General features: G+C 31.6%; 6 protein-coding genes and 1 pseudogene across 6 annotated transcripts; 5 read left to right on the top strand and 2 right to left on the bottom strand.

The window, feature by feature from the left end:
• Positions 1–25,014: 25,014 nt before the first annotated feature.
• Positions 25,015–26,209, bottom strand: LOC129888577 (protein LURP-one-related 4-like). The gene is made up of 3 exons (XM_055963532.1): positions 25,878–26,209; positions 25,457–25,678; positions 25,015–25,347 (listed from the first exon to the last, which is right to left on the bottom strand). The coding sequence occupies exons 1-3, from the start codon at positions 26,124–26,126 to the stop codon at positions 25,213–25,215; spliced, it is 606 nt and encodes a 201-aa protein (XP_055819507.1). The 5' UTR covers positions 26,127–26,209; the 3' UTR covers positions 25,015–25,212.
• Positions 26,210–46,129: 19,920 nt separating this feature from the next.
• LOC129888576 (remorin-like) lies at positions 46,130–49,546 on the top strand. The gene is made up of 5 exons (XM_055963531.1): positions 46,130–46,429; positions 46,722–46,772; positions 47,220–47,307; positions 47,692–47,773; positions 49,131–49,546. The coding sequence occupies exons 1-5, from the start codon at positions 46,282–46,284 to the stop codon at positions 49,329–49,331; spliced, it is 570 nt and encodes a 189-aa protein (XP_055819506.1). The 5' UTR covers positions 46,130–46,281; the 3' UTR covers positions 49,332–49,546.
• A 92-nt stretch (positions 49,547–49,638) lies between these two features.
• On the top strand, positions 49,639–53,750 carry LOC129890792 (LIM domain-containing protein WLIM2a-like). Its single transcript, XM_055966270.1, has 6 exons — positions 49,639–49,644; positions 50,244–50,268; positions 50,384–50,403; positions 50,524–50,613; positions 51,212–51,433; positions 53,736–53,750. Exons 1-6 carry the CDS (start codon positions 49,639–49,641, stop codon positions 53,748–53,750), a joined length of 378 nt encoding a protein of 125 aa, XP_055822245.1.
• On the top strand, positions 53,440–59,105 carry LOC129890018 (tetraspanin-10). The gene is made up of 11 exons (XM_055965506.1): positions 53,440–53,895; positions 54,661–54,773; positions 54,904–54,958; positions 55,062–55,117; positions 56,963–57,010; positions 57,257–57,305; positions 57,657–57,740; positions 57,819–57,886; positions 58,261–58,386; positions 58,476–58,551; positions 58,884–59,105. Exons 1-11 carry the CDS (start codon positions 53,842–53,844, stop codon positions 58,947–58,949), a joined length of 795 nt encoding a protein of 264 aa, XP_055821481.1. The 5' UTR covers positions 53,440–53,841; the 3' UTR covers positions 58,950–59,105.
• Positions 59,106–60,409: 1,304 nt separating this feature from the next.
• LOC129888574 (uncharacterized) lies at positions 60,410–61,128 on the top strand. Its single transcript, XM_055963530.1, has one exon. It carries the CDS (start codon positions 60,479–60,481, stop codon positions 60,932–60,934), a length of 456 nt encoding a protein of 151 aa, XP_055819505.1. The 5' UTR covers positions 60,410–60,478; the 3' UTR covers positions 60,935–61,128.
• Positions 61,129–64,232: 3,104 nt separating this feature from the next.
• LOC129890791 (uncharacterized) lies at positions 64,233–67,562 on the top strand (annotated as a pseudogene).
• A 2,308-nt stretch (positions 67,563–69,870) lies between these two features.
• On the bottom strand, positions 69,871–71,423 carry LOC129890790 (uncharacterized). Its single transcript, XM_055966269.1, has 2 exons — positions 71,059–71,423; positions 69,871–70,083 (listed from the first exon to the last, which is right to left on the bottom strand). Exons 1-2 carry the CDS (start codon positions 71,290–71,292, stop codon positions 69,871–69,873), a joined length of 447 nt encoding a protein of 148 aa, XP_055822244.1. The 5' UTR covers positions 71,293–71,423.
• Positions 71,424–72,089: the final 666 nt, after the last annotated feature.

The raw sequence follows: 72,089 nt of genomic DNA, 5'->3' as shown, positions 1-72,089 counted from the left end.
ACAAAATCCAACTAAAAGTCCTTCACAAACGTAGATACATTTAACATCAAAACATCACATTAATTACAAAGAGACATGGACAATAATATTGGTGGAAACTAATTGGTGAAAATAGCAGTAACAATATTGGCAATAGCGGTTGTAATGGTAATGGAAATATCCATATACAAGTGTTGTTTGATTAATATATTCCTTATTAAATAATTTAATTTATTTATATATACACTTTTAATTCTAGAATAATTAATGTTAAGGCAAAGTTAGAAAAAGATAATTAATTTCTCTTGATTGTTTAAATTGAATTCGATTCGATTCAATTGATTAATTTTTAAAACAATATAAAAATTTTGGGGTTATTCTATTGTGTATAACCAAAATTGGACCTTTTAGAATCATCTCAATAATTTAGTTTTTCCTTCGATATTGATATGGTTGAATAATAATTTTTTTTTAAATGTCACCTTAGACTTTTTCCTCTTAAAATAGTATAACTTGAAGCACCTCTTTAACAACTTAAATTCTGATCAAATTTATCTGTCGGTGTTATCCCTAGCTAGTATGGTGTTAAAAGATCCAATGTGCACTAAAAAATGTTTGCATAAATATGTATTACATATCTGTGCTTTGACCAAAAAAAAAAGATTTTTTCTTAAATACATTTTTTTTAACAAAGTCAAGAAAAGAGTGGAAAAGGAATGTATATTGCGAATATAGGAATATTTGATTTAATTGACACCCTTTCTCCTTGCATTATTTGTCATTAGTTTAGTAGTACTAGAATCAATGTGCAAAAATCCCAATTTAAAACCAATTAAGAAAATATATGGAAGACTTAAAAAGATGCGCTAATCCCTTTTATAATTGCTAGATATGTTATTGTTGTACAAACAAAAAATATTAGATAATTTTTTGTATTAGTATAATTAATTTTTGTGGATAAAATTGTTTTAGAAGCAAGAATCTTCGGATAATTTTATACATGAAGTTCAGATCATATATGACTTAAGTTCACATAATTTTGCATGAAATTCATGCCATAGATTATACATGATCGAATTTTGGGTGTTTGTGCTTGAAACTCATATATTGCCAAATCAAAGTAGCTTATATTGTCAACAATATTTTCATTTGCTTTTAGCTCACTTTTCATATTTTGAAATTCTAAACTCACTTCTTCAATATCACAAATATGGTGAAAAATCTTGTAAATGCAAAGAAGAAAAGTTTTTCCACTTAATATAAACTCACTTTTCATATTCGAAATTTAAGACTCACTTCATTAGATTATAACAAATTAAAAATGGTGATTTTAATTTTGAAAAATGAAAACCCTAAGTCCTAACGTGTCTAAAATTGCAAAAAAAATTATTATAAAAAAGGTGGCTACTTCGTGATTAATTGGCACTATGCAAATCGGTTGCGTGTGAAATTTTTCCCTTATACATATGCTCCTGAATTAGCATATATTTGTTGAAATAGTTTGAGGCGCATGACGGCATGAAAATAGGTCTAAATACTGCCTTTTAAAAAAAAAGTCAAACAAGTTATTTTTTATTGCAATTTTTTCATAGTCTTTTTAAATATTTTTAATTGTTAGTATTCGTGACTTATATTACTCTCTGTGTAATTTTATTTTTGAATCTTAAAGATATTATGTTTGAATTCATTATCAAAGTTAAAAATTTTGATTTTAAGTTCAAATGGTACAACATAAATTGAGACAGACATGAGATTAGTGCAATTCTATTAAATCTAGTTGAAGAATAAATAAGTACAACTAGATATGAGCTGTCAATTAGTTAGTTATAACTAATTTAGTTCACACGTGAAGATCAGTGCTAATAATGTGAGTAGTTAGTTAGCTGCAACAAACTTGTAATCATCTATTTATACAGCTGCCTTAGAGTTACTGCTATAATGAAACTTTTTCTTCTTCTTCCTCTAATCAAATTCACTTTATCTCAATGTAGTTTAGTTTGTTAAGTTCAGTCTCATGAAAAGTTTTAATATGGTATCAGAGCAGCAATCATGAAGGACTGATCTGCGAAGAAGAAGATAGAAAATTATTGAAAAACTAAGAGAAGAGTTTCTTGAACAAGCATCAATGGAAGTAGATGAAGTAAATGAAGTAACAACACTAAATCACAATCATCTGCTCTATCTCCAAACATCAAATACACCAGGAGTTGTTCTCATTCCAATCAAATTGATAGGACCAGAAAATTATGCCCTATAGAGTCATTCAATGAAGTTGGCTCTAAAGGGAAAAGAAAAGCTTGGATTCCTTACTGGATCATGTACAAAAGCAGATTACAAAGGAGCATTAGAAGAACAATGGAAAAATGTAATGTAATAGTGTTGTCTTGAATTGCAAGCACTGTCACAAGTGAATACTGTCACAAGTATGGGCAGATTTTGAAGAGAGGTTTGATAGATCAGATCTTACAAGAACTTATCATTTCTGGTTAGAAATTTCTACTTTGAAACAAGATACTGACTCTGTTACTTCGTACAACTTTGAAATTGAAGGAGTTGTGGTCTGAATTAGATGTAATGATTTCATCACCTGGATGTAATTATGAAAGTTCAGCTCCTTATGTGGAGCATCTGAAATCACAGAGGTTGCTTCAATTCCTAATGGGATTGAACAAGAGTTTTGAAAGTATTAGAAATAATATCTTAGCTAGAAAACCTGTAGTAACAGTGAATGAAACATATGTTGTAGCAGCACAAGAAGAAAGCCAAAGATCACTGGGAGTTATAGACAAGACAAGGGATACATTGACACTTTTAGCAGGAAGATTTGTGACCACTATGGTTTCAAAGGTCATTTTAAAGCTGATTATTATAGACTTGGTTATCCACCAGATTTCAAGAGTAAGAGGAAAGGAACTGATGATTTGAAGCACAATGCCAAGCCTACAAATGCACATCTTACAAAAAATACTGATAACTTTGCCAATAATGGAAGGTACATAGAGAATCATGCATCATCTACACAAATGTCTCCAACTCAGTATCAAGATCTAGTTGATAAAAATGGATAGAATAGAAACTTCAGATTGTGCTGCTAACATGTCAGGTATCACTTCCATGTCAGGTATCACTTCCTTGCTATCCAAAGCTAGTACGATTTATGAATGGATAGTTGATAGTGGGGCCACACAACATATAATACCTAATGAAGATTTACTAACTACTATTAGAAGAATAAAGGATAGTGATTCTAGTGGTGTACAAGTGCCAACAGGTAATAGATGTGATGTCAAGGGCATAGGAACTACAAACATCTTAGAAGGCCATGAACTTAAGAATGTACTGTATGTGCCAAATTTTAAGTTCAATCTACTATTAGTCTCCAAACTAACCAAGGAACTATCTTGTTCAGTTTCCTTTTCCCCTAATTTCTGTGTATTTCAGGAACTCTTCAATGGCAAGGTATTGGAGATTGGTAGGGAGAAAGAAGGTCTGCATATACTTAAGGAGTTAATAAAGTCCGCAATAAATGCAGTGGTAGCTGAAAATGAAAATGTAGATGCAAAGCTATGGCACTTGAGGCTAGGACATGCATCAACTGGAGTACTACAACATATTCAGTCACTCAAACACCTCTGAAACAAGAGTGTTTATCATAACTGTGAGATCTGTCCTTTAGCAAAGCAATGTAGAATGAAATTCCCTTTCAGTAGAAGTAAAACATCTAAACTTTTTAAATTGATTCATGTTGATGTATGAGGTCCATATATCAAGGCTACTCATTATAGAGAGAACTACTTTGTGACTATAGTAGATGATCGTAGCAGGTACACATGGATATGTTTGATCAGTTCTAAAAGTGAAGCCATTGTAGTGCTTAAAGATTTCATTGCTTTAATAAAAACTCAATTTGCCTTGTCTATGAAAACACTGAGGTCTGATAATGGCTTAGAATTTTTAATTCTTCAGTCATTGATTTACTTGCATCTCATGGGATTGTGAATCAAAGTAGTTGTGTTTATACTCCTCAACAAAATGGGACAGTGGAGAGAAAATATAAACAAATTCTTGAAGTAGCTAGAGCACTGAGATTTTAGAGTTTATTGCCTATTCATTTATGGGGAGAATGTGCTAAAACAGCAGCCTATTTGATCAATAAACTACCAACTAATGCGCTTGGAGGAAAGACACCTTATGAGTTGTTACACCAGAAACCACCTAATCTAGATCATTTGAGAGAGTTTGGTTGTCTGTACTATGCCACTAGACTTCCAAAAGAGGACAAGTTTGCACCTAGAGTTAGAAAGGCAGTATTTCTAGGATATTCAGAAACTCAGAAAGGGTATAGACTATATGATCTCACTAAGAAGGTTTTTTTTGTGAGCAGAGATATCTCATTTAGAGAACATATATTTCCTTATCATGAAGGTAGTACAACAGTTGATTTTGACATATTTGAATTGACTCCTTCAATGGATCCAAATTCTACTTCTCCTATTGTGTTAGATCAGCCAATAGAACTGCCTAGTGATGCTAATACATCCTCTATACCTTCTCATTCAACTGAGTGCACTATTGAAAGCGTTGGAGAATCAAAACCAAAAGAAAATGCAGTTGTAGAAGATAATTCAGATGAAAGGTGTTATTCAGAAACATCACCAGTGGTTGGGGCATCTATACCATTGAAGGTCCAGGCAGCAGTTCTCCCCAATATCAGACCTACCAAGAATGTTAAGCAGCCTACTTGGCTTAATGATTATGTTACTACTTCAACATCTTCTAAACCGTCTTCTAAACCATCTGCTAGCTATTTCTATCCTATCTCAGATTACATAGACTACTCTCATTTGTCATTTCCCTACCAAGCTTACTTGAGTACTTTCTCATCAACTACAGAACCTAAGTCTTTTAAGGAGGCTTCTCAGGATGCAGCAATGACAGATGGGATTAATGCTTTAGAAAGTAATAACACTTTGGAGTGGTTGATTTGCCTCCTGGGAAGCAAGTTATTTGTTCTAAATGGATTTTTTAAATAAAATATAAGGTAGATGGGTGTTGACACCCAATTTTGACCCTCACAACGCAAATTAGCTATAGGTTTCTTTAAATTTGAACATTTTTGAAATAATTAGCTTTCATGTTATTCTTGACTATTTTTATTATTTTATAAATTTTAGTATAATATACATATTTTTATATATAACTATATCTTTAATTACTATTTATGTGGTTATTTGAAAATTATCTCAAAAAGATTTTATTTTTAACTAAATACAATGTTAGTTTAATTATAGTTTGTATTTTTTAAATTTTTAGTTTTTTCAATAAAAAAATTCATATCTCTCACATCGAAAATTGATGAAAAATTTGGAGTTTTTGGAGCCTATATAAAGGCTCATATTCTTATTAAGAAGAGAAGAAGTAGAAGGTTTTTTAGCCACCCAGAAGTTAGAAATTTTCTTAACTTCGCTGAGATTTTGGACTCCTATCCCCAGCTTAAAAGTTGTAAAATAATTTAGCTTTCAATCTATATTTTTCATCAAGAAAAATAGGAAATTGAAGTCGAAATTTAGGGTAAAAATAGTGTTCTTATAACATCGAACCCACGAAGGTTTGAGTCTAAATTTTCAATTTTTTCTTTTTGTGGATTGGAGTTCCATCAAGCTCTTGGGTGGTGGTAAAGTTGTCTTTCACTCGCCGTCTTCAGTCTAGCTGCCCGAAAAGAGGTAAAATCTTTTCTCATCTTTATTTTATTTAATTATTTCATATTTTATATTTAGTTGATTTGTAGTCTTATTTTTTTTAGTTAGCATATATTAAGAATAATTAGATTAATGATAGAATTTTTTTATAGTTAGCATGTGTTAGGATTAATTAGCTATCATTTATTAGGATTATTTAATAAAAGCTCTTAGTTTTGTTCATTATTTTTTCAAGTAGTTATCTTTGATAATATATACTTTCATGTTTTTAATTTATTCTTTTAACAGTATTTAGATAACAAAAATATGCTTAAAGTTGTTATTTAATTAGAACTTTCATGGCCTAATTGATTTAATTCTTTCTTTAAAATTGAGCAAGTTAGCATGTTGTTAATCACTTCTAGAATGCCCATCAATTTGATAACTTAAAATATCACGATATATTCCTTGATTTAGTTTAAAATAAGTAAATGCTTATATAATTTTTTTGGTGCATGTGATATCAATTCGAGTCCATATTTGAACTCCATCCTTGCATATCATTAAGTTTTGAGTCTCCCATTATCTTGCTCGAATTGCTGAAAAGTTGATACATTGAAATGAAGCTAATATACACGGTTTGAATATTAATATTGAGTTGTATACACAGAATAGAGGTGGAAAATAAAGTTGTATACACTGATATATAGTATATATACAGTCCAATATGTAAGAAAATAATATTGTATACACTGATATACAGTGTATATATAGTCTGATATACAACAGATACATGGAAAAATAGGTGATATATTGTGTGTATACAGTTTGATATACAGAAATAATATTTTATACAATGTATACAGCATACATATAATCCGATATACAGTATATTTACAGTCACGATATATAGTGGAATTGTACTTAAGGCCCAAAACGCAGATGACCCAACAGGTTAGTCCAGGCGTACAAAAACTAAATGTAGGGTCATATTTTCATGTGTTATTTATTATTTATTTATATTGATTCGGGTTGTAATAATTTATTTAGTTATGTTATTTATATTTGCTTAGATATTAATTTTAATTTATTTTAACCAAATTAGATTTCCCTAAAGATAAACCAATTCATGTTAATTTACTCTTTAAATGAGTTTTTATCTTTACTTATTCATTTGATAAACTTTTACTTTTTGTATACACATGTATATTATTTTCAATGCTTAAGTTTGATCATTTTTTCTAAAAAAATAATAATTTTAAAGTCTTCGTTTCCTTTTAATATTTTCAAAAGTTAGTCAAATAATTTTCAAATCGTCGGATAACCACGCGTTAGCGGACAGTTCGAATGCTTAACACCTTCTCAAAGTGAAATAAGAACCTCGCACCTTTTTCTCTAAATTTTTAAGACTTAAATCTGTTAGAGTCTTTTAAATTAAGTTTTCTTAATTTCTTTAAAAAAATTAAGTGGCGACTCTTCTTTTTCTAAAATTAATTTTTTTTCTATAAAGTTGAAATTAATTTTAAACCATTTTTTTCTGACATAACAATGGGACTGTAGATAAATACAAAGTAAGATTGGTGGCCAAGGGTTATAATCATTAGGAAGGTTTAGATTATCATAAGACCTTCTCACCTGTTGCAAAAATGGTGACAGTGAGAACAATTATCTGCATTGTTACCTCTAATGACTGGCCTTTGAGGCAAATGGATGTCAATAATGCCTTCTTACAAGGTGATCTTTATGAAGATGTCTATATGTCTTTGCCTCAAGAATTTTACAAGAAGGGGGAGACAAGGGTGTGTAAGCTTATGAAATCTCTGTATGGTCTGAAATAAGCCTTTAGACAATGAAATATAAAGTTGTCTACAACATTGATAGAAACAAGGTACACTCAGAGTTCACATGATCACTCATTGTTCACCAAACATGCAGATAATGATATTGTAATAGTCCTGATCTATGTTGATGACCTTTTGTTTAAAGGAAGTAGCCAACAGATGATAGATGAAGCTCAAATGACTCTACCTGGAAAGTTCAAGGTGAAAGATTTAGGACAACTCGGATATTTTCTAGGGATTGAAGTGTTAAGGTCACAAAAAGTAATCTTACTTAACCAAAGGAAGTATACATTGGAGTTACTCTACACAGTAGGACTGAGTGGTGCCAGACCAGCTTCTACTCTCATGGAGATAGACATGAAGCTTAATACAATGGAGTATGATTCAGTACTAGGTAAAATAGACGATCCTATTCTGGATGATATCCACTGCTATCAGCAGCTGATTGGGAAGCTGATTTATCTAATTTATTTGACTATTACTAGACCTGATATATGTTTTGTTGTTCAAGTTCTTAGTCAATTCATGCAAACGCCAAAAATATCATATTGGGATGTAGCTTTGAGAGTACTAAGATACTTGAAGAAATCACCAGGGCAAAGAGTGCTACTAAAAAGAGGTGCAATCAATACTTTGACAACATTTTATGACTCAGATTGGGCAACTTGCCCTAACACCAGAAGATCAGTGACAGACTATGTGATACAACTTGGTGAGTCAATGATCTCCTGGAAATCTAAGAAGAAGCACACAGTAAGTAGGAGTTCAGCAGAGGCTCAATATAGAAGCATGACAGGAGCAGTAGAAGAGATCATTTGGTTGGTAGGATTGCTTAAAGAACTCAGGGTGGAAGTGACAATAAGTCGGCAATACAAATTGCCTCCAATCCAATTTTTAATGAGAGAACCAAGCATATCAAGATTCACTGCCATTTTATAAGGGAAAAGCTTAAGGATGGACTGACCAAGACAGAATTTGTTGGGACTAAATCTCAGTTGGCAGACTTACTGACAAAAGCATTGGGGTTGACATCTTTCATCCTAGCTTGAGGGGGAGTATTAAATCTAGTTGAAGAATAAATAAGTACAGCTAGATATGAGCTGTCAATTAGTTAGTTGTAGTTAGTTATAACTAACTTAGTTCATCAATGCTAATAGTGTGAGTAGCATTAGAGTTGTTGCAGTAATGAAACTTTTTCTTCTTCTTCTTCCTCTAATCAAATTCTCTCTATCTCAATATAGTTTAGTTTGTTAAGTTCAGTCTCATGGAGAGTTTTAACAAATTCCCAATTAGAAGTTAAACGAAAAACGAAAAGAGAGGAAAAATAACAGAAACTAAAGAATATATTGATGAAGAATATTAAGTCTTATTCCTTCACATAATAACTGGAGTATAGAAGGATATGGAATTATATTCCAATGCTTTTACTTTACTATGTTCATATTTATTCCTACAATGACATATATCATGCATTAAAATTAAAAAATCTTGAACCACATGGCTGAAAGCAGAATTGAAGGAATAAATATGTTAACACATGCATATGACTTTTTTTTGGTTAAAAGTTCATATGACTTAATTTTTCCTAAGAGAGTATATTTTGCTTTTTAACATTTATGGCTGAAATCGAAGAGAATCTTAATACCGGTTATGGATGACCAGTCACGATTCAAATCGGATCGTGAATGGCACCCACACAATTTCTTCGATGGGAGAATCAAAACTATATTCTAAACTAGCATCCTAACACAAAAGTAAGCAAAAAAAGATGTGGCAATAGTTTTTATATAAGTTTTTAAGCTGAGTCCCTATAAACTCGGAAATTTAATTCAAGTGAAGCATAATATTCAAACCAAACATGCGGAAGTTAAACCCGTAGAACCTGAAGTCATTGCATCAAAACTCTTCTAAAGAACAAGTCTAAGAGTACGAGGATGCAAGCCCAAAACAACAATATAAAAAATAGCGTCTGAAAGGTCCAAGTCCCGAAAAGAGCGGACTGAGATCTTAGAAGAACCCATGGTAGCCTGAAAGAGCTGGCTCACCCTTGAATTCTGATCCAGTCAGTGATCTCCTAACTGAGGTATGTCAGCAGCCGCCTAAAGATGCTCTGTACTCAACAAGGAAAGAGCAAGTGCAGTATCAGTACACATAATCAACAATGTACTAGTAGAATCACACAACCAATCCAATCAGTGAAACATATGCAAGCAACTATAAAGTATTAAAGACAGGCATCTATGAAACACATTACCAATTAAAAGTTCATAAGAATGATTCGGTTCACAATATCATTCTCAACAACAACCAACAATAGTCCTCTCATGGGACCCATATCCAAATAATAGTTGTGTCGGAACGTGATACCCTATCCCTATATATATGTATATATGTCGGAACATGACACCCGATCCCTATATATATATATATATATGTGTGTGTGTGTGTGTGTGTGTCAAAATGTGACACCTGATCCCTATGTACATATGTATATATCAACCACAACCACAATTACATTCACAAACCATAATGGATGTTTCCCATGCTTGCACAATTAAGTAACATGTTTATTTCATACAATTGATCTCAGAATTCATTCCATTTAAGTTTTTTACATCTTTTCTAGTCTCACACATGCAAACAATACTATCAATTACAATAACAAGCACATGTAATATAGAACAGAATGTAAATTAAACAAGAATTACACAAATCAATGAACTATTGGCCTACAATATCCGGGTTACATCAAAATTCTAACCATTGGCCAATTTCATAATCCTATCACCCATCTAGGGCTAATCGCCACCATTAAATTCAAGCCAAGAACACTCCCCTAAGATATTTACCATGAAACATAGGTTCTAGGAATCAAACAACGAAGTAGGGGAGTATTTAACTTATATTTGGCGCAACAATGTGTGGAAAACTGAAAGGAATAGCCCTAGTTCGTCCCTTTGCTCTCCAAAAAGGAGAAAATGCAGTTATCCTGTTGTGGCGGCCCCGCCATAGCGGGAATAATCCCGTTGTGGCGGGTTGAATGGAAACAGAAGCTCGGTTTTGTGTCCCAAGCCCCTATTTTGCAGCATGCCCTCAGAACATGACGTCCTAAAATTAACCCTTCATACCAAGATCAATTACGTGAGTTCTACTCGTCCGAATTCGATTTCGTAAAGCCTTATAGGCTTCTTAGTGTCTTGACTATCAATTCTAACCATCACATTGACATAAGCATCACCCATCCATTATTGGACTACCTCAAATTTTACCTGACTTAAATTTCATCCAAGGCTAACTTAGGCTCAAATTTCTCAAGTTACTACTCAAATTTTTTTTAGCTTAATTGGTTTATTCATAACGATGAAAACAGGTTGTTACATGTCCTAAGAGAGTATATAGTTGACTCTTGACAACTAGTAAACTACTTTATGTTAGACTATCACATCTAAGGTTTAAACTGTAGTACAAAATTGTTTCATTCTTACTACTTCGTGCCGCATAAGATGTATTTAAGGGAAAATATTTTTTAACATGATTTATTTTTAGACGACTCATTCTCAAAATTAAAATATTTGAGTAAAAATGGAGACATCATATTCATTCCATCACAATTTGTGTGTGTGCATGGGCTTATATATATAGATGACGTTTCTTCTCATAACTTTAAAATTATTTAACAAATTAAACTCTTTGATCTAAATTATTACTTCGAACCTTAAGAATTCAAATCGATTGTCATAATGTCCTTATTGGAGGTTGAAATATCGATCGTATATAATTGGTACGATAGCTTGGAATAATTTTTTCTATCATGATAGTATATATTATAATTGGTCTTAATTATTTTTCTTTATTTTCTCAAAACTCTCATAAACATGTGATTAATTCACTTGTTGCTACCTTACTTTGATTCACAAAAAAAAAAAATCAAATAGGATCGGAATATTTCTGATTTGCTGACCTGTGATATATGTATGTGATTCTTCTAGCAACTGCAATTGCATTATCATTAATTCATACCAACACACAATTATTAGTTAATATTATCATATGTTATTATTATTAAACTTTGTTTTGGGTGAGTACTGTTGCCTGTTGGGGTGTTAAATCCAAGGCCATGACCATGCATGTATCTTCTAATTAAGCAACCTTGCTTGTATATATTATATATTAAATTAATTTCACTGTATACCAGCCCAAATGGTGCGCGCAGGATCAAGTCTAAAATCAGCATATTCGAAAAAATAAAAATATAGTTTCGATCGCTAAGTCAATCTCTAATCTTATATTTAAAAGGTTCAAAATATCTCTCTATATATACACTTATATATACCGTGTAATTTTTTGTCAAGGGGTTTCAATTTTGATTTGTTTGGTCAAACTTTTAAAATTAACTTATTTTGAAAAATATTTTTTTAAGAATGCTTTTTAAAAAAAAGTACTTTTGGTAAGAAATAGTTTATAGTGTTTGGGTAAAATAAAAAATTGTTTCTTAGTCAAAAACACAAATAAGTAATAAATTAGAATTCCTAATTTATGGCTTTCGGGCATATAAACCAAAAGTAAGCCTAAATCCATAAGCCCATATATCCAAACAGAGTCAAGAGTAATTTTCTCAAAAATGTTATTCAAAAAAGTATTTAGGGAAAAAACTATTTCTTCAGAAAAATAACTTTTTCTACTCTTCACAAGCACTTATTTTCTCCGGGTTGAAAAGTATCTAGGTACCTCTTCTTCTTCTTCTTTTTTTTTTTTTTTAATTTTTAAAAATAAGCACTTTTAACTTTTCAAAACTTTGACCGGATTAAAACGGATCATGTAATTTGATTCGTTTAAACTTGGTCGGGTTGAAATAAGTTTACATGAAAATTAATGAATTGATCATTTAACCATCAGAAAGTCATGGGTTTAAGTCTTGGAAATAACCTCTTAAAGAAATGTAAGGTAAGACTGCGTACAATAGACCCTTGTGATCAGGCCCATTCCCGAATCCTGCGCATAGCGGGAGCTTTAGTGCACCAGATTGTCTTTTTTATTTATTTAGCCACCTCAAACTTTGAGAAATTATCAGATAGTTATTCATTGGAAATTATTGCACTTTGAGGTTAGAAATTAAAAGGAAAAATAAATTATACTAATTTCTAGATACTGAGATACAGTTCAATTTGAAACATATATATATCTCTTGATGATTTGGTTCTTTACTTATGTCACCAACCATAACCAAACATTGATTTCAATAATAACGTTATTTCCTTTTTTTTTCTTTTTAATAAGTTACTCCTAATTAGTACTCTATTAATTTTAATTTTAGGCCTAATGATCACGTTTAATTTATGTGGGGAGAGGGTTGTTTAATTTTGTCATTAATGTTTGACCCTTTTTGGTAGTGCAATTAGGAGACACTTTTTTTTTTCCTTTGTTCTGAAAATTATAACATTTAGACAGCCAAATATTTTCACTTTACTCATAGCCCCATCTCAGCCACCATCTGTCCCTACCTCTCATATTCATACACAAATATCTTTACAATAATAGTTTTTGTTTATGTATCGAATACAAGAAATAAATAAGAAACTCATCACTTATTTTTCTAAAAAATATTTTTCATCAATGACTTTTTCCTTCGTACCAAACACACCTAAAAGGTCATTGGGTATGAGAGATAAGGAATAATAATCTCAAGATGATTATTTTATCCAAACCATTGGGGGTATTAGTTAGCCTCGGGATTATTAATTCCATCATTTTTACTATAATAATGAGATGAGTTATTTCATGTATATGGTAAAATAACTAATTTTGAGATAACTTTATCTATCTCCATCCCATACCAAACGACACTTTATTTCACCAGAAAAATTTGCAGTAGTTTTTTGACTTAAGAGCGTTCATGTCTTAAGAACAACATACATGTATACCTTTGTTAATGTACTTGTGTTTTCTTTTGTCACCATTTTGGTAATAAAATTATTTAATCTCTTATAAAGATGACAGTCATATATAAAGTTCAAGTGGCATTATAATCATTATGTTTCGCTATTACCTAAGCTAAATTATTATAATTGGTCATGATAAGATGTATTTCATTGCCCTTGTAACTTAGCTTAATAATTGACATTGGGCAAATTTGTTTTGCTTTTGAGGATTGTAAAAGAAAATTAGAACATTAAAAAAATGCAATTATATATGTTCTTTTAATGTTATATACTTCATTTAGTATATAATAAAATTAAACTTTTTAAAAGCCAGGGTGATGTGTTTCCTAGTAGGAATGATAGTATGAGTTTCTATTTTGGTTTTTAAATAATTAAGACCTAATATTCGTTCTTAAAATTATTTAAATTAAAAATAGTCCACGAATGTTTTACATATACGTAATTCATGTTATAATATGTGTATAACTAGTGCATAATTTGTATATATTTATTAAAAAATTAATAAATATAGCATACTTTTTAAGAAGCTTAGCCCAAGTGTGTACATACTTTTAGACCATCTGATCTGTATTTATAAAACATAAATATTAGATTAAATTAAAGCCATAATCATTTTGAAACACGAACAGTTTATACTAGTTCATATCAATTAAATATTAACATCTAGAACTCTTGCATTGAGTGACAAAAAATTATGGAGTACTATTTATATATGGTTAGCATTAAATTTTATATATATATATATATATAATAGTTGTTGAATTTTCTATGACTTCTTTATGTGTTTACTATTTTGTATTTTAAACTCCCTAATAAAAATTCTGATTCTGCAATTATATTATGAGCTACACGTTTCAAGGAAAGTATGTGGCTATCGAATAGAAATAATTTAAGCTTTCAATTATTTCATTTTAATATGTAAACAGATTGGTTATCACATGTGAGATTTATATATTGTTGAGAATAAACATTATTGTGAATAGATGGAACTGATTTTCATCAAAGTCAGCCCAAACGTACCACTCAGTCAAAAGATTAGAGTTGATATTAATTTGGAATCATATGTTATATATACGTATAAATTATGCTACATAATTGATGATGCCGTATTCACGAGTATTCTTATCGCCTCCGCTGTCCACACTTGTATATATTTATACAACGACGACGACCCAATGAAATCCCACACCGTGGGGTCTGGGGAGGGTATAGTGTACGCAGACCTGACTCCTACCAAGGTAGGACGGCTGTTTTCGAGAGACCCTCGGCTCAGTAAAAGCAAATAAGAAAGAAGTCAGATAAGAATAGGAATAAGGAGTTCAAAGCGCTATAGAAAAGCAAGATAGGGCAATCAAAGTACAGAAAGCAATGAAGGTAATAAATGATAATAGATATCAGACCATAGGGAATTATAGTGCGCTAATACGCCTACAAATAGGAGAGAATAATGAGACTATGAACTAGCCTTCTACCCTAATGTAGGTCCTCCACACCCTTCTATCTAAGGTCATGTCCTCGGTAAGTTGTAACTGCGTCATGTCCTGTCTAATCACCTCTCCCCAATATTTCTTCGGCCTACCCCTACCTCTTCTGAAACCATCCATGGCTAACCTCTCACACCTCCGCACTGGGGCATCTGTGTCTCTTCTCTTCACGTGCCCAAACCATCTCAGTCGCATTTCCCGCATCTTGTCTTCCACCGGGGCCACTCCTACCTTATCCCGAATAGCCTCATTTCGAATTCTGTCAATCCTGGTATGCTCACAGATCCATCTCAACATTCTCATCTCAGCAACTTTCATCTTTTGAACGTGAGATACCTTAACTGGCCAACAGTCCGCCCCGTATAACATAGCCGGTCTAACCACCACTTTGTAGAACTTGCCCTTCAGTTTTGGAGGCACCTTCCTGTCACATAACACACCGGAAGCGAGCCTCCATTTCATCCACCCTACCCCAATACGATGTGTGACATCCTCGTCAATCTCTCCGCTACCTTGCATAATAGACCCAAGGTACTTGAAATTATTTTTCTTTTGGATAGCCTGGTCACCAAGCCTAACTTCCGTGCCAACATCCTGAGGTGTCTCACTGAACTTGCACTCTAAGTACTCTGTCTTGGTCCTACTCAACTTAAACCCTTTAGACTCCAAGGTCTGTCTCCAATCCTCCAGCTTAGCGTTAACTCCGCTACGAGTCTCATCGATCAAGACTTGTATATATTTATACATACATTAAAAAATATAAATCGTTGCCATGTTAAACGTGATATGAGTATAAGGTTTTGTTTGGTATATACGAAGGAAAATGCTTTCCGGAAAAATAAGTGGTCGTGATTGGTTTCTCACTTATTTTTATGTTTGGTGTGTAATTAAAAAATATTGTAAATTTTTTAGGAATCACATAGTGTATAGAGTTAATTACCATTTTTTCTATCTTTTTTTAATTTACAGAAATTCCTTAGAAACATGGGATTCGAATACATTAACTTAGTAATTCGGATACATTAATTCAGTTTCGGATACAAAAATTACTAACAAATTAGGGCTTTTAAATATCAGGTAACATTTAAAGCATGATACAATGAACATAGAGATAATTTAAGAATCAGAATTAATGTATCCGGATTATTGAATTAACGTGAATTAATGTATCCGCATTACCGAATTAATGTATCCAGATGGAAAGAAGGAATTTTTGAAATTTTTGGGAATGGGTGGAAATAATGAAAAATTTGGTAAATAAGGAAGTGTAATTAGGTAATTTTTTCAAAAATATTATCATAAAATATTTGTATATAATCTAGACAAATACTATGGACGGAGTGGAGTATGGGGGCTGTGAGATGGAGATGAAGTATGTTAAAGGCTGAGGAAGACACAATCATTGTGAAAGGCCATTTGTGGAACGTGTTTTTCCTACTTCCATCTTGGATTAATCTTAGGCTTAGAACTTCTAACTTGTGTAAATAATTTTTTGAGATATTGTTGTTATTATCAATATTACTGATCCAAACAAATAATTTTAATCATTTTTTTACTATGCTCAATTGCTTAATTATTTGAACACTATATATGCTTGAAAATTATTTTTCATTTCCTTACTGTATAAATGAATTTTGTGTGTTCTATAGGTAAGTCCATAATATAGATAAAAAAGAGAAAAAAATTATCATAATAATATAAAAGTAAAAAATGACGATAATTGATAATTTAGAGGATGAAATAGATATTTCGTCAGTTGACTGGCCTTATAAGTGCTATAGGTATAGTTAAATGAGTTTTAAAATGATTTTAGTAGATAATTTGGGATAATTGAGTCACTATTTGAGAATAATTTTTTCTTGCAATAAAAAGACGATTTAAATTCTTCCTAAGATGTTAAAACTAGTTTATACACTACAAGAAAATATAAAATTAGCTCTAAAATTTATCGGTAATCTCTAGCTAATGCATCACTAAAAAGCTCCTAGCTAATTATTTTTCTCATAATTTGTTGCTGATCCGTAGCTAAATAAAATTAGCATGAATTTTTTATTGTTTAGCTATAAAATTTTATCTGTTATTAATTCCCTATTTCAAATAATAATTATGATTGGGGTGGGGGTGGGGGGTGGGGGTGGGGGGTTGAGGGCAAACAATGTCATTCGTTTCTCAGTTGTTGTATTCAATATATTTGGAATAATAAAAAGTAGTACTAGAGCCGATGTCTATACATCGGAAACAAAGTCATCTCTATCTTTACAAAGTGAGGATAAAATTTGCATATATATTCTACCTTCTTAGATCCTGCATACCGTGAAACTATATTGGATACGTTCGTTGTTATAGTTATATCCCTAACTCTTTAGGTTCACATATATATTAGATATACTCTTTGTTAAAAAAGTGGAAATCTTCACTCACTATCAAAAAATATTTGAAGGCCCATATACGTCCCCTTCTTCATGATTTTGCCAATTCGAATATAGCTGGTTATAGGGTCAGCATATATATAATTAAAATACATGGACCTTTCATTATTTAATAAAGAAAAAACATAAACACATTAAAATACATGATGTGTTTTATTGTCGTTTCCAATTTTATGGCATCACATTACACAGAGTTTTTGGTTATAGATTTTTTTTTTCATTTCTGTTTCCAAATACACAAACAAATTTCCAGGCCGTCAAGGCAAGTCTGATCAGGTTATATGACCTCTATTATAGAGTATGGTCACATGCATTAATATTGGCTTGCAATGACTTAGATATAACCTTAATAAAGAAATAATTTTTTTTTATTAATTTTGTTTGGTAATTATTCAAATTATGAGATAATAAATAAATTAATCAAAATTTCATAAGAGTTGAACGGAGAATTGAACTATAACTTATTATTTGGGCAATCTTAACCTAATATATATCAATCCAACCAATGTTTGTGCAAGTTTTGACTGGCGATTTATAAGAATGACCTTAAAAATGAGTGGTCTTGCTTTATAAACTTCAGGTTTAACAAGTTTTGCCCAATTGACAACAATACTAACTTTTGATTTTGAAAGTGTGCTCATAAAATAAGCGAGGATCAAAAATTAAAAACCACTTATTCCAAGGTCTTTGAGCGTAAATTTTCTGTATTTTGAGAATGATCAATAAAATAATTTAATATATAGTCTATTTGATATGCTCAAATTTTCCTAAATTGCCATTTTTTACCCCTAAGACAGACTTTGAATTAGCGAACAAATGGTGTTTTCAGCCCCCTTATTATCAGTCAATAATTGTGTATAAAAAATTCTTTATCTTCTTTCGATAAAAAATTTAAAAGGTGAATTATTGAAGGTTTGATTGCTGTAATTGACAAGTTGTAACTACCAATGTATCGATTGAGAAAGCTTCATAACAATAACGAAATTTGTGTCATCAGGTTCTTTTTTGTTTATTTTTACGCGTTCATTATATTTTAACATATTATGAGAAAAATATATTATTTTTTATGTTTCATTTTTAACACTAATTATTTATTCTTCAGATTATTTATCAAAATCAAAGAGTAAATATCAATTAATATTTATTATAATAAAATACCAATGTAATTAATATATCGTTATTTTTAAGGTGCGTGTGAAGTTAACTAGAAATGAACGAAGAGAGTAATTTTGGAACATCATAAGAAATCACATCATATTTTGACTTCGCCCTCTCTTTTCGTTGAGTTAAGAAACCAAGCTGATGTAACCACGGTTAGTTAGCTAAACTAAGTTTGTTAGAAAGTGGTTAAAAGTTAGTTAGGAAATGCAGTTACAAAAGTGTCACTAAGCTGAAAGTTGTTACTGATTAAGTTGTATAAATATCCCACATATGATAAATGAAGATAAATAGAATGTGAATTGAGATTGTTGCAGTTTCTCCTTCTTATTCTTCCCTCAAATTCTCTTCATGTAGTTAGAAGATCTTCAACTCTGAAGATCAACATGGTATCAGAGCACCGATCAGAAGTTATCATTGTCTAAGAGGATGGATTCGTTGATCGAGCAGCGATTCAACAAAAGCTTAGTGATTAGAAGAAAATTAGATGGAAGCAACATTATCAATGGTTATAGAAGATGCATTTGTAGCTCTAAATTCTACTGTAATTGGGAGTACTGCTGAAACTGGTCGAGTTGAGATAGATCATAATCATCCACTATACCTACATCCAAATGACACTCTAGGTAATTCTCTCATTTCTCTACAGCTCACTGGTTCAGAAAACTATGCGCTCTGGAGTCGATCTATGGCACTAGCATTATTAGGCAAAAGTAAGATACGATTTGTTGATGGTAGGCATACTAAGGAAAAGTTTGATGCATCGTTACATGAGTAGTGAGAGAAGGTTAATGATGTAGTCTTATCATGGATTATGAATGCTGCTAGAAAGAAGCTGTTGAGTAGTATAATATACGCTTCAAATGCTCATAAAGTTAGGCTTGACCTAAAGAAAAGGTTTGACACTGTGAATGGATCAAGAGTATTCTATCTTCATAGAGAAATTGTTACTCTGACTCAAGGAACTATGTCAGTTTCTGATTACTTTTCTAGGCTGAGAATTTTATGGGATGAATTTGATGCAATAATGCCTTGTTCAAGATGTAGTTGTCCTGAGTCATGAAATTATTCTCAACATTATGGATATCAAAGACTTCTACATCTTCTAATGGGCCTAAATGAAACATATGCTTAGTGTAGGAGTCAAATTCTGATGATCTCTCATATTCTAACACACAACAAAGCCTACTCTATGGTCATAATTCATAAACCATGAAAGTCAGAGGTCATTAGCCAGTTCTTCACAAGCAGGTCAGATTACTGAAGCATTAGAAGGAGAGGCATTTTTTAATCATAAAGCAGGCCCGAATTTTAGTTTCAGAGGAAATAATAGAAAAGAAATTGCCACAGGATCTAAAAATTCATATGGTGGAGGAGGCACAAATAGTGGAAGAACCTTTCCAAACTCAAACTCTGGCAGACAGTCCTATAATAGTGGTGTTAGACCACAGAAGAAAAGTTCATTAGTATGTGATTGTTGCAGCTACAATGGACACACCAAGGAGAATTATTACAAGTTGATTGGGTATCCTCCTAATTGGCCTAAATCTAAGAAGAAATAACGAAGTAAATATGCAAATCAAGAAATGAACTATGAAGATTATGAATATGGTACACCTAGCAACCTTGATAATTCTTCTAGTCAGTCAACTGTATCTCAATCTATAACACAACTTCCTCCTTACTTCACTCATGAGCACTACCAATAAAATCTACTAATGCTGAACAAAGGAAATGAAGAGAAAGCCTCATCTCCAGCTAATAATTCAAGTATTATAAATGCTCTAACCAATAATGATGTAAATACCAATTGGATAGTGGATTCAGTTACAATAAATCATATGACTTCTAACCCTGGGGTGGTGCATAACTGTTATGAGATCACTGATTCTGAGAAGAATAAAGTTCATCTACCTACAGGTACTCATAGGGGAAGTTCTACTGTTCTAGCCAATCAAACTATTTCTAATGTGTTGTTTTTGCCAGGTTTTAAATTTAACTTATTGTCTGTCTCAAAATTGACTAAGGAGTTGCAATGCTTAGTAGGATTTTTTCCTGACTTCTGCATCTTCCAAGATCTCTACACTGGCATGATAAAGGGGATTGGTAAAGAGGATCAAGGTCTATACATCCTAAAAGGCAACTCCCTGAGTATGAATTCCAACAACCACTTAACTCAGTATACAAACACAGTTGAACAAGTTTATGATTCTAGTAGTTTGTGGCATAGAAAATTGGGTCATGCTCTTCTGGAGGTGATCAAGAAGCATTGCAGTCTTAAACATCTATAGTATGAAGATTCTATATGTACTATTTGCCCTTTGGTAAAATACACTAAACTACCTTTTTCTCTTAGTTATTCTAGTACCACATCTAAATTTGATCTACTATATTGTGATATCTGAGTCCATATAGAGTCACAACTCACAATAGCAAGAGGTTCTTTGTCACAGTGGTAGATGACTTTTCTAAATTTACATGGTTGTTTCTAATTCAGTTCAAGTCTGAAGTCCTGGTTGTAATGAAGAACTTTCTCACAAGAATAAACAACTTGTTCTCTAAATCTGTCAAAATTTTAAGAACTGAAAATGGTTGTGAGTTCTTTAGTTCTGACTTTCAATCTCTTCTGTACAGTCTTGGTATTTTACATCAAAGTCCATGTGTCTACACTCCCCAGCAGAATGGAGTGATAGAAAGGAAATACAGGGCCATTTTAGGCATACTCCCTTAGGTTTCAAACTGTGGTTTCTCTCAGATTCTGGGGAGAGTGTATTACCACAACTGTCTATATCCTAAATAGAACACCCTCTAAGATGTTGCACTTCAAATCTCCTTTTGAACTCTTGTATGATCATCCTTCCTCTATTTCTCACTTCAAAGTGTTTGGTTGTCTTAGCTATGCCTCCACCACTAATTCATCAGATAAGCTTGCACCTAGAGCAGTTCCATGCATATTCATGGGATACTCTTTAACTTAGAAAGGGTACCTCATCTATGTTTTTCACTCTAAAACCTTCTTTGTTAGCAAAAATGTAGTATTTTAGGAATCTATATTTCCATTCCTTCATGCTAAGTCTTGTGGCACTCCCCTTTTCTCTGTCATTGAACTTTCTAGTGTGGATCCTATCTCTGAACCTCCAACTTTCTCACACACTCATCCTACTCCTGTCCTGAATGATACAGTCCAGGGGAAGCTTCCTTCTGAGCCTCATTCTCACTCTAGTTCTCCTAATTCTTCTGTCCAACCACCTATTTCTGCACTTCCCCTTGTACTTAGGAAGTCCATGAGAGTTAAACATCCACCAACTTGGCTGAATGATTTTGTGACCACTAGCTCCTCTACTTCACAGTCTTATGCCTATCCAGTAGCATCTTATGTGACTCACACAAATATGTCTCCCTCCTACCAACATGTTTTTTCTGTGTACTCCTCCATTCTTGAGCCCATTTCATTTACTCAAGCATCCCAAGACCCTTCATGGATCAAGGCAATACAGTTAAAAATTGCTGCTCTAAAGGATAATCACACCCAGTCTATTGTAGATCTACCAGATGGAAAAAAATCTATTGGTTGCAAATGGATAAATAAGGTAAAATACAAGGCCTCACAAGAAGTTAAAAGATATAAGGTAAGACGTGTGGCTAAGGAGTATAGTCAACAGGCTGGTTTAGGTTATTCTGAAACCTTTTCTCATGTTGCTAAGATGGTTACTGTCAGGTCACTTGTAGCTCTTGCTGCTTCTAATCAGTGTTACATATATCAAATGGATGTGCATAATGCATTTCTCAATGGTGACTTGTTAGAAGAAGTGTATATACACATTCATGAAGGGTTTGCTAGGTAAGGGGAGTCTATTCTATAAATTTCATAAGTCTTTATATGGACTTAAACAAGCCGCAAGACATTGGAACAGGAAACTTACTGATGCTCTAATTCAAATGGGATTTACTCAGAGTCACTTTGATTACTCTCCATTCATAAAAAGGTCAGATGGACATTAGTAGTCATCCTGGTATATTTGATGACTTAATAGTTACTAGACAAGCAAAGGAAGATTGAAGAACAAATTCAAAATGAAAGATCTGGGAGAACTTAAGTTCTTTCTGGGAATTGAAGTGGCTAGATCACATGAGGGAATAGTAATAAGTCAAAGGAAGTATGCTTTAGAATTAGTGGCAGAAATTGAATTGAGTGGGACAAAACCAGCTAGTACACCACTTGAAGTAAATCAGAAACTCACTTATGTGGAATATGACAAACATATACCAAATACAGGAAAAATTGAAAATGAAGTTCTAGAAGATCCAGCAGCATATCAGAGGCTGGTGGAAAGGCTATTGTATATTACAATGACTAGACCTGATATAGCATTTGTAGTTCAAGTTCTCAGTCAATACATGTATGCTCCTAAGAAATTCTCATATGGAATCTGCTCTGAGGGTAGTGAGATACATCAAAAGAACTCCTGGACTAGGACTGTTAATGCCAGCAAAAGGAACCAACCAACTCTATGCATATTGTGACTCAGACTGGGGTGCTTGCCTTGAGACTAGAAGATCAGTTACTGGTTATCTAGATAAGTTTGGTGGAGCTTTAGTATCTTGGAAGTCTAAGAAACAAGAGGATGTGTCTATAAGCTCAACAGAAGCTGAGTTCAGAAGCATGGCAGTCTGCACTGCAGAACTTACATGGTTGATAGATCTATTCAAAGAGTTGGGGCTCCAAGTTCAACAACCAATAGAGCTAATGTGCGACAGCAAGGCTGCAATTCAGATAGCTGTAAATCTCATATTTCATGAGAGAACTAAACACATTGACATTGATTGTCACTTCGTAAGAGAAAGGATCAGTCAAGGAATTGTTAAAACAAATCATGTGCCTACTGCAAAACAGCTTGCAGACATTCTCACAAAAGGACTAGGAAGGCATCAACATGAATACTTGTTAAGTAAACTAGGACTTCGAGACATATTCAAGCCATCAGCTTGAGGGGGAGTGTTGAGTTAAGAAACCAAGCTGATGTAACCACAGTTACAAAAGTGTGACTAAGCTAAAATTTGTTACTGATTAAGTTGTATAAATATCCCACATGTGATAAACTGAAGATAAATAGAATGTGAATTGAGATTGCCGCAGTTTCTCCTTCTTCTTCTTCCTTCAAATTCTCTTCATGTAGTTAGAAGATCTTCAGCTCTGAAGATCAACACTTTTCACGTTACAAAAGTGAAACATTAAGTCCTACTAGTATTAATTTGTTTCAAAAAGTTCAAAAAGCTCCAGCCGGCTATGAAAATTATGATACTATATACTTAACAACAAATTGATTGAGCATTTAATTAGGTGGGGATCGATGTATGAGATTTCTTTATATTTAACTAGAAGGTTTTAGACTAAGTTTCCATAAATAAAAAATTATCAAAAATTAACTTATTTAAAATAATATTTTTAACCGACTTTTTGTTCGAAATATCGATTTCCAATAGTGTTCTATTGGAACATCAATCAAAAGTTTGTCTTTTTCTTTTAATTGACCTTATAATTAAATATAAATTAATCGAATCAATAAATATTATCTACGAGTGATTGTGTGGATGGCAATTTTCCTTGTATCTTAAGCATGGTGGCCAATTGTAGGGACACAAAAACCTAAATAAACAAAGCAAGCTGCCTCCCAAAGTTTGTCGTCTACACAACATGCATTTGGGCCTAAAGATTTAGACGTATTTTGGAAAAATTGTACCACCACTTGTTTATCACTGTCGTCTTCTTGTCTCTGGTCCCGGTCGAGTTGGAATTCTGAAAAAAAAATTAAAGTTAAATTATTTTTAAATATAAAAAATATTTTTTTTATTAATTTTTTTTAAAATGAAAATATTATTACATAAAATTAGGACTGATGGAGTATATTTGTTACCATGGCAAAATTATATTTTAAATAAAAAAAACTAAGGGGCTAATTATCTTCTTTTAATTTTTTATTTTTTGAAGGGGGTGGGGTTGGTTGGGAATTTTCAGTGGATATAACAGAAGAAAAATTGGGAAAGATGGATGTTATTAGTTCATTCTTAAGGATCATTGTAGTGTTTTTTTGTCTTTTCATATCATTTATTAATGAAATTTCAATGGGAAAAAATTAGTTCTATAATTAATCAGATGAAAAATACTTCAAATCATAATAAGGTCATGATACAATTCACACAATAAGGTTTAAATTATGTCTTCGCAATAACCAGTGGATCATTATGATGTCATCATTCTGTTCACTTTAAATAGTGTCACTCCTTTAATTTTCTCAGTAATCAAACGAGAGAAACGAATTTTTAAGATTATTAAATTCCAACTTAAAGATTCTTCTATTCCAATAATGGAATAAAAATCCATCAAGAAATTCACGAAGCAATTTTTTTTACATAATTCAAAATCAGTAGAACTCCGAAATAAAAGAAAGTTTATAACAAAAACTCAATAATATTCCAAAGGTAAATAAACATATGCAAATAATTAAAAAAAAAAGGTAAGATTAATTCCTTTTGAATTACTCTTTCACAAAATTTCGACATTTCTACAACAAGAAACGAAAAATAAAATTGTAACTAAAGTATCTAATATCCTCTCTTTGTTCTACAAATTTACAAAGAAAAATCAAAATGCACACAACACATTCTAAAGTCAGAATGGTGGTTCAAATAAAAGAGCTTCTTGATCATAATTTGCGACTAATCAAGCCACAAACTGTTACTAATGCCATAATTAGCGATTGATCAACTTGGGGTTCCACCTCTAGAGTTAATACATCATCTCCATATGCAAATCCTCTTGATGATTGTTTTTGTTTTAACTGCAACGAAAGAAAAAATCATCAGAATCTTTATATTGTCAATATATATAACTTTATTTTTAAAAAATAAAATAAAATTCATATGCATCCAAAATTTGAAAGGACCTACCTCTGCAACAATATCTCCAGTACTATTTGTAACTTTAAATGATGATTTCTTGTCCAATTTTTGAATCTTGTAACAGCTTTTAATTGATTTTTCATAGCCCAAATTCACATTACATATGACATTTCCTCTTGAAAATGTGCAATTCTTTTTCACTTGAAACCATGGCCTTCCTTTAAATCCACCACATAAATATCCATTCCATCTACCAAAAACTCTCAATTTCTGCAATAAAAAAGACAAATAAAAATAAATTTCAACTTCCAATATTCCCAAAAAAAATAAAAATTACCCCTTCTGTTCTAATTTATGTGACATGTTCTGATATTGAGAGTCAAACAAATTATTCATACTCAAAATTACTAGTTTGACTCTCAAAATTCGAATAGTGTCACATAAACTGTTACTGAACAAAAAAAATTACCTCTTTTTTGATGGAGAATAGAACTTGTCCATTGAGATCCATGAGAAAAACTTCATTGCTACACCTTTCTTGATAATTATCAACTCTAAAACAAAGTTCACCATTGGAATTAAAAACAGTACATCCATTTCCATGGAAAACTAGTGATTTCATCCATATGGTAAATGATTCTCTATTGGATGTAACATAAGGAGATGAACAAGAATAAGAAGAAGGAGAAGATATATTTTCTGGATGAATTTTACCCATAATTAGAGCAAATTAAATTTAAAAAGCCTTTGAAATTTTGAAGAGATGAAATTGCTTGAGAGAAGAGTTTTTGGAATTGTACTAGTGTGATGAGTAATAGAGAAGTTGAAAGGGTATAAATAGAAGTTGAAGAAGCAACCACTAAAAAAATAGCTGAAGAAACAATCAAGAAAGTAGAAACATTTGACTTTAGAAAAACGTGTAATGTTGACGGCAATTTTTTTATTATTATAACCATTTGATATTTTGATAATTACTAATTCCATCAATTTAAATTCGCCAAGTGAATGACTTATTAAAAAAAAAACATTTTTTCTATTTCATGGACTTGAACTCGATATTTTTAGTTAAGTATAGAAAAATCAATTCACCATTACATCTGTTTGCGGTAGCAATGGCATACGTACAGCTATATGTATATTCAAGGAGAGTCAATTGATATTGCTTCACTAAAATTATACTATGTCGATAGATAATATGAGTATTTTTTTTATCTATATTTTGAATCTTCTTGATCTTTTTCGTATGTTTGCCTTTTCGTATCTTGACATTTTTCAATAAAAATTTTCGCTTTGACACTAAGTGATAAGGTGTTTGAATATGAATTGATTGATATTTGAAAAGAAAATGGTAATTGGAGTCCACAAATTACACATTCCATATAATTGGAAGAATAAGCGAGTTTAATAAACAATTAATTATGTGAGATAATATCAAAATATTACGTCAAAGTCAGTTTAATAAATAAATAATATTTATTCAAGATAATTTCAAAATATTGTTTTCAAAACTTTAAAATAATACATATAGACAAAGAGGCTTTGTCTTTATTTATTCATCCAGTCTGTCTTTGGGCAAATAAATAAGGTAGAATATGACTCTTCATTGGGTTTATTTTTATTCCTATAATATGTGTCTGTTTATATAGCCTATATATATAAAACATGTTTTTTTGTGCCCAAGTGAGGTGGCCTAGTGGAGAACCACTAAACCACAACATAAATGCATTTTTCTCCTTTATCTTTATTTACCTAGGAACTAAAGATTCTTTTTATAATTTTGGGTCAAAGGATTTTTTTAAAATGTTCCAAAATTGTGGTCGATAATAACTCAGTTGGCAATAGGTCCAAAACTCGGAGGTTCACCAATGAAAATGGGATGACATGGAAGTAATTCGTTCGTTCTTAATCAAATATCTGGAATTTGATTTTTTTAAAATAAAAAAATATATTTAAAATATATTTATTTTTTAAAAAATATATTTTATGTGACGCGAATCTAAATTAATGTTAATTTTGTAAATACAAAGATTGAACCCTTAAGTTGTGGGCCAACCTGTGAGAGTATCAAATTGATTGATGGTGTGATTGTTATCTTTTTATGTGATTTGAAGCAATTTTCACATTATAAATTAATTTATGAATTTGATTTAAATCTAAGGTTTATTTTCATAGTTGAAATTCTGTTGGGTAATTTATGTTGTCCGAGCCTCTCATGTACGATCATAGGTGTATACATATATTAATTGCTAATTCTCTTGCTATATAAATTGAAAATATATATGTTATTTTATTTGATTTTAGCTTACGTCGGAGTCTAACCTATCCTTATTTCTTAATTTACACAATGATAGGCTCCAACATATGTTCTCCATATTTCAGATGTCCATTTAATTTCTTAGTTTTCCTTTTTTGCTGTTTTTTTTAAACATGAAATTTTCTTCTTATTCAGAATTTAGTGATTTGAATAATCATTTTGACTTTTTTGAGATTAATAAAATTTCTAATTCCTAAGTCAACTCCTATTTGCTTAATGACATATTATGCCCAACTCAGTGGGGTTCCACTTACGTTTGTGTAACGACCACTAAATATTTCTTCAAAAATTTTTTTTAAAAAGTAATAAAAACAAAGAGGAAATGCTAGAACTGTTCAATGCCAATAGGGATAGAATTAATTAGAGGTTTTAATATCCACTTAGGGGCAAATGAAAATTAAAAATAAAATGTTGTCAAAAGAAAGGATTATCATTGATTAAATTAATAAGCAGTCGTTGTTAATTGTTTGAGTGCATCGTTTTGCGTGCTTATCGTTTGATGAGGGATTATTAGGTATTGACAGTGACTAACTCTTTATTTTATATTATATAATTATTTTGTGACTGTGAAAATTTTTAACATAATACTAATATAACTTTTAAAAAATAATTCAAATACATATCAACCCCTAGATACCAATAAGTTTTATGACGGAGTGTTAATTAGTATTATGTTCTTGATTTTTTATCAGATGTTTTGAATTTAACACAGGAATGTGAAGTAATTTTTATTAGTGAATATTTTGTCCCTTCATGTTGTATTTTCTAAGCAAATTTAAATTTAATTAGATCAAAATACGGACATATCAAATATCAAGTGAGAAATTTTAAAAAAAAAACATAAATAATGAGTGGCTGAACGCAATCATACAAATATAGAAGAAACTTACTCAACCTCAAGTCATATATATTAATAATAAATCATGATTAAGTAAGATAAAAATACCATATACGAGCTAATCATAGCAAAAGTGATAATTTGTAATTTAAAATACATGAATATATCCGTATTGAAATCCGATTTAAATTTAAATTCACATATTACAGGGCTCATTTTTTAAAACATCACATTTACAAACCTTCCAAGGATTGTTTTTAATTCTTAAAAAGTCGAACTCAAGACTTGTACACTCTATTAAGTGTTATTAAAACGAGTAAATACACAACCACAAAAAAATGTTGTTGATAATGATTTGTCCACTGGGAATTTCACCCTAGCATCATGAAAAGTTTAAAGTTAGGGCTGGTAAAATTGACAACCATATTCTTCGTTAGTGGAATTAATAAAGACAGGCACCACCAGTAACATATCCTCGACTTATCGGATATGACATTTAATAATATTCTTCTATTTCAATTTATTTATTTGATTTTGATTTAACGCAGAATTTAAAAATAGAGAATTATTTTTTAAAATTTAATTTTAAATTAAAGATACATAAAATATATTATTATTTTTTTTAATCTTGTGGTATTAATATAAAACAATTATTATTAAAAATAAATATTATTTTTTGATGTATTAAAAAAGGAAACACTAGATAAAAAAATTAAAACGAAAGAAGTAATTATGAACGAACAAAAATATGTTATCCTTTTCAAGGACTTTTGTAACATTGGACGGCAAACTCCACCGACACGCACACACAGAAAAAAAGTAATTTTGGTTAGGAATTGTGATAATTTGACTTTATTTTAATATTAGTTGTTTCGTTTCTATTTATTTGTTAAATATTTTTTAATTTAATTTTTTTTTTACTTGTCAATTTCGATAAATCAAGAAAGGATAAAAAAAAATATTATGTCCTCAATTTATTAACATTGAGTTAATATCTTTGAAAAATATAGTGAGTAAATATATTTAAAACTCTATCAACTAATAGAGGTAAAATAGTAAACTCACTATGCCAATCATTATTTTCTTAATAGGTGTGCCAAGTCAAAATATGACAATTAAAAAAAAAGGGAGGGAGTATTAGATAACACTGAAACTGGACTAAGGTGAAACTCATAAATGTAATAATTTAGAAGCTTTAATCCATCATATTTCTCAATCATTAACATTAAATTAAACCAATTGTTTAGAAATATTTAGATAAAAAAATGGATGCGGTTTCATATATTAATTTAGAAATTTCTTGTAATTATTTACTATCAGTGTCTCAATGAAATCTCTCACAACCACATACTGTTATGATATGTTTAGGGTCTTAAATTTAAATTTTATTTATAACTATATAATTTTGAAGTATAACATATTTAAAATTACAAGATCAAAAAATATTTCTATCTTTTCTTTTATTACATTCAAATCAAATTGCATCACGTATATTAATTATGAACATAGGGAAGTAAATATTCTCATGATTTCATTGTCAAATAATTACGTGAATCCTTCAATTACTAAGTATATCATTAATTACCATATCATATAAAATATATCACCTCATTTAATTATTGTAATAAAAAAGAACAACGATCAGATGATGGACGTGGCATGTTTTCGAACTAAAACTTATCACATGTTAACTTTTAAAAAATTTCATCCAAATCCTTAAAATATGATTGGATAATATATAGGACAGAATAAGTAAATTTAAAATTTTAGGATAATTTGTATAAATAAATTCTTAGTGCAGATTGATGCATGCACACTAAAAAGTTTTTTTAAAAGTTTTGAGTTTGACAGACCCATTTTCATTTTTATAATTCATCACTAGGATTAGAACAAAATATCCACTTAGGGTAATGTTTTTTTTAGTATCTATTGAAGAAATTTAGGTTGTCTTTTAACTAATTCTTGATAAGGTATTCACGTGCATGCTGACATTTGTGAACTACCGTTGGAAATGATTTAATGTTCTTCTTTTAGTTAAAATATTGTTTTAGTCATTATGTCCTAGTAAGCAAGCAGTTACTTGACAACCTGTTAATTACCTAATTGGTTAGACCATCAGCATACCATTTTGAACATAACCTTCTTTCTTTTTCCGCATCCGTAGTTTAATACTTGCATTGGAGCTAGACTAATTTATATATAAAAATTATAAAATTCATTTTTGGTGACGATACTCGCAACATAATTTTTTTCATATTCAGAAAGGATAATTTAATATGAGGTCCAACATCAATAAATTATTGAGATGAGTCTGATTCTAACTCAATCAAAAAGCTAGATCCTTGACAACATTTTAATTACACATACCATTCTGAAGTACACCACCTTTTTTTTCCACATGGAGTTTGATAACTACATTGTTTGACTAATTCGGATTCATGCATTAACCATAGGGTCCACTTCTGAAGACAACGCTCCCAACAAAAAAAAAATCATACCCAGAGGCAATTTAATATGGAGGTCTGATGTCAGCAGACTATGAATTGAGATAGATCTGACTCTAATATCACGTATGAAATGAATCTTGGTTCTAACTCAACTCAAAAGGCTAGATCAGGATTAATGTCCAAGTCCATATAAGGGAGACCAAATCTCTCGTCCCTTAAGCCTATGTGGGACACGTATTCAATACAAATTCGTGACATCTGATTAAGAATGGAGATATTCCAATTAACCATCTCACTGTAACCATGTTGGTTGAACATCACCATTTATATTTTACTACTTTATTATCTATATGTTCAAACGTCAGTAGTTATTCAAAGCTTTTCGGAACATTAAATTTTCGAAAGAAAATGAAAAAGTAACTTAAAAAGTGTACATTTGAGATATATACAAGAAAAAAATATGAAGTTGCTGATGCTTAACTTAAAACAAGAAAAAATGAGCTCATTGGTAATCATGAACCTAAAATAAGAACAAGGGCTACGTTTGAAGTAATTTATCGTATGTGATTTGGATAATTATTCCTTAGTTAATTGTTAATTGAGATGATGTTTTTTTGTCCTAGTTTGTTAAAATAATCATATTTAGTTCATAGTATATATAAAATTCAAAAATAAGACATCATCTTAGCTACATTCACTTTTTATGAAAGAATTTGATGATCTAGTGATACGCCCTCTTAAATTTCATATTATAAATTCAATATATGTGACCCTTGATGTATTCTTTTATTGATTTCCAATGGTTTTAAAAATAATTTCATGTTACAAATAATGTCCAATAGAAAAAAAAAATATATATATAAGCAAAAAATATAGGAAAAATAACAATTTAAAGTATGACACCTAAAATTTCTCTTGATATAATTTATCTTTGGACAGAGAAAAATAAAATTCAGTTGCAAGAGAGGAGATAAAAAAAAAATTGTTACTAAGCGAAGTAGATGGGTGAGATTTAAATTGGTTATTATGCAAGTTAATTAATGTAATTTATTTTAAAGCAGGATTATCTTAATCTTATAAAGATTTTATTATATTAATGAAAGTTGACTATTCGTTTTAAAGTAATCTACAAAAGGAATATAATTTTTCGTATACATATAGTTGGCCACATATATATCAAGCTTCTACTTTGAAACACATTCATACATATATATAAGGACGTACCATATACAATTAGCCTTACATTCATACACATACGGTTATAATCAATTATTGTATCTAAGATATTATATTTCACTATTATTTATTTTACAAAAATGGGGGTTAATAACACTATTTACGAAATTTTCTCACCATCAAAACATTGATAAAAAAGATGCATATATATAATTCCACAGGTCTAAGTTTGTCCTCCCACTTTAATTAACGGGCCTAAGATTTTCCTTCCCAGCCCAATAAGCTTGAAAGCCCATATCATTCAGCAGACAAAGTTGGACTCAAAATGCCAATAGAGTCGAGAAGAACAAAGCCCAATAGTTGTAATCATTGGGAGAATTGCAAATGAAACACAAAAGATGATATGTTTTGATCATAATACGATCTTTACACAAATAGCCTGCCGGTTTATAGTTTACATTTTTTAGCCGGTATAGATAGATTACATGTGATTATAAACGCATTATACATATATCATAGATTTTCCATCTATTTTTACTTTAAGTGATTGAATGGACGACTATTTATATTATTTTTTCAATAAATGAAGATTTTATTCATAAATCATCCTGACAATTGCAACTCTCTCTTTCTCTCTCTCTGCCTTCGTGCACTTCTTCTAAGTCCTTATACGCCAATAAAATCGATATAATAACTCCATCATCATGAAAGCAGTAAAAAAAATATGTTTACACTTGAAATCTTAGGTGGAGCTGAGAAAAATTGGTCAAATATTGATAAATCCGTAACCAACTTATTCTACGTGTTATTACTTACAAATTCAACCCAAAAAACAAAATATAATACAAAAAAAATGACTCCATATTCATGTACCTTGTATACTCCTGTTTCCTGGACAACAATAATAAAATATGTCAGATTTATACATAAAAGAAACATTAGCATATTTTACTGTATAAAATGAAATAAATTCGTGTAATATTATCTTACATTAACAAAATTGAGCTTCACTTTCAAACATTATCTATTATGTTGGGGGGAAATGAACTACATACTATAAATTGGTTTTATATTAGAGATAATGCATAAGTATCCTACAAACTATGATTGAAATTCTAGCGACATACCTTAACTTAACTAGGGTCCTATTACCCCTTTGAATTAATTTTTTTTGTACTTTCGTGTACCTTTTGTGGTGATGTGACACCTTCAACCAGGTAAGTTAGTTGAGTTTATACAACATGTGCGCGCCATATGTGTAATTTTTTAATATTTTATTTTTTAAAAAAAAATTATCTGGTTGAAGGTGTCACGTCAACACAAAAGGTACATAAAAATACAAAAAAAAAATGAGTTCGAGGGGATAATAAAACCCTAGTTAAGTTAAGATGTGTCGCTAGGATTTCGATCATAATTTGGTTCGATTCGATTTATCGATTTTCGATTTCTAAATATGCTAAATTGATAACCAAACCAATAAAATATTTGTCATCGATTTTTGGTTTATCGATTTATCAGTTTTTGATCTTTAACGGTTCGATTTTCAGTTTAACTGATAAGAAAATACTTTTAAAACAAATATACGATTCCTGGAGCCGCCATCGTGGCAAGTTGCAAACCTCTAACGCTGAATACTGAACCTAAAGCGGTAAAGCCTAAATGTAAATACTAAATACTAAACAGTATTATATAGTGATTAACTGATTATATATGTATATTAACATTTTTTGTTTGATATTTGTGTATTAGTAAAAAACTAAAAATTAAATTAGTAAATTATTATAGTCTTAATGGGTTATTGGTTTACCCAATAACCTAATATTAAAAAATCAATACTGAATCGACAACCCAATAATTTTTTTATAAAACCATTAAAGAACCATTAACCCAATAGAAATAAACCAATAACTCTTTTTTCGATCGGTTTATCGGTCGGCTCAATTTTTGCACACCCCTAATGAGAAGTATAATTAAGCTTTGGGCCGGGTTATGGGCAAAAATTTGGGTGTTATTAGTGGTCCAACTTGAAGTAACCTGGATAAGAAAGTTGTGTAATGATATTAAGAGATATTGACGTGATATTATTGCCTTTAGACGAGTGTATTTGTAAATATCATAGTTGTATATACATTGATAGAAAATATTTGAATATTTTTGATAAACCTTAGGGGTTAGCAACCTTGATGAGTTGGTGTAAGTACGAAGTGATTTATGTACATTGTTCTGTTGATTAATTAAATTGTAAATAAGAATTTTATGGTTGTGAGAATCGACTGTCATGTTTCGACACGTTCATGGATCGGATGTCATGTTCTGACACATTAATGGATAGGGTGTCACGTTCCGATATATTTATGGCTAAGTTGGGTCCCATGAGAGGGCCAACTGTGTGTGTATGGATGGTCCCATGAGAGGACCCCATGATATCTGTAAACTATGTAATAGTGAGGGTAGCTGTAAATGAGCTAGGGAAAAAGGACTTATAAAAGAACCTTGTTAGTTTTGTGGTTGTTATTAGTAAGGGACTATGTGTCAGTATAGACTCATTCATGGTAAGATGGTGGACCTTGTTAGGCCACATTGAGATATGTGCGATATTCTACACCTTCAGGTTTAAAGGTGGAGGTTGCTTGTTATCCAGGAGTTGTTCTCGTTGAGTCTCAGTTAGCAATAGGGGTAGTAGTGTTGTCACATAGTAATTGAAGTTAGTTATGAGGAGTGGTTATGGAATGGCTAGGTTCTTATGTTGTAAGACAACTGGGTCAAGACTAGCGATAGTTGTATGGAACTATTGAGTGGCTAAGGTTGTTGGCTGGAAATTGTTAGGACAAAGTGAGCAAAAGCAGGGTGAGCCCATAATCCACAGGTTTCAAATTCGTAAAATCGGAGTTGGTAGTGAACCCGTGGACAGCAGAGTAGGGAAAACTATAGAAGTGAGAGTAAGGAGTTTACTAGTAGGGTTGGGTGGATAGGTTTATAAAACTAAATTATTTACGATCTCTCTTAATTCCTGTACCTATATTATGCGGTGGGTATAGATTGATCGATGATGTCTACCAGTACATGTTGTTTGTACTAATATTACTCTTGATATGCCACTTGCAGGGTCAGTAATGTTTCTTAGGTGAAGACGAAGACGATTCTTCAACAACTTCTACTCTTTTTTTCTTATGGTGGACGTTGTACCATTATATATATATATATATATATTGTACTCTTAGAAGCTTTTGAACCTGTTTTAGACTAGTATCCTTGGAGTTGAGTATTATTTTTGAATATAACTGGATTACTGCAGATTTAATAGAACTTTTCTGGCTTAAATATTGAAGTTGCTATATTTTCGCAATGCTTATTTCATATAAGGGGCTAAAGATTTTTCTAATTAGGCCAAAAAGTGGGTATTGCACAGTCCGGTGGGTTGGATCGTGACACTTAAGAGATAATTGACATCGTCACTAATTAAATTAAATAGTTAGTGACAAGATAGTTTCGTCGTCATAAATTGCCCTTTTAGTGATGAAAATACACTATCACCTAAAAAAAATCTATATCATTTGTTACGAAAACTTTTGTTATAAATAATATGCAATTGGACGGGAAAAAAATGAAGTGCAAAAAAAGAATTCTGAATCTGAGTATATGATTTCCAATAAAAAGAGAAAAGCAAAAAAACCCTCTTTTAATAAAGATGACTCCAAAACACATGATGAAGATAATGATGATGATGCAAATGAGCAACATGATTGTGGTGATAAGGAGGTATTTCTATTTTTCTTTTATATTTTTGTTATTTGTATATGTATAATTAATTCTAAGTGTTCTTATATGTATCCGTTTAATTGGATTATATTATACATATTCAAAAGATTGTGCACATGTATCAAACAACATTTATACGAATTATTAAGTTTTAGTTGTACAAATCAAACATTTCTTTAGTTATACATATAAATACTTTAGATTATTTGCATACGAGTATTTTAATGTGATTCCAATATGTCTTGATCCTCCATAACTACAACCTGCACAGAAAGTTTGACATCTCAAACTCTTTAGTTATACATCTATGATCCTCCATACTGAAGAAAGTGGAGTTCATCAGTAGATGAAGGTAGACGAAGAGCTCAAAGATGGAAGAAAATGGAGTTCAGAAGACAGAGGATGAAGGAAGAAGACGGAGAGCTCAAAGAGCCTTCTAGAAAATGTATTGAATATATTTTCTATTTCTGTAGTCCACATCTTTTGAGTATTGTTCCTATTATATACACATGTTTTTACTATGCAAGATATTTTACAATTTTCCCAAAACTAATTGCTAACAACTAACTACCATTTACAACCACCAAATACTAACTAACTAACTAATTAATTAAGTCACAGCTCCTATTTTATCACTCCCCCTCAAGCTGGCAGGTACAAAAATATCCAGTACCCCCAGCTTGGAAACAAGATATTCATGTTGTGATTTGTGCAGCCATTTCATCATTATATCTGCCTGTTGTTCATGCGTACCCAAAAACAAAGGCTTAATTAGGCCCTTTTGGATCTTCTCTCTAATGAAATGGCAGTCTATTTCTATATACCGGATTTGCCGCTATCTGCAATGCTGCTTTACTGTCGCAAAAGAGCTCCACTGGCATTTCCAATTCTTCACCTAGCTCTCTATATAATCCAACAATCCATATTATTTCAGAAACAGTAGAAGCCATGCTCCTGTACTCTGATTCTGCTGAACTTCTTGAGATGGTTGTTTGCTTCTTTGACTTCCAAGAAATCAAGGATTCACCATATTTGATCAAATATCCTGTAACTGATCTTCTAGTATTTGGGCATGATGCCCAATCCGCATCACAATATCCTGTCAGTTTGTTCTCATTTCTGCTACTCATCAATATTCTCAGGGCAGGATTTCTCTTTATGTATCTCACTATCTTCAATGCTGCTTCCATATGAGATCTTTTTGGCTTCTGCAAAAATTGGCTCAAGGTTTGAACTGCAAAATAAATATCTGGCCTGGTTAATGTCAAGTATAGTAACCTTCCAATCAATCTCTGATATGGTCTGATGTCCTCCAATATTGGATCATTTGTTATTCCTGCTGCTTCATCCACTTCTGTGGTTGTCAACTTAACATTGATATTCAGTGGTGTCCATGATGGTTTAGCTCCAGTTAGACCCACTTCTTCAATCATTTCCAAGGCATACTTCCTTTGGTTTATTAATATTCCCTTCACTGATCTGCAGAATTCGATTCCCAGAAAATATTTCAGAATTCCAAGGTCTTTGATTTTGAATTTGACATATAGTTCTTTTTTGGTTTGCTCAATCATCATTAAGTCATTGCCAGCTATCAGCATATCATCAACATATACTAGAATCACCACAATCTTGCCAAGTTTTCTCTTGATGAACAGTGAATGGTCTAGTCCACTTTGGAGAAAGCCAAGATTCAGCAAAGCATCAGTGAGTTTTACATTCCACTGCCTGCTGGCTTGTTTAAGGCCATATAGGGATTTGACTAGCCTACATACTAAGCCTTGTGACTCCCCCTGGCTAGAAAATCCTTCAGGCAGAGTCATATACACCTCATCATGTAAATCACCTTGTAAAAAGGCATTATACACATCCATTTGATGAATGTGCCAGGCAGAAGCAACAGCTATAGATAATACACTCCTCACTGTGACCATCTTCACGACAGGAGAAAAAGTCTCTAGGTAGTCAAGACCCTCCCTTTGATTATAGCCTTTTGCAACCAATCTGGCCTTATATCTTTCAATTTGACCATCAGCTCTGAATTTCACTTTGTAAACCCATCTGCAGCCAATGGGATGCTTACCTGGAGGTAGTGAAACTAGCTTCCAAGTATGATTATCTTCAAGGGCCTGAATTTCTTCTTTCATAGCTTGAATCCAATGAGGATTTGAGCAAGCTTCATGATAGGATTTTGGTTCTGTAATACAAGAAAAGGCAGTTAGATACTGCTGATAAGAAGGAGAGAGATTGGCATGGCTCATCACATGAGAAAGGGGATATGGAGTTCTTGCTGCAACATTGTTGGAAACATAATCTGTCATCCAAGTAGGCTGCTTTCTTTGTCTGGAAGAAGTTCTAATAGTTGGTACATCAATGGAAGAAGCAGGGGCAGCAGGAACTGCACTTATAGGAACTTCATCAGCAGAAAGATCATTCAAGGGGACAGGGTCAGAGAATACCTCAGCAGGGAGAATGGCCTGTGGCTCAGATATAAGGGGATCTGTAGAAGGACTTAGGAAGATAGGACTAGTGTGTGTCTCTGTCCTAAATGGAAAAATATCTTCTTTGAAGAGTACATCTCTAGATAAGAAAAAAGAATGAGTGACCAGGCTGTATAATATATAGCCTTTAGTCAATGAAGAATATCCCATGTGTACTGCAGGCACAGCTCTTGGGTCAAATTTATGACCTGATGGCAGCTTCTTGGCATAGCATAAACAACCTAAAGTTCTGAGGTGATTAATAGAACATCTGTGACTATGAAATACCTCAAAAGGTGTTCTCCCCTTCAAGGCAACTGAGGGCAATCTATTCATCATATAAACAGCCCCTAAAACACAATATCCCCAAAACTTCAAAGGAAAAGCTCCTTGAAATCTGATTGCTCTGGCCAATTCCAAAATGTACCTATGTTTTCTTTCAACTACTCCTTTCTGTTGAGGGGTATAGACACAGCTTCTTTGATGCATTATCCCATTGTCCAGAAGCAGCTGCATACACTCTGAATTGACAAACTCAGATCCATTGTCTGACCTGAACACTTTAATGGTTTTATTGAACTGAGTTTGGATCAACTGTATAAAATTTCGAAGTACTACTACAACATCACTTTTAAGATTGAGCAAATATATCCAGGTCATACGTGAATGATCATTAACAATGGTCAAAAACAACCTATATCCATCAACAGTTTGAACATGAAAAGGACCCCACAAATCCAAATGCATCAAATCAAAAATAGCAGAAGACTTAGTGTTACTAACAGGAAAATACATTCTAGTATGTTTAGCAAGAGGACACAATTCACATTTGTCTAAAGTTTGTTTGCAATCATCATGATCAATATCCAGGAGCTTCTGCATTGCACCAACAGAGGCATGACCCATTCTTCTGTTCCATAACATGATGTCTATATTATTCTTTGTAGCAATCAACCCTCTTAGCAGTTGTTGCTTGTCTTGTGGTTTTCTTATCCTGTGCTTCAACAAATAAAGGCCTTCCTTTTCTCTACCAATCTCCAACACCTTCCCACTTGAGAGGTCCTGGAATATACAAAATTCAGGGAAAAAATTAACGGAACAGCACAACTCCCTGGTAATCTTGGAGATGGATAATAGATTATATCTAAAGTCAGGTATGTATAGCACATTACTTATAGTGTGGCCATCAATTATTTCACAATCTCCAGTATGAGTTACACTTACCACCTCACCATTAGGTAGGTACACCTGTTTATCAGTAACAATATCATGTTCTTCCTGTAACATCTGTTTGTTAGATGTCATATGATTCGTAGCTCCACTGTCTATTATCCATTCTTCCCTTTTACCTTCTACACAAGATGCTGATACATTACCTGATTCCTTAATCATACTCACATTGGATGCTAGAATATTACCTTCCATATTAGGAGACTCTGCATTCGACAACTTCCCCATATTTGCTGAAGAGGTTTCCCCTTGATGTTCCTTGTCTAGAAATTGCATCAATCGATTGTATCGATAAGGATCCTCCAACAGCTTCATTAACTGATTGTAGTTACCCTCAGAATCATGAGGTACGACTATTCTTCTGTAAGCCTCATTATCAGGCATTTTCTCTCGGATTCCCCCAGGCAATTTGGGAGCTTCTTCCTTCACATTGTATACTCTTCCTCTAGTTTCATCTCTCATCACTTGGTAGCCATTGTTTCTAATATCTCCATCACGTGTGTGAGTGGAATTGGGACCATTTGGTTTTCTTCTAAATTTGTAATCTGGAGGATAACCATGCAATTTGTAGCAATCCACTTTTAGATGACCTTTCAACTTGCAGTAATCACACTGTACATCCATATTTTTCTTGAATCGATTAAAGTTTCCTCCTCGATTTGTCATAAGAGCTGTGATTTCTCCATTTATGGATGGCCCAGTCACATTGACCATAACTCTTTGACTTTCTCGCTCAATCATCATATAATAAGCTTGATTGATGGATGGAAGTGGGACTAACATCAAAATCTGACCTCGAGATTGTTCATATGATTCATTCAGTCCCATTAAAAATTGCAGCAACTTTTGTCTCTTCATAAACTCCTCAAAATCACGCGATTTCTCGCAATCACATCCAGGAAAGGGGGCTAAGCTGTCAAACTCAGCCCACAGCAAATGCAGCTTAGTAAAATACTCAGAAATGTTACTCGTGCCTTGAGTTGTGGTTGCAATTTCTCTGTGCAGCTGGAAGATTCTCGATCCATCGACCTTATCAAAGCGCTCCTTCAGATCGTTCCACACAGAGCTTGCATTAGAAGAATATACGATTCCACTTAGTAACTCCTTCGATACACAGTTCATTATCCATGACAACACTATAGCGTTGCATCGTTCCCACAGATCTGTTAAGTTCGTACCAAAATTAGACTTCTTACATGTTCCATTGATGAATCCCAATTTGTTGCGTCCAAGTATGGCGATTCGCATTGAACGACTCCAAACCGAATAGTTTTTAGATCCGGTTAACTGAATAGAGATTAACATCACTCCGGAAGTATCCGAAGCACTCAGATATAGTTGGTGATTATGACTGAGCTTCTCTGGTAGCTCATTGTCCAAAACCTCTGCCATTGTTTCTCTTACCTATTCCAACAGCTTCAAGCTCCAACCAGTTCGATCTAGACCATATCTATGGCCGACGGCTCTGATACCATGAAGAAAGTGGAGTTCATCAGTAGATGAAGGTAGACGAAGAGCTCAAAGATGGAAGAAAGTGGAGTTCAGAAGACAGAGGATGAAGGAAGAAGACGGAGAGCTCAAAGAGCCTTCTAGAAAATGTATTGAATATATTTTCTATTTCTGTAGTCCACATCTTTTGAGTATTGTTCCTATTATATACACATGTTTTTACTATGCAAGATATTTTACAATTTTCCCAAAATTAATTGCTAACAACTAACTACCATTTACAACCACCAAATACTAACTAACTAACTAATTAATTAAGTCACAGCTCCTATTTTATCACATACGTTTTGTTTATAGTAAAATTTTTGACTAAGTTTTGTTTAGTAAACTCCCCTCAATGATTATGTATAAAGTTTGATATGCCAAACTCAAATTGTAACTTTTTGCACATGATAAATGGAGTTTTGAGCCAAAAAAAAAAATAGAACAAGATTTTATATATGATATATCTGTCATGAATCAGCTTAACTATAGACACATGATGCATTTTAATTGGCAATATGAAGACAGATAATCATCAACATTAGTACTAATTAATCATTCTTTTACTTATTTCAATTGAATTTGGAAGACCTGGAAATTCTAGTTGATGGATAGAATAAAATACCAGCTAATATATGCTTTTTATTTATTTGTTTATTAGTGTGACGTAAAATGTTGATGACTTGTGAAATGAATACCGTGTACAAATTTGCGCTGTATAATTACTTATAAGTTAAAAATTCATATAGTTAAGCTACAAGAGTTTAGTTGTTCAACATACCACAACAATTCCTTGATTATTTTAACAGTTGCACATTAAAAAAGAAGCTGAATTTACGTTTCGTTAGTGTTATGTCGAAAAATGGACAAAGTGTAAAATTAATTTCATCTTTATAAGAAAAAAACAATTTTAGTAAAAAAAGAGTCGCCACTTAATTTTTTAAAGAAATTAAGAAAACTTAATTTAAAAGACTCTAACAGATTTAAGTCTTAAAAATTTAGAGAAAAGGGTACGAGGTTCTTATTTCCACTTTGAGAAGGTGTTAGCACTCAAAATGGCCGCTAACGTGCGGTTATCCGACGATTTGAAAAGTATTTGACTAACTAAAAAAAATTACTCGTAAATAGTAAAGATAAATATATTTATTTGAATAGTAAATCAACTTGAGATATTTTAGATAATTTATTAAGAAAATATATTCTATTAAATGACTGAGTAAATGGATTTTAAATATATTTAAAGAGAAGTGGTAGATCTAATGTATTTTAGCAAAATTAAAGATGATTAAGACTTTGATTACATAAGAAAAATCATTTGAGCTATTTAGAATATTTTTTTTTTATTTTTTTTTTAGAGAAAGACACTTTAAACTCAATTGATTTGAAAGAACATCAACTTATAAAAAAAAACTTTAAGATAATTTGAAAGAAAATTCTATTTTTTTTTAATGTCTAACTAAAAGAAAAATACTTGAACAAAGTCATTTTTAGAGCAAATTAACACAAAAATGGTTTCTCTTTTAAGGGGAGTTCGATTAAGTCAACCCAAACTAAAAATTAACATCTAAGCAAGTATACACAACCATAAATAAATTAAATTATTACAACCCAAATAAATAGAATAACAATATAAACAAAACAAAAATCCGGCCCAATACTTAGTTTCTGTACACCTGGACTAAGATATTGGGCCACCTGTATTTTGGGCCTTTGGCCCATTTCGTTTCTGTATATCATGATTATATATAAATATATATCAATATATACAGTCACCCTTTTTCTGTATCTCCTGTATATAGATTGTATATCATCCTATTTTCTTCCTCCGGAACCTATAGTAAACCTCCTTTACATCTGCGTATCAGCTTTCAAAATTCGAACAAGGGTGAAGTTGACTCAAAACTCAATGATATGCGAGGATTTAGTCCAAAGATGGACTCGGATGGTGTCACATGCACCAAAATAAATCATATAAGCTACTACTCATTTTAAATTGAACAAACAAATATAACATAATATTTTAAGACAATAAATTGAAGATTATCTTTCTATGTCAATTTGGAGAATGCAACTAGAAATGCATATAAAGTAACATAGTGACTAACAACATGCATACATGTAAAAAATAATAATAATAATATATATATATATATATATATATATATATATATATATATATATATATATATATATATATATATATATATATATATATATATATAGAGAGAGAGAGAGAGAGAGAGAGAGAGAGAAATATATTCAAATAACTAAAGAACATGAAATCAACCTATACATTAAACTAACTCAAATTTTAAAGCAAGATTTACATCAATATAGTGACTAACAACATGCATACATGTAGAAAATATATATATTCAAATAACTAAAGAACATGAAATTAACCTATATAGTAAACTAACTCAAATTTTAAAGCAAGATTTACATCAATTAAGCCATGAAAAAATGAAAATTTTAACTCAATGATAACTTAAGTATATATTTATTATTTAAATCATGATAAAGAAGAAATTAAAAATATGAGAATCTATATGGTCAAACAAAACTACTAAAAAAAAGTCATGAACGAAATTGAGATTTTTTTTTTTATAAGATGTCTCTACACTTTAAGCAAGACAAAATTTTTTCATTTTTTTTTATCATTAATCTAATTGATTCTAACACATGCTAACTAAAAAATAATTACAAATCAACTACATAGAAGACATGAAATAATTATTAATTAAGTAAATAAAATCGAGAAAAGATTCTTACCTATTTTCGAGCAGCGATTGAGACGACGAATTTGAGGGCGATGAACTCCTTTAACCTATCAAGAAATGAGAGAAAGAACAAAAAAAAAATGAAAAATCCGAGACTAAACTTTTTTTTTTTATGATTTTCTTTTTTTGTAGTATTATGTTCTTGCTTCCTTTTTTTTTTCTTCTTGTATGTTGATGAATATTGATGATTGTAGATTAATTCTCCCTTTTGTTCTTCTTCCTTTCTCTACCTTTTTTTTTGTGTGTGTGTGTTCTTGATTATTTTTTTTTTGTGTGTGTGTTCTTGGTAAAAAAAAATGGTGTCTCTCCCTTTCTTGTTCATTTTTTTTTTATGAAGAAGATGAAGATGTCTTTTTAAAAGAATGAGGTTGGTGAGAATAATAATGAAGTTTTGAATAATGATGGGTTTGGTGGGGTGAAAAAGAAAAAAGAAAAAAGGAAAAGAAAAAAGATGAAGATAGGAGAATGATGATGTTTGGGATTTTAAGAAAAGGTGGTTTAGGTGGGATTGAGAGGTGGAAAAGGAAAAAGTAGAAAGGGGTGGGGTTAGTATTGTATAAGTATAATATGTATTGTAGTAAGTTGGTGTTGGGCCAAAACTATTATAAGAATTGTGCTTTAGGTGAATAGGTGTTAGAATGTTGTAGTAATGTAGGTTGTTGTTGTTATTGGACTTGTAGAGAGTGGATGACAATATTGGATTGGGATGAATTTGAGCCCAAATTTTGAGTTTAAAAAAAATGACTTGAAATTTGGTTAAGGGTGGAGTGAAAAAAAAATGGTTAGATTTATAAGAAAAAATTACTATATGAAAATTAATTTCGTTTGTGAAGGGTCAAAATTGGGTGTCAACAGTTAGTATTCTATATCGGATATTTATATTAAATCAATTTATAATTATGATAATAAATTACGAATGCATTTTACAACTGTGTAAAATAAATTAATGAGGAACAATTATGAATTTTTGTAACAGTCAAATTAAGGTGGATACATTCCCAAACTGTTCTATTTTACACACACGCACACACATAAAACCTAATTATGACCTGTTATCGTTAAAGGAAAAAAATTTAAATGGAGTTTTGTTAATTGTGTAAAAAATATTTATACAATCGAAGCGCACACTTATTAGGTAGTTTAAGATAAACATTATAATGAACATTATAATTCATAATTTAATTTAAAAAATAACTTAAAATGTCATTACAGTGTTACTCCCTCTGTTTCATTTTAATATTAATTTTTTTTATTTATTTATCTATTTTAACAAATTAAGAGATTTTTTTTTATTCTCTTCATTAATAAGATTTATTTAATCATAATAAATTTGAGCCAAGTAGAATGAAACAGAAAAATATATAGAGTAAATCTTTTTAAAAAATAACTTTTAAAAGAGTTCTAAGAGCCCGTTTGGATGGGCTTAAAAAAGTAACTTTTATGTATGAAGTGTTTTTAGAACTTTGAAGTGCTGAAAGTTATTTTTATAAATAAACAGTTGAGTGTTTGGATAAAAGTGCTTAAATTAGGAAAATTATGTGAATATTAGGGTTAAAAGAATAAAAAGAGTAGTTTGGGAATTTAGTTAAAATATAAGGGATATAAAAGTAATTTCCATGGTTAAAGAAAATGACTTTAAGCACTTAAAAAAAAGTTAGGAATCTTAACTTTTCATTTTTGACTGACTTTAAGAACTTTATGGCTTAAAGTTAGCAAAAGTTAAAAAAAAACTTTAAATTGATTTTGACCAATTTAAAGCCCATCCAAACGGGCTCTAAGTCTACGTTACCTAAAAAATAGATACAAGTAACTTTCTATAATATTCAAAATTAACATCCTAAAATGACATGTTATACTATATATGATAATAAAAAAGAAGCTTTTAAAAAATAAACATTTGTTTTTAAAAAAAATAAAGTGTGTGTTTGGATGAATTTATTTTAAGTAACTTATAAGTTGAAAAATTATGTATAAGTTAAAAAAATAAGTAGGTGCAGCCCAACTTATTTTTTTGATTTATAAGCTGTTTTCAATTAATAAATTGCTTAAAATAAATCCAAACAAACAAACTCAATTATTTATTAAAGCTTATTTTAAGCAAAAAATAATTTTAAATTGACCAGTCAAACACTTAAACAAGCTGAAAACAGCTTATAACTAACTTATAAATCAATCTGTTTAATTCATTGTGCCAGCCATTAACATCAATATGACTTTTTTTGGCAGCTTCCAACTTCCCTTTATTTCTACTTTTACCTACTCAATTTTTATGTCCTTCATTTCTCTTTGAATTTCTTGAAGATTCACCTAGTTAATAGGTAGGAAAGGGAAAAAATAATATTTATCATATAGATTATAATCATGGGAGAAGAAGAATCAAGCCCTCCTGTTTCTCCACAAAATTATGAGCACAAAAATGAAGAACCAAAAGAGAAAGTTGAAGAAAATGCACTTTCCCTTGTTCCAACTATACATGATAAAGAGAAAATCTCTTCCCCTGTTCAAAAGAGTATGTACTTGTTCCAATTCTTCTTCTTTTTGTATTTTTAGATTTTAATTATTGTTTGTTGTTTCTTTAGCCTTGATTATTTGTGCTATCTTCTTCTTCTTGTTGTTTCTGGTTATTGCTATTACTTTCTTTTTACATCTTAATTTGAGTCGAGAGTCCGTCAGAAACAAAAAAGATTTCTCTTTTTTTTTGTTTCTTGGATTGTCACAGTAAATTGTAGTTTGAGTGTTATTTTTGCTATTTTAATTTGAGGATTTTTGATTGGTTAAAATATTGGCTTTTTTTTTAACAGAGGAAACAGATTCTGGAATTCAGAAAAGCATTGGTGGTTCCAAGGACAGAGGTAAATATGACAGATGATTTATTTATATTATTATTATTATTATTATTATGTATTTTGTTTCCCTTAGGATAAGTTATTTTGAGGATCATTTTCAATTTTGAGGAATATTCAGAAGTTTTTTTTAAAAAAAGAGTAAGGTTGGTGAAGTTGAACTTTTGGAAGGTACTATCAAATAGAAGGGGAAAAATGTGTATAGGGGGCCCAACATTTTCTTAGATTGCAAAATAAGTAAGGAAATATAACTCCGCAACAAGATGTATAGAATTCTTCTATTCTTAACGAATACGAACACTAAAATTGAAAATAATCATGTCATCGAGCATTTTCCCTTTTTAATGGGCCTTACTCTGAGCAAATCTTGATTAGCGGGTCCCAAAGTGCATATTTTCCCTATTTTATTCCTGAAGATATATATGTTGAGTTTTTAAGGGTATTTTTGTTTTATAGATACTGCCCTTGCAAAGGTTGAATTACAGAAAAGATTGGCTTTGATCAAGGCATGGGAAGATAATGAAAAAACAAAGGCTGAAAACAAGTATGATTTTAATTTCTATTCCTTCTTGTTTTATTTTATAGTTTTCATTTTAGCAATCAATAGCAATGTATTAGGTGAACATAAAGTGAAATGAATGAGACCTCATTGTTGGTCGGATCCTCCGACGTGCATCCAAACACTCGCAAATGCCTATTATAGTACTGCCCCAGTAAGAAGTTCATTGTCGGACCCCTTAAAAAATATGTAGTTTTTGGAGAATTCGACACAGCTCGGCAGTATTTTTGAAACGAGCAACATTGAACTCTTACATATGCTTATTTTCAATTCCACGAAGCTATTTATATGTTGATATTAATTCTGCGGATAAGATTGTTTCCTGTGTTTTGTTGATTATATATTCAACATGTGATGAACAAATATCAGGGCACTTAAAAAGTTGTCAGCAGTTGGATCTTGGGAGAACACAAAAAAGGCAACTATAGAAGCTGAACTGAGACAAATTCAGGTGAAAACATTGTTACTTACTACTAAGAAGTACACGGTACTATAATTTGGCTGCTGTCACTTTTACCTGTAATCCAACGCCTCGTAGGATTTTGATCAAGGGGGTTCAACATCTCTTATATATACATTATAAAAAATCGACCTTGTATATTCACTTCTGTAGTGTAACTTTCAAGCAAAAGGTGTTCGGATAAACCCCTTTCTGCCCTTCTAGATCCACCCCTGCAGTCGTGCCTTATTTGAAAACTAATACATTGGCATTCTTTCTTGATCCAGCATCTGATGATGTCAATTTCTTGTAATATCAGATTGATGATAGGCTTCGCGTCTATATGTTAGATCACAAGTAATCAGACAGGAGCTATCATATCTCTCTGTTGTGAAAATCTGGACGCAGGGTCCTAACAGTATAACTGATGATGTTTTTCAACCTAGAATGTGTCAAAGCTATCATGAACAATATTAGTACATTACTATGTAGCTCACTTAAAGTTTTGCATAAGGATATCATTCAACAAGGAACGTGACTTTCTGAGATAATAACTATTAGTTGAGTAAACATTTAAGATATCAACTCCTGAGCCCTCTGCTATCCTCCGTACCTCAAAATGTAAACGTAGAGAGAGACGTTCCAAGATTTAATAAGGCCAAAGAGCTTTCTGTCATTCACTCTAAATACTCTTTTTATCTCCCTATTTGTCGTGCTTTACATATTCATGAACTATACTTCATCGACTTGGCCAATTTCACACATTTGAACAGAATATTCATATGGTCATATGGATGACATGTTTCTTGATTGATCTGTTTTAGCCTCATGATTTACAGCTCCTTAACCAGAACTATATTTCTAGGCTTATGTCCTAATCTGTTACTATTTGGATTTGTATGTGTTTCAAGATCTCATTTTTATGATTTCCTAGACTGGTGTTCATATTTAGAAACATGAAAGTGAATGTATAAGCATAGTCCAGTGAACCTATACATGGGCGGAGCTAGGGAGCACAAGGGGGGTATAGGAACCCCGTGTTGGAAAATTGCACTGTTATGTCAAAAATATTTTATGTATATATAGTACATGTTGAATCTCGTTGGTTTCTTCATATGCTTACTTCGTTATACTATGAATATCTTAGTGACAATCATGCTGCTTCCCCTGCCTCTTAAGGCTCTAACCACCCCTTAGGACCTCCTTTTTCCTTTTTCGTACATCTTGCTAGTCAATTCCATAAAATAGACTGAGAGTTCTTTTCACTCTAAATCCATCATTCAAGTTTCGACTACATCATCAATCAACCCTTAACACACACTCAATATATATGTATACGTCTTCACGTACATACCTTTGATCCGAGCAGGAAGAATTAGAGAAGAAAAAGGCAGAATACGCGGAGAAGATGAAGAACAAGATGGCTGAAATTCACAGAGAAGCAGAAGAAAAGAGGGCTATGATTAAGGCGAAACAAGGCGAAGATGTTCTCAAGGTTGAGGAAACTGCTGCTAAATTTCGTGCTACCGGCAATTTGCCCAAAAAGTTCTTGGCATGCTTTGGCTACTAAATTCTGTTCATATTTTGTTTATTTGTGTTGGTTGGGTTTAATTGCTTAATGTTCCTTTTGTGTATAGACTATAGAACAAACTCTTGTTTATATTCTTGATAGAACAATCATGTGTGATAAACATACACTTGTTAAGTTGGTTCAATTTTAGTTGTTACTATTGTGGTAAAGAGTACAAACAATAGAAAGGGAATAAGGGTATCCCGATGCACATTTACGCAGAGTCTAAGGAAGGGTTGTACTTCATGAGGTGTAATGTAGAGTGGTAGATATATAATTTTCATTAACGTAGTTCATCATCTACAATATGCAGGTAAAGGAAATATTTTGACCCACACAATATGATTTTTTTTGGGAAAGGAAGTTCGGATAAACTCCTTTCCGCAACTACTACTAATGTAGGTCGCCTACCCTGATGCAAGCCTGATATCACAACTCAAACCTATAAGCAATGCTTGTGCATATAAGTTAAAGATAAATTTCCCTTTATTTAATCTCTTTTATTTCTTTTGACTTTTTTTTTCTAATTCCGTTTTCTAGCTGCGACGACTGAAATGACGCGAAAAATCCAGACCCGTAAAGAAGAAGGGCCAGTGGGGGGCATTTGGGAAAGGCTGGCCGATCGGGTGTCTTCATTCAAGCGATGGTACAGAAGAAGAACGAAACCAAGTGAGAGGTCGGGGGCAAGGAAAATAGTTGAATCAATCAGGCTTACCTTTTTATTTTAGTATTATTTTGTAATTAAATACAACATGTACCGTTTATGTTTGAATTAAATAGTTTGTCAGCTGTAGTTCTTAGCAATTTTATTTCATCAATATTAATTGATCTTCTTATAATGTATTTGGATTAATCTTTTTTGAATTACAGTTGAGCACATATTCAACTCTTGATGGAGTATTATATTGCTAGCCTCCCTTGAAGCATTCTGAATCATGTAATTTGTTTTAATTAATTAATACATTTCAAAAAATTAAATCCTACAATTAATTTTCATTAATCATTTCATTGCCTAATATAATTATTTGTTTGTTTCCTTATTTCTTGAGCAGTGGGGAGGCAAAATGAACTGGTATGTATCATTTATTTACACGCTCTAAAATTATTTTTACGAGTAGGACCAGAGCTATAGTATTAGCTAATATTGTAAGAGCCAAATTGATTTTTTGTATACTTTATTTTGTTATTACAGAACAGAAGCTCTAGCAAAGTTTCGGCTTTATTTTCTGGTACACAAGATAAATGTGCCGCTTGTAAAAAAACTGTGTACCCATTGGAGAAGGTTAGTATTTTTACTTTATTTCTTCTAATTAATAAGAACTAATTAATATCAACAAATTCCTTGCATAAATTTAAATTAATTCATGTCAACAAATTTTTAGTTTCTCTCTAGTCTTAATATGTATGGGAAGTTTTGCTAATTTGAAAAGGAAAAAAAAAACTAATTTCCAGTACATTTTATTCATGCTAAAAATTAACAACACACCTCCAAATTTCATTAGTTAATTCTGATTTTCAAATAATTGAAGGAGTAAGAGTCTGTTTAGATGGACTTATTTTAAGTAACTTATAAGTTAAAAAAAAATAAAAATAGGTGCAGTCCAACTTATTATTTTGACTTATAAGCTGTTTTCAACTTATAAGCTGCTTAAAATAAGTCTATTTAAACAAACTCAATTATTTATTGAGGCTTATTTTAAGCACAAAATGACTTTCAAAAAAGCTAAAAACAACTTATAAGTCAATCCAAACAGACTCTAAAGCTATAATTTATCAATAACTGAAGGACTAAAAATGTAATCAACCCTTCGGCAATTAATGCGACTCTACATTACTTGCTTAAAAACTTGAATCCACCTCTGCGTAAATATTTCTTTCAGGTTACGGTGGATGGTGAAATGTACCACAAGATATGCTTTAGGTGCGTCCATGGAGGTTGTAAACTTACAACATCATCCTACGCTGCATTTGATGGACGTCTCTATTGCAAACCTCATTTCTCTCAATTGTTCAAAGAAAAAGGTTCATATAATCATCTCAGCAAAACTGCTTCAATGAAGAAAAATGAAAGTTTAATCAATATTGAACAAGAAGGCACACTAGTACTACTAGTACTGCTGAGGACACACAAGATGACAAGTCATAAAAAATATTTAATTGCATCGATCCATTTATCGACAACAATTGTATTTTTTTTTTCCATTCTATGTTAATTTTCATCTTAACTTTTACTTATACAACATGTCTATACAACTAGTGTAGCCTTAAACATGCATGATATTTGTGTCGCTGATCGTATCGTTCATTTTTGCCACGAAAACGTAGCCGCCATAATAAGAAGCAGGCGATAAGTGTAAATCAAAGGTTTAAAATTGACTTGCTTAGCTTCTAGCTAATATATAGAAATGTCATTCTTAGATATAAAGATTTTTTCCATCACGAATTAATGAGAAATTTGTGTTATAGAATATGATTATTCTATTCATTTTCCACCGATCATTGAGAAAATGCATAGTGAGATATAGAATCGCACTGAATAGTGAGTAGCTTTCTAATATTTCCGTATGAAAATATTATTATTTTTTCTTTTCTCACCGATTCAATCAAAATCTCTTTAAAAATAGTCACGTGTACATTTTTCACTCAGAAATTTCAATGGGAAAATAATAAATTTCTAATAGTGTGTACAGTTTTTTCTAGGAACAAATTTTAAAAAATAATATCACGTAATATAGAATTGAAGACTACTTCATTATTTATATATATCTAAAAAGTGAATGTTGGATTCGTTTGCCTTTTTCCTAATTAGGCCTCCCTTCAACCCCACAAAAAGTGTTCAAATAATTGATGATTTGTCTCAGTTTTGTTGGGAATTGCCAAATCCAATATTTTTCTTTACAATATTGTGAATTTAATTGTAAGTATTAAGTTCATAACATTGAAAGTAATTATGAATATTGTTAGTGAATACACCAAGTTCAAATAAAAATTATTTTCTACATCTCAATTTATATAATATAATTTAGCTAATTATGAATTTCTTTGTACGAGATCACATGCACTCAAGATAACAACTTGACTAACTAGTCTTACATAACTTTATTACAAATAATTCATTTAGAAACAATTACCTAATCAAATTGTTTCTTTTGAAAGAAAAAGTATGAATCAATTCATATCTTTTTCTTGTTTTTATTCCTTCAATTTCGTACCAACCACTCCATATGAAAATAGTACTATTTTTTCTTAGGTCATAGACTCATTATTAAATAAAACATGTTTGGTACGAATATAGGGACCATAATATTCTAAGTTTAACTTACTTTTATTTCACAATTGTGAATGATGTTGTATGGTAGCTCCTTCGGACATATCATGTCCGTAATGAATTCACTCATGAATATAATGATGGTACATTTAAGACAACAAAGATTCCAAATATAAATAATATAATAACAACATTCTTCATGTAATTTTATATATGGAGTCTGAAAATGATAATAAAATTGAAAAATACAGATAAGACTACTAAATAAGAAGAAAATAAGAAAAGGAAACTAGCTCCCTGCCTCTCCCTTAATAAAGCACTACAACACACAATTACCTGCTATTCTTTTGTCTTAAATCTCGATCTTCAAATTTCTTATGTCATGTGCCGCTTTAGCCAAACATGTATAATAAATAATAAAGAAAAATATGAAGATTCGGCACCGCAAGAGTACATTTTTGCTGTCCAGCACAATCGTCAAACTTAAAGATGACGTTGGACCATGAAAATTATTTTACTTTTCTCCGTAATTGAATTTCAGAATTTTTAAGAATTTGAAAACTAACAAAAAAGTATTTTTATTTTTTTTCACTCTAAATTACTCACAAAAAATTAAAAACAACTCCAATTTGCATTAATGATCAAATACCATTCCAATTTTTTAATATACTTTTTCACTTAAATAAAAATTAGTATTTTTTTTCAAAATTTACAATAAAACATGATCAAACGTCACTTAATTTTGTTGTTTTTTAAATACACAACCAATAAATTGAAACTCACAGCTAAGCAAATATATATAGTAGACTATTATATTTTAAAATTCTCTGTTTGCAAAAATCCAAACTTGTGAGCTACTTCTTTCTTCTTCAGCTCGTCTTCTTTAATTCAGTTATCCAGTGTGTCGTGTCGTGTAGTATTTTGTAGCAAGACCCAAAATAGAAATCATGTGAAATTGTTTTTATCTTTCCCATTTTACCCTCATCTTCTTCCCCTTAAACCCCACAAAAATTGCCCCCTCTTTTTTCAAAAAATTCCCTTCCCCTTTTCTTGTTTCCTTGCTTTCTTGCACTGCAAGTGCCACTTCTCTGCATAAAGTTTCCATCTTTTTTGTCTTTAGAATTTCTGACACCCAGTTTCTTCAGCTCTAGCTGTTTTCCTCTTTCTTTTTTTACATAGACTGTATTGATCTTTTGGGTTCAAGAAAGAGCAATAAGCTCAAAGAATCAAGAAAAGGGTAGGATGAGTACATCAACTAGTATTTTTGTGATAAGATGGATCAATTTTCTTACAATGGTATGAACCCCTTTTTCATATTTTCACTTGCTTTTCAGCTCCAGCTGATTTTTCCTGCTCTGGTACCTTATGTGTAACTTGGGTTTTTTTTTTGTTTGTTTTTTGTTCCATTGACAAGATAGGATGAACCTCTAAACTGGTTTGGGGTTTGTTTTTCTTGATGTGGTTGGCAACTTTACTTAGTTGCTTGTTAGTTTAGTGTTTCAATTTATTTTAAAATGCTATTGCTTTTGGTTCAATGTGATTGTATCAGATTTTTGTTGTTCAGTTGAGCTTGATTTATTTGCTGTTTTTGATGAAAAGAACCAATTTTTACCTTCTTTATACTAGTTTTTCAATTTTGAGGTAGAACATTTTTCTTTCTAGATATGTTTGATACCAAGGAAAATGTTTTTCATGGAAATATTTTCTTGAAAAATGTTCTGTAAGAAAATAAGTGGGTTTTGATGAGGTGTGTTGGAGGGTAGGGAGAACACAATCAATATGGAATGTCGCTAGATGAACTTGTTTGCCCTACTTTTATTAGAGAAGTCATTTTCCTCATTTTAAGGAGCTTGTTTTCCTAGAGAAAGTGTTTTTCAAAATATTTGACCAATTGAACATGGGAAAATTGGAAAACATTACCAAACACACCCTCTATCTTTTTGTTTTTTAAATTGAGGTTGTTCTAGTTCTTAATCTAGAGCAGGAAAGTTTATTGTTCTTTTGTTTTATTTTGGTGGTGTTTAACTGTTTTTGTACCCCATTTGGAACTTGAAAATGCAGCTGTTAGCTGTGGGCGTCGTAGGTTTTGGGATTTGGATGAGCGCTCATCATGATGTTTGTAGAAAGTCTCTCACTCTGCCTGTTCTAGGTGTTGGAGGAGTTATATTTGTCATGTAGGTTTCTGGAAATTGTTTTCCTTCACAGAAAACACACTTGTTCATTTGGTTTTCCCTTAACCCTTTAATCACTCAAGGTTTTTTTATGTATATTTGTGATAATCGTTCTTCTTTCCATGATTTTCAGATCAATTGTTGGGTTTCTTGGAGCATGGAAGAACAACTCCATCTTGTTGTGGATTGTATCCTCACCGTATCAAATGTCACATGCAGTGCAATTTTGGTTCTAATTGTTCTTGATTGGCATAATTCTTTTGGTTGCTTCTCCTTAACATTATATTTTAGTATCTAATCATGTTGTGCTTAATTTTGGTGGCAATATTGGTCTTCACTGTTTTGGCGTAAGTAATGCTTCTTGGAATTTGTTAAGAATTTGGTGCATCATCTATCCGTTATTGCTGATAGACCAGCCATTGTTTTCCCCCTTTTCCTCGCTTCTGTATTGCAATACTCAAGATCAAGTAAATTATCATGAAGATGTGTTACAACAAATGTTTATCGACAAGTTTACAGGTTAATTATCAATGCACACGATAACTACATGTGTACTTTTTTATGGAGGCACAAGTTAAAATGCATTACCAAATTTGTGACTGTAGTTGTGGTCCCCCAAGATATTTAGTCATTGCTGTGTTCATGGTCTTCATCAAGTATGAAAGTAAATATAGTTTGTTTTAACATACCGCTTGTTTTGTTTGTTTTATTCTTTGAAAGTTACAAGCTTGTAACTATACTTGAAACTTTGAATATCGCTACCAAAAACTCAAACAAATTTGAACCAGTTCTGTATTAAATTTTTAGCTTTAGTGGCTTGACAAGATTAGTTTGTGACAGTCTCACTGGTGTCAACGATCTCAAAATATGTAGAAAGAGCCTTTTCTTCTAATGTAGTTCTATAATTATAAAATTTGGGATGTATTTCTAATTTTTTATGTTTATCTTTCCTGAAACTTAGCTAGTTTGGCTACGTATCTCTCTATCAGGTAATTTTATCTAAGAGCCATGATGGTGTATTATTGAGGGTTCTTTAGGAGTCTATCAATAGCTAATTGTCTACAGCACTGTAAGACATTGCCTGTGGGTTGGCCCCCTGACTGGAACCTACTCTGTTTCTTGGAGGCCCGTGAATCAAGCTTTCACCGCCTTGGCTGAAAGTCACTTTGATTGGGGAAATGCAATATCATGAATATCATTAACTAGTTGTTCTATGGGTTCCAGCATTGTGTGTGTCTTGTTCCTGATCCGTTGTCCCTGTGTGCAGCGTGCTTAGATTTTGGGTACAACTTTTAATGTACTATAATGAGCTTTAAAAAAGAGTGATATGTTGTATAGATTTGCTAAATTTGGAAAGCGCCCCAGTACCGCCGCCAGGTTGAAGCCTAATTCCTTTTTCTTTTTGGAGTTAAATGCACAAATGATGATGGTTCCATTAATGGGAATTCTTTCTCAAGTATTTTCTACTTTGGCCTTGTTAACCAGCAATTGGTAGATGCTTTAGCAGTTAAAGTAGCAACATTAGGTGTAACGTGCATCGCACTGCTTGGAATTTTTTTCTGATAACCAAGCGATCAGTTGTTTCTAGCTCCAAAACTCGTGGAAAATCCGCCCCTCTACCCTTCTCCACTTTAATAGCAGATTTGGTTAGATACCAACCCAAATAATGGTGCTGCTCCCCTCTTTAATCTGAATAATGGGACAAATTTCTTCTATTGGTCAGGTATGTTGATTAAGCCATTCATCTTGTGAGAAGACTAGTGGAGCAGTATAGTGAGAGTAAGAGGGACTTACATATGGTGTTCATTGACTTAGAAAAGACGTACAACAAAGCACCTACAATTTCTTTCCAGCCATATTACCCACATAATGCAAAGGGAATGCACAACCAAATCTTCTTCTCCTTTTCCCATGCAGCGACAAAATCTACACTAGCAAGTGATAATCTAAGCATGCAAGAGTTCGGCTTGGTTTTCATTAATCTTCATTACTAATTCTATCTGCAAACTGCAATCTGTCTTGAACATGGAACTCTAAACTGGTTTGTCATATTTAATTCTTCATTAAATGACAACTACGTCAGGGTTAACAGGCATAAGATGGCAATTACTGTGTCCACGTGCATGCTGATGTCAGAAATGGCTGATAACTACATATTACTGTGACCCTTATTTCGATTTGCTTTGTCACAGGTTCATTGTGACGAATAACGGCTCAGGTCACAGTGTGAATGGACTAAGGTACAATCACCTGTCACATCTGTCTGTGATATCAATCTCTCGAATTAAAAGATTTCAATTCTCCACTCTTCACTCCCTCAATATCCCCCTTTCTCACTTTGGTTCTCAATGTGTCTCACATACATGGATTTTGCTTGTATATTTCGTAGAGACCGTCACAAGTTTTTCCAGTTCTCCTTTATCCTCTTACTAACTCCTGTGCTATTCTTGGAAGTGTGAGATCACTTATAGTGTTTGTGTGGGCAGGTACAAAGAGTATCAACTTCAAGACTACAGTTCGTGGTTTCTAAAACAAGTAAGTACCTGTTTATATGCAAATACTCCCTCTGTCACAATTTACATGACACACTTTTCTTTTTAGCCTGTCCCAAAAAGAATGTCACATTTCTATAATTGGAAACAATTTAAATTAAAAATTTCTCTTTTAACTTTAATAAAATGATTTATAGCCATACGGATGATCAAGGAATGTTTTAGACCACAAATTTGTGTCAAGTCAAAAGGTGCCACATAAATTGGGACGAAGGGAGTAATAAGTTGCAGGTTACTGGGCAAGGCATCATGTCTGATCATTAATAGGGGTTGTTTCAGATGCCTTAAGACGAAAATTTCATGCATAGATTAACCATTTGCTCATTTGTTTCAGCTCAATAACACCCATAACTGGAAGCATCTGAAAAGCTGTCTTGTCAAGACTGATGACTGTAGTAACCTATCAAAAAGATACAAGGTCGTGTTCCGACTTGAACCTGTTCATGATTTATATCTGTGAAATCATATTATTAATGCTTCTGCTATTTTGTTGCAGACTCGCAAGCAATATAAATTAGCAAAACTAACACCTATTGAAGCTGGCTGCTGCCGACCTCCATCTGAGTAAGTTATTGTTATTATTATTTGTTTCATTGTTTGTTATTCCTTGTCTTCCTTTTGCAAGATATTTTCGTTTCGTACTACTCCAAATATGCTTGCGAGATGAGAACACATTAATATCATCTGGCAGTTATTTTACACTGAAGTGAGTGCTCACTTTGTGAATTAGTAATTACAAAATAGAAAGTTGTGCTGTAGACAAGTGTTAAAATGATTTATGATCAGTATGCTCATAATGCAAGTCGCACACGTCACATGTATATTCTGTATCTGATGTTTCACCAACTCCTCTATATCTCATGTGTTTGCTATTGAAATCCTTCCTAGCATCGTCTGATTCATTCCAAGGACTCAGAAATACTCTGCTTTTTTTGTAGGTGTGGTTACCCTGCTGTTAACGCCTCATACTATGACTTGAGCTTTCATCCGACAAGTTCCAGCAAGGACTGCAAGCTTTACAAAAACTCGAAGAATGTCAAGTGCTATAACTGTGATTCCTGCAAGTAAGAGTCATCTTCTGGTCTTGTCATTCTTCGCTTCATCTAAGGTTATGCAGCTCACGGCTTTTTTCTCCAACTATGTCATCTTTCAGGGCTGGTGTTGCACAATACATGAAAACTGAATGGAGAGTGGTTGCTATCTTCAACGTGATTCTCTTTGTCGTTTTGGTAAGTTCACTCTTCTAATTAAGATCTCAAAAAGTGAGCATAACGACTCTTGTTTCTTGTTGGAGAAGTACGGTAACATTTATGAGCCAAGATTTGAAGTTTATGGGTTCTGAACTTGCCATCGAATCCATAACTCTTCTTAGTTACTGAATTCACAAATACATATTTAATGGATTTCCATATACAAATTTAGGGTCTAAGCAAAAGTTACTGGATTCGTCCAAATTCAGAACTAAAAATCTAGCTACCCCTCTGTGATTTCTCTGATGGCTTGAATTGGTTCATATGACTTCTTCTCATTCTCATCCTCTGCTGATTCTTACTTGTGTCAGTCGATGATCTACTTCGTGGGATGCTGTGCAAGACGCAATGCTGCTCGGAGCCACTCTAAAATTTGAATCCCGCAGCTGCAGAATCCAGATGAGATGAGTTGGTGTTCTTCAGCCGATGATAACAGTTCATATTCTTCAGCTATTTGTTGACAAACTCTGTAAAGCTTTATTCGATTGAAATGATTCATGTAATATAAAATAATTTTTTATTTTTATGTTGTTCATTCTTCCATTACATCTAAAACATGCATTAGGACCATATAATTTTAAGTGTTTTTAAGTATTTATATCGTTTGAATATGAATTTTTAACGAAATTCTATACCATAATCGTACATATCAAGATTCAAGAATGATTTTTTCTTTTTGGAGTTCTCTTGCATTTTAAATCATATAGACTCAGGTACTTAGGACAGTCAGGCTGTAATCTCAATCTCGCTTCCAATATCTAGTTCTCCACCGATATCACTTATACCTAGGCCGTAATCTCAATCTCACTTCCAATATGTAGTTCTCCACTGATATCACTTATACCTTGTCTAGTAATATGCGTAGACAACCATTGCAATATCCTCTCATTTCTGCACCTGTTGAAGGCAATGATCTTATTAAGAAAGTTATCCCTCAAATTCAATTGTTCAATTTCATAGGTTTAAACAATACCTAACCACGATCCACATTCCTCATTAAGAGAAACTCGTACTTTATTCTTTAATCTACATTTATATATTCAAAAAAATATTTTAATAATATTGATATTATTTTATAAAATTATATACTACATGAACGTGCCGAGATACAAGTATCACCTAAAATTATATTACTCCCTATTTGGAAATGATTTTTATGAATTATTAGGTTTATTTTAGTTCATGCAAGTGGAGAATGTGATTTGATTGTTATAAAAAAAAAGTTAGAAATATTTTGGTATATTATATATGTTTAGTCAAATTTATATTCACACTTACTAATCCTAACTTAGTAAAGTTCATCAAGTATATTAAAATATTACCTATTTAGTTTAAAATTTCAGATCTCACTGATTTTATTTATGCGAATTAGTTTTTTTTTGTTTTTTTTTAATTTTTCAAAAGGACAAAAATTCATGTCTTATTCCCCAAAAGTAGGAAATATTATCATTTGGACTCCAAAAAAAAAAAGGCCTGAATTAATGTTTTATTTTATTTCATGCAAGTGGAGAATGTGATTTGATTGTTATTTTGAAAAATCAAACATTTTGGTATATTATTAATGTTTATTCAAAATATATCCACACTTACTAATCCTAATTTAGTAAAATTCATAAAGTAATTACCTATTTATCTTTAGAATTTCAGATCTCACTGATTTTACTTACGCAAATTATTTTTATTTTGGAAGTAAATTCATGTCTTAATCCCCAAACTTGGAAATATCATCATTTTGTCTCCAAAAAAATGGTCTGAATAAATCTCAGCCGTCAAAAAGCGCGGGAAAATAATTTCCAAAGACCAAAAGAATGGCCTATAAATAAGACAATTTTCACTTCATTTTTCTCAAAATTTCCCAAATCTCCAAATACAGCAAAAACAAAAAAAAACCCTAGAATTCTCTCCAATGGCACCGAAGAGAAAGCCAACTGTGGAACAACCGTTGACGACCCGTGTAACTCGAAGCCAAACCCAAAATGGCTACTCGAAGCCCGTTTCAGTTGACCCGGTACCACCAAAACCAAAACGGGTCAAAAAGACCACTGTTTCCGAGGCCAAACCGAAAGTGAAGGCTCCTGTTGATTCCGGGTCGAAGAAGATTGTTGTTGTTGAGCACTGTAAACAGTGCAATCAGTTCAAGATTCGGGCTGTGAAGGTGAAACAGGAGCTGGAAAATGGAGTACCCGGTTTGGAAGTTCGGGTCAACCCGGAAAAGCCCAGAAGGGGTTGCTTTGAAATCCGTCTAGATGGTGAAAATGGGGAGAAGTTTGTTAGCCTCTTGAATATGAAGAGGCCATTTGGACCTATGAAGGCACTTGATATGGACAAGGTCATCTCTGAAATTATTGAGAAAATCAAGTGATAAATTTTATTTTTGGTATTTGTTTTAATGGGGGAAATTTAGGGGTTTTGGGATTTAGGGTTATGTTTGGATTTAGGTCACCTCTGAAATTATTGAGAAAATCAAGTGATTTTGGGTTTGTTTGGTTAAGTGCTTGATATTTTCAATCCATTTGTAGACCTTTGAAAAAGAAAAGAGAATCTATTATGACCTTTTGTTTGTCTTTCCCCCTCCTACATTTTGCAATTAAAATGAAATGCTTCTATGATTAGTGTGGTTGAAAGTTCTATTAGAAATTATTACTAGTCATAGACAACTCCAAGATTTGAAATTTATTGATTTTGAATTAATGTATATCTATCTTAAATTAATGTTTATTGAGTTCACAATCAAATTTTTATAGTTATTTAGTGATTGTTTTACTATATAAACAAGGTTTGGGTTAAAGCTATTGGATTTTGAGAATTTGTAGCTTATACTTTGGCTACATCATTAATTTTAGTATATAATAACAATCAACCCAGTATAATCTCACGTGAAATCTGAAGAGGGTGGTTTGTATGCAATTTATTGTGAATATACTAACTGTTTTTGATAGACATTTGGTCCTTTTGGACCTATGAAGGTACTGGACGTGGACAAGGTCATTTTTGATATTATTGAGAAAATCAAGTGTTCAACTTTATTTTAGGTTTTTTTATGATGGAAATTTAGGGCTTTTATTATGAAAATTTATTGTGTTTTTGGGATTTAGGGTTATGTTAGGATTAGGAGTATGATTTTGTGTTTTGATTGGTTAATTGCTTGATATTTTCAATCCATTGTAGCCCTAAAATGATGTTAAACAATCCAGTTAATAACTCAATACCAGCTTTACCTATGCTCTTTTACAATTTTATCGGAATCTTGTTTGGCCCAATTGCCCTTTCCCTTCTCATTTGATTAATAACCTCCTCAAATTTTACACCCCTTTAATACCTCAAATCTCAACGATTCACAGGGTACACAAAATCGTCCATCATAATATCCATGTCCCTTTGCTCATTCAATAGTTTATGGAAGTATGTCTACCATCTTTGTTTAATGTATACTTTTTCCACCAATATTTATCTTTCTCGTCTTTGATACACTTCACTTGGCCAAGGTCTCAGTCTTTATCATGTAGCTCATGGTACAAGTGTTCAAATGTTGTCATTTAATTAGCTGTTGCAACTGTTAACTTCACTTCCTTTTCTTGTCACCTTATACCTCTCCCTATTTGCCCTCATTTCCTCCTCGTCTTTGCTTTCAACCAACATCATATAAACAACCGTGTTGACTTTCATTTTTCCTTCGACTGCTTCATTCCACCACCAATTTTATAAATGAAATGAATTTTCATCAATGAATAGACTTGTTAGGATAACCAAGCCCTAGGTTGCACGAGTGTCAATTGTGTGAGTTTGATGTGTTGACGTTGGGCTTTTAAAAAGTATTCGGTAGAGGGTCAATGCAGAAGTATATCCTAAGAGTATCAATGAAGTTTAGCAAGGTCATAGGGTGAATTCAAGGGCTCAACCTATAAACGATAGGTCTATGTGTGCCATTCACAAGTTCTTGATTTATGAGTGTAGTGTATTGATGTGGAACTTTTGAGAAATATATGATAGAAGATAAATGTGAGAAACAATGACTAGAATAAGATATTGTATGTCCTAAGAGTATCAAGGAAGTTTAGCAAGGACTTGGGTTAAATTCAAGGGCTCAACCTAGAAGCGATAGTCACAATTGTGCCACTTACGTGTTCTCAAGTTATGAGTGTGGTGTGTTGATGTTTGAATTTTGAGAAATATTCGATAGATGATCATGTGAGAATCAATGACTAGAATGAGATGTTGTACTGTATATTCTAAGAGTGTCAAAGAAGTTTAGCAAGGACTTGGGGTGAAATCAAGGACTCAGCCTATAAGTGATAATCCCATGTATGCTACTCAATGTTCTTGAGTTATGAATGTGGTGTGTTGATGTCGGGCTTTTGAGAAGTATTTGACAAAGGATCAATGTGAGAATGAAGTGTTGTAGCAAGGATTTGTGGTGAATTTAAGGAATCAACCTATAACTGATAGTCTCATGTGTGTCACTCATCATTTTTCGAATTATGCGGGAAACTTATGGATTTCTCGATAGGTACCTTTCCTAAAATGTTGAGAACTACGTTTACCAAATTTAAGGTTATTCCAAAATCGTTTACCTATGAATTTGACTTAGCCAGTGACATCACAATTTCAAATTGGGCCATAACATTCAACATCCGGCAAGTTAGAGCCCGTTTGGATGGGCTTAAAAAAAATGACTTTTAGGTATGAAGTGCTGAAAGTTATTTTTATAAATAAGCAGTTGAGTGTTTGGATAAAAGTGTTTATGTTGAAAATAAGTGTTTGAATTTTAGGGTTAAAAGAATAAAAAAGGTAGTTTGGAAATTTAGTTAAAATATAAGGGATATAAAAGTAATTTCCACGGTCAAATAAAATGGCTTTAAGCACTAGGAAAAAAAAAGTTAGAAATCCTAACTTTTTATTTTTGACTGACTTTAAGAACTTTATGGCTTAAAGTTAGCATTAGGCAAACACATCCAAAAGCTAAAAAGAGGTTTTAAGTTGGTTTTGACCAACTTAAAGCCAATCAAAACGGGCTCTTAGTCAAAAACAACAAACTCTAAAAATCAGTGGATCAATTCAACTTTCTCTCTACTAGTTCATCATTTACCTAAGAATTTTACAAAAGGTAACTTGGCCGCGCTACGCGTAGGCTGTATCAAATGTATAAATTATTTTTTAAACAATTTTTTAATATAAAATATATTATTAGTTTAATGAAGGAATATCTCTAAGTATCATAAACTCGCAATTAATTATTTGGAGTTATGAAATGAAAAAAAAATGAGAGCAATGAATGTATTTATTAATAATAAAAATAGAAGTTAAAGAGATGTGAGTTATGAATCGAAATTGTAAAAAGTAAATCAAAAAATAAGAAGGAAAAATAAAAATAAGAGAAAAAAATATGTTTCCTGGCCAACTTAAACAACTAACGTTCACTTGAAAATTCGTTCATATGAAAATAGAAATAATTACTAACTCATAAAATTTATTTGTAAGATGGAAAAATACATAAAAATACATATTAAGATATCTAATAAAAAATAATTATAGTGAGAGGTGAAAAGTTGATTAGTTGAATTTGAAGAACTTTTCTTTTAGACTTTTAGTGTACCCAAAATAATGAAGGAAGCACATAATTTATTAAATGAGAAAAATAGGAATGAATTGAAGAGTAAAGAATGAGGTTAACGGTTGGAATGAAATAAAAGAAATGTTTTTCATGTTTTTAACATAGCACATTTAATATAGTTAGGAGATTTAATGGAGTTTAATATAATTAGGAGAGTAATGGAGTGACTTTTGGGTGTTTTTAATATACCACATAAATAGGAAAAAATAGAAAAAATGTCAAAAAAAGAAGAAAAAAAATAGAATCATTCGGCAAAGAGAGGTGCCACATCACTTCTCTAGTATCTAGTTTTATATTATATATAGATCGAAGAGTTAAATCCAATAAGGCAATAAATTATTTTACCTTCCTTAGCAAGAAAATTTAAGTTGTTCTAACTAGTGTTAAAGTACATCTTTCTTTATTTGACTATTCTTAATTTGAAGATAATCTTTTCATTTATTATAATATGCCTGTTTAATCAAGTTTTTTTAGAAGACAAAAATATTATATTTTTTTTCCTAAAAGTGCTTATTAAAAAGTGAGGTTTTTGATCAAGTTTTAAAGAGGAAATAAGTGCTTTAAACAAATTGTAGAAGCTAAAAATAAATAACTTTTTTCCTAAAGTATTTTTTTTTCAAAACCATTTTTGAAATAATATATTTATAGAATCACTTTAAAAAGGTTTGGTGATATACTAATTGTTGATCAATACAACAACAACAAACCAGTGAAATCCCACAACGTGAGGTCTGGAGAGGGTAAAGTGTACGCACACCTTATTCCTAATAAGGTAGGACGGCTGTTTCCGAGAGACCCTCGGCTCAATAGAAGCATAAAAAGAGGTCAGATAAGGCTAAGAAGTTCAAAGCGATATGGGAAAGCAAATAACGAAAGCAACACAAATAAAATAGAGTAATCGAAGTATAGAAAGTAATAGATAATAATAGAAATTAGAGCACAAGAAATTACAGTGCGCTAATGCGTCTACTAATACGGAAGAATAACGAGACTATGTAATAGCCTTCTACCCTAATACGGGTCCTCCACACCCTCTTATCTAAGGTCATGTCCTCGGTAAGCTGTAACTGCGTCATGTCCTGTCTAATCACCTCTCCCCAATATTTCTTCTGCCTACCCTACCTCTTTTGAAATCATCCATGACCAACCTCTCACACATCTGTACTGGGGCATCTGTGTCTCTCCTCTTCACATGCCTAAACCATCTCAGTCGCATTTCCCGCATCTTGTCTTTCACCGAGGCCACACCTACCTTGTCCCGAATAGCCTCATTTCTAATCCCGTCGCTCTTGGTATGCCCACACATCCATCACAACATTCTCATCTCGGCAACTTTCATCTTTTGAACGTGAGAAACCTTAACTGGCCAACACTCCACCCCATATAACATAGCCGGTCTAAACACCACTTTGTAGAACTTACCCTTAAGTTCCATATTCTAACTAAGAAAAACTAATATTTTTGGGATTTTGACATAGTAAAGCTGCGCACCCTCAAAAAACAAATAGCCAATAGATGTATGATATATGTATATATGTATGTAGCAATGTATAATTAGCTTAATAATTTATGTATATAGACTAGCCAGGAGTTGTAAATAGTTTTGGCAGAGCGACCAAATGTGTAGAAAGCCCAATACTCTTTGTATCATCATTAAGTCCCTATCATTAAATTGTTTTGTAATTAGTCACCATAGTGACAATTATCTAAAAAATTGTTGTGATTTTGCTTAATTTCAGTTTGCAACAGTGCAAATCCCAGCCAACCCAACAAACAAACTGGCAGGAGCAGGGGCAATTATTAGCTTGCATAATCCTCAAAATCTTAGTGGGCATTAATTTAGTGCAGGACGTAGTAAGGTTCAAAATGGGATTGAAAGTATACAAGTCGGTTATACAGTAAGTTTTTTTTTTTTTAACATAATTAGCTCTGCATTAGCATTAATCTATATGTTTTACAACACTAATACATTGCATTGTCATCAACTCGAGTTATATGTGTGATTACATCAACTGACTCTAAATTCTGCATCAAACGATATATGTTAATCAAAGCATTATTATATGATATTTGTGTTAAATCGTCGATTACCTAATAAATTTATGTGGGTTTTTTTTTCCAAATGAATTAGGTGAATCCACATATTAGTGGAGACTCGCATACACGATTATACGCATATTTAAGGGTAGTTCCCTTAACTTCTTCGCATTAAATCTAATTATATTATGATATGCTTGAAAGTCGATGATGTATTAATTAATATTTTAATTTTATTTATTTTATTAATCTCAAACAGAAACATTAGCTTGTTTTAATACTCAATGTCCTGGTTTTATACATATAAACACTGCAATACCGTTAGATGGAGAACTTCTTGGCTCTTCTTATGGTGGACCTATTTATGATGTACCAATGTATATTGCTCGTGTAAGTGTGCATCTTCCTTTACTTCTCTTTTACTATCTAAACTTAGTCCAAGGACATAATTTTTCTTGCAACTTAGCTTATAGACCTTTTAGACTACTGTATAAAATCTTTTTTTGAGCAAACTAAGAATTTTATGAGGATACGTTGGATTAGTGTCTAAAATTTTGTAGACGTACGCTAGACAACAATCTAATGTTTTATGAACCTAAGAGCTATATTTTCACAATGCTTTAAAATAGAGGCAAAATCTAAATTGTGGCATAATATTTGTGTAAATCTTCTTTTTTTTTATTTTTTTTCATTTTCGAAGCTCAAATTCAAGACGTCTAATTAAAGGTAGGAGAATCATATTTATCATATAAAACATTTTCTAATCCAATGACAATCTAAAAGAAGAAAAAGAATTAATCTGTATATTCTAGATTACTAATAAATGTTTATTATATAGAATAACATGTAATTATCTTTTAATAGATCTGATTAAATAAGTAATATACATACACTATCAATCCATAAACTTAACCTTTTTAAAAAATTATTTATCTGACTATTTTTTTTTCTTTTACCATTTTATAGGACATGTCAAATGGTAATTGGTGGTTTAAATTAGGACCAAACTATACAACAGTTGGATTTTGGCCATCAAAGATATTTACAAAGTTAAATGAATTTGCAACAAGTGCTGAATATGGAGGAGTTGTGTATAGTCCACCAGGTGTTCCAGAACCTTCTATGGGCAGTGGCTATTTTCCAGTTGGAGACTTAAAAAAAGATGCATATTGTAGAAATAGTACCTACTTAACTGATAAAAAATGAAACAATTTCTTTAGATGATATTGTAGTGAAATTATATGCAAATAGTCCAAATTTGTATAGGGTTACTGATTATCCAAACTCTGGGGTTGAATCAGGTAATTTAGTCCTATATGGAGGACCAGGTGAACATGTATAATTGCAAGCATTTATATACGAAAGAAACATACACATATGTGATTTATTGATGTGGCGACCTTTTAATATATTTCGAAATTTTATTTATGAACTATAGTTTGTTCATTTGATAAGATTGTATAAGAGTTGAAGAATTTTTTTTATGATTTTCACAATTTGTGGGTTTTTCATGTTTATGAAAAAAGATCGAATTAAAAAAATCCAAATTGCATGTCTAAACAAAAGTTTAACTTCAACTCAATCTGATTTGAAATCATGTCCAAACGGATCTTAATATTTTTTGGTCTTTTGATTGTTGTTCTAGTTAATATAATGTTGCTAAATTATTTCTCAAATTGTAGATATTACAAATCTTGTTGCAATTTCACTACTGTTGAGTTGTGCCAAAATTGAAGCAAGACAAAGCCTATTATCTGAGGTTGAAGATTTAGAATTGGAGAGGTAATTAAAGCATATACTATCAAGACTATAAAGGTGATATCATAATATTTGAAGCATATCAAAAAAAAAAGCAAAAAAAATTATAATTACTTTTTGTTGATTTTAGACCAATGATGGAGATGTATACAACTACGTAAATTTTTATAAGCAACCCGCTTTCGATCATCCATTACTATAGAATCATGATTTTCATCCCGAGTTATGTTTATAGTATATATTAGCTTCTTTCAACTTTATATTTCAGCACAATATTCAATTTTTCTAAATTTTTTGATGAAAATACGTGTATTTTAATTTGATGTAGATGAAACCTACTCTATCCAAATCAAGAATAGGCAAAAGAGGCTTCGAGCTTCGAAAGACATTCAAAGATAGGGTTGAAAGACGATGGATGTCCAAGTGGAGCTGTTCCTATTAAAAAGAGTTACTACTATACATGCACCTATTGTTCAAAAAGATCAGTTTAGTGGAGCTCGTGTAAGGCTTGAGACTGGACTAAGTGATGCCATTGAACTTGGCTGGATTGTAAGCTCACTTGTTTTTATTAAAAGCGTATTTAATTTTTATGCATCGACAGTGTTTGAAATAATGTATATGTACATCATTGATGGCTATTTATTGTTACAATAAACCTGGTTAAAGAAATTTGTATAATATCCATTGTTAAAAAATCACTAATTTACATTTGACGTCCTATCAAATTTTGGCACATCGTTTAGGGATTTTTGACAGAGCTCTAGCATAATTTGAGTCAATATCATTCCCACCTGGGAGTTTGAAAATATTGAAATTCTTTTGTGGGATATTTTCTTGACATTAATTGTTAAATTATTGAAAGTTTATTATTTCAATGAATTTAAGTTTCCTGGGAACTTTGCAGGAGATTTTCTTGACCTTAATTGTTCAATAATTAAAGTAAACTTTACCTAAATCCCATAATGGAAAAGTCTAATTACTATACATCCCTCATTGTATCAAAATTATTCGATATCCCCTTTTTTTTCAACTTTTCTGATACATTAGTTTTGTATCTGATACATCAATTATCTAATGAGTAATTAATGAAGATCATCTATTTATGGATAATATCTTAATATAAGGGATGATTGGTTCTTTAAATCAATTATTAATCTAATTAATGGTATTAATTTGGTTAAAAAAATAACGGTTGTGAAGTTGAAGATTCAAGCCAAAAAAACAGAGCATAAATTCAAACCAACTTCGATTTCAATTTTTTTTCAGTTTTGGTGATACATAAGTTATGTATCTGATACATCAATTGTTAAAAAAATCAATTGTTATGTCCATGAAGATTCAAGCCAAAAAACAGAGCGTCGTCTCGAATGGAAAAAACAGAGCATCAATTCATACCGAATTTGATTTCAGTTATTTTTTCACTTTTGCTGATACATAAGTTATGTATCTGATACATAACTTTAGCTATAGAATAGTTAATGCACATCAGCTATTTATGGATAAAAGATTGGCTCTTTATATCAATTACTGATCTATTAAAGAAGGCGACAATTATGTACGTGAATTTTAAAAATTAATGTATCGAAATCATTAAATATTGAGAAATGAGAATCTGATACATGTGCATGATGTATCATAATAAATAAAACTTGATTCATGTATCAGAATTCACAAAATGTGACACTTATGAATATTATACTCGATACAAGTTTGATACAGTAGAAATATAAAACATAAACTTTAATTTTATATTCGATTTTGACACCAGAGAAAAACATAGTAAATCTGATGTATGGAAATATTAAAACATATTAAATCTGATACATTACAGTTTATGTATCAGATACATTAAAAGAATCAGAATCACCTAAAATGTTTACTATAAAAAAAAACTACTGGACATCAATCAGTTCTCCTTGGTTTGGAGAGATGTCTCTCCTAGTTTTTTTTGGGATCGTCGTTATCGCTAACATAACCATCAATGGCCTTCTGACAACAATATCTCCACCTATTGATGATTCAAAATCATCAAGAAAATTAGCCCTATATGCCGTTCCGAATCTCAATGGGTGGGACGTGATCTTCTTGATGACGTATTTCATTCCCTGCATTGACATGAAAATGGTTAAATACAACTTGAACTTTATACATAAATACGATGTATCATATGCATTAAAATATCTGATGCATGAGATGAGAATCTGATACATACAGAAAATGTATCAAAAACAATTATATATTATATTCTGATACATAAATATAGAAGTATCAGAATCATTAAAACTTGAAACATCAAAAAATAACACTTACACATGATGTATCAGAAATAGTAAATCTCCAAAAAATTGCATTTGAAAAAAACATTATGTATCTGATACATAAATGTATATGTATCAGAATCATTAAAACTTGAAAATAACAAATACTGAGACTTAAAGATGATGTATCAGAAATAATAATTTTCTCAAAAAATTGCATATGAAACAGACATTATGTATCTGATACATAAATGTAGATGTATCAGAATCATTAAACTTGAAATAATAGAAACTGAGACTTAAACATAATGTATCAGAAATAGTAAATCTCAAATAATTGCATTTGAAAAAAACATTATGTATCTGATACATAAATGATATGTATCAGCTTCGTTAAAACTTGAAACAACATAAAATGACACTTAAACATGATGTATCAGAAATAGAAAATCTCCAAAAAAAATACATTTGAAAAAGACATTATGTATCTGATACATAAATGTATGTATCAGAATCATTAAAAATTAAAACAACAGAAACTGACACTTAAACATGATGTATCAGAAATAGAAAATCTCCAAAAAAATACATTTGAAAAAGACATTATGTATTTGATACATAAATGTATATGTATCAGAATCATTAAAAATTAAAACAACAGAAACTGACACTTAAACATGATGTATCAAAAATATAAAATCTCCAAAAAAAATTCCTTTTAAAAATACATTATGAATCTGATACATAAATGATATATATCAGAATCATTAAAACCTTCACAAAATTTTCATTCTAAAACAAAAAACTTAATTGACCACATACCTTTGGGAGATTAGGGCGTGTTGTAACCCCTTCAATCTTGTTGTCTATTTCTTTGGGTGCATGTTTAACTGTAGCTTTCGACTTCAATTTCTCACGTAGCTTATTCATCACTGTTGGATCGTTACGATGTTTGGATCTAACTTCGTCGTAACCTTCCCAAGACGAATCAGAACCAGGAGAAACAAGAATTCGTTGATTTTTAGTGGACTGTTTGAGACCATGAACGGATTCCATTGAAGGTATGAGAAACAAAAACAGAAAGATTTACAGAAGAAAACAAATGATAAAAATTTAGAAGATTTTTCAAAGATTTTCAGAAGAAATCAAAATATACAAATTTTAGGAGAAATCAGATTGAATGAGGATGAAGTAAAATTTCATATAAGGAAAGATTGAAATATACCTTATTTGGAACCTTGAAATTGATTAACAGTTGAAGAGTAACAAATTAACTAGAGCAAATTAGGGCAAGAATAAAGGAATAGGCGGATGTATCAGAGAGGTATAGAGAGAGAAAGGAAAAAGAGGGAATTTGGAAATTTTTTGGTGTATATGGAAATAAAAGTAAATATATTAGGGGAATATGTGTAAAAGGGTAAGTATATTATTTCTATGAATTTATGTGCCCTCTAGCTAGAAACCATATCATTTAATAAGTTGATTATGGACAAGGTCCAAGAGGGCCCAAAGACTTACGTCATGTTAGAAATAAAAGTCCTCTTGCATTTTTTATACTTAAATATTTTGAAAATTTTGGGGAAAAATATTTAATTTAATCATTTTGAATTTGAAACACATACTGATTTAATTAATTTAAATTTATGATGGGTTAGAAACGTTACATAGCAGGGATTTTGTTTGTTTCTAGATTGAATCTGAAATTTTTAATTAAAAATAAAAGAATCACATTCATCCAACCACGCTTCTTGATGATAATATTTAAAAATTGATCCAAAAGAAAAACGTGTCGTGATCCTCTTATTTTCTTGAACACGCAATATCATGTGAGAAGACATTCATAAGTTCAATAT

Source organism: Solanum dulcamara, chromosome 5 (genome assembly GCF_947179165.1).
Source record: "Solanum dulcamara chromosome 5, daSolDulc1.2, whole genome shotgun sequence".
NCBI lineage: Eukaryota > Viridiplantae > Streptophyta > Magnoliopsida > Solanales > Solanaceae > Solanum > Solanum dulcamara.
The sequence above is the reverse complement of the archived record's forward strand: the minus strand, read 5'-3'. Positions and strand labels throughout refer to the sequence as shown.

Coding starts and splice junctions, on each gene's coding strand:
- LOC129888577 (XM_055963532.1), bottom strand. CDS start 26,126: ATGGGTAAAATTCATCCAGAAAATATATCTTCTCCTTCTTCTTATTCT. Junction 25,679..25,877: donor TATTCTCCATCAAAAAAGAG/GTAATTTTTTTT, acceptor TTTTTATTGCAG/AAATTGAGAGTTTTTGGTAG. Junction 25,348..25,456: donor CTGGAGATATTGTTGCAGAG/GTAGGTCCTTTC, acceptor CTTTCGTTGCAG/TTAAAACAAAAACAATCATC.
- LOC129888574 (XM_055963530.1), top strand. CDS start 60,479: ATGGCACCGAAGAGAAAGCCAACTGTGGAACAACCGTTGACGACCCGT.
- LOC129890790 (XM_055966269.1), bottom strand. CDS start 71,292: ATGGAATCCGTTCATGGTCTCAAACAGTCCACTAAAAATCAACGAATT. Junction 70,084..71,058: donor CACGCCCTAATCTCCCAAAG/GTATGTGGTCAA, acceptor ATGTCAATGCAG/GGAATGAAATACGTCATCAA.
- LOC129890018 (XM_055965506.1), top strand. CDS start 53,842: ATGAGTACATCAACTAGTATTTTTGTGATAAGATGGATCAATTTTCTT. Junction 53,896..54,660: donor GGATCAATTTTCTTACAATG/GTATGAACCCCT, acceptor TTGAAAATGCAG/CTGTTAGCTGTGGGCGTCGT. Junction 58,387..58,475: donor TATAACTGTGATTCCTGCAA/GTAAGAGTCATC, acceptor GTCATCTTTCAG/GGCTGGTGTTGCACAATACA.
- LOC129888576 (XM_055963531.1), top strand. CDS start 46,282: ATGGGAGAAGAAGAATCAAGCCCTCCTGTTTCTCCACAAAATTATGAG. Junction 46,430..46,721: donor CTCTTCCCCTGTTCAAAAGA/GTATGTACTTGT, acceptor TTTTTTTAACAG/AGGAAACAGATTCTGGAATT. Junction 47,308..47,691: donor AAAACAAAGGCTGAAAACAA/GTATGATTTTAA, acceptor AACAAATATCAG/GGCACTTAAAAAGTTGTCAG.
- LOC129890792 (XM_055966270.1), top strand. Junction 50,269..50,383: donor CTTGAAGCATTCTGAATCAT/GTAATTTGTTTT, acceptor TTTCTTGAGCAG/TGGGGAGGCAAAATGAACTG. Junction 50,404..50,523: donor TGGGGAGGCAAAATGAACTG/GTATGTATCATT, acceptor TTGTTATTACAG/AACAGAAGCTCTAGCAAAGT.